Source organism: Furipterus horrens, unplaced genomic scaffold, assembly GCF_987537825.1.
Source record: "Furipterus horrens unplaced genomic scaffold, mFurHor1.1.pri manual_scaffold_11, whole genome shotgun sequence".
Lineage (NCBI taxonomy): Eukaryota > Metazoa > Chordata > Mammalia > Chiroptera > Furipteridae > Furipterus > Furipterus horrens.
Window position 1 is genome coordinate 1,833,809 of NW_028327181.1, and position 61,146 is coordinate 1,894,954.

The following is a 61,146-nucleotide window of genomic DNA, read 5'->3' on the forward strand; positions in this document are numbered from 1 at the left end:
CCCAAAGAGCCAAATTAATATTAGACTATAATTCAAATTGAGACTCAGACTGCACCAAGGGAGAACCACCCACCCCTTGTTTGAGTGGGCCCGCCCCTCCGCCAGCCCGGCCCCGCCTTTCCGCGTGGCCCCGCCTCCAGCCCCGCCCCGGCGGCCCGGGTCGTCCCAGCTCTCGCGAGAGCTCAGCCCGGAAGTTCTCCGACCTGAGCGCTAGTTTGGAAACCCACGTGGGCTGGGCTTCGGGGCGCGCCGCTGGTGAGCCGGGCCGGGGCTGAGCAGGACTTCGGCGCCATGGGGAGGCTGCGCCGGCGGTACAACGTCAAGGGGCGCCAGCAGGCGGCCCCCGGCCCCTCGAAGGGCCCCCCAGAGCCGCCCCCCGTGCTGCTGGAACTAGAAGGTAAGGCGCCCCCGGGGCTGGGTTTCGGCAGGGCCTCGCGTCCGGGACTGGCCGCGGGGGGCTGGAGGGCTCCCGGACGGTGACAGTCTGATTTTAACTGAATTTGGAACAATACCCGGGGCTTCGCTCGCTTAGAGGCCAGCCCAGCGTGAAGAATGTGGGCAAGAAGGTACGTTCACTCCATCCATCCTGAGGCTTCGATTATAACCTGCTTCCCCCGAATTTGTATTCTGAGCCCACACCTGCCTGCTCAGCTGCAGGCTGCGTGACACTCCTTTTAGTAGGAGCACCTACTAAGTGCCAGGAACTCCTAGGCACTGGGGACACGACAGAAAGAGATTTAAGAAAAAAGATCCCTGCCCTACCAAGCTTAGCGGCTCCCGGGAGGAGACAGACAGGCGACAGGTAAAATATAGACCGTTGTGTGGCCCTAAGTACGAAGGAGAGGGAGCAGCAGGGTGACGGGGTGAGTTGTGACATTGCACAGGGTGGACGGGGAAGGCCTCGCTCAGAAAGCGCGGTCTGAGTCAGGCCGCACGGCGGCCAGAATGGCAGAGGGGAGGTGAAATTTAAAAATGGGGGCAGGATCGCCTGGGATCCCATGAGGACTGGCTGTGGGAGATAGCTGTACTGCTTAAAATTGTCCCATTCTTCTTACTGACAGTCGCACCACCCCTTGCTGTTTACAGAAAGACTTACAAAGCCTGAGCAGTTAATAGAAGGATCAGTCACCGCCCATGTGGGACACTGCAGGGGGAACCCCAGGGTCAGGTGTCAGATGCAAACAGTTGCTCACCAAGGTGCTGCAGGAGGCCGAGCTGAAGGGTGGCTTGATAGCTGAATTTTGGTCTGCATTGTATACTTTCAGACTATGACATTTAAAAATAGATACGACACACACTCCGTATGTTGTGATATTATGAGAATAGGTTTGATCTCACAGACCCGCTGAGAGCAGGCCCCCACTCTGCGGAACACAGTGTGTACCCCTTTTCTCTCCCCCAGCACTGGGATGGGGGTGCCTGGCTACAGCAGGGGCTGCGTGGATGGGTTGAGTGAGCGCACAGTGGGCTGGGTCTGCACCCCCATTCCTGTGTGGGCGCTCAGGGCTCGCATGAAGGACTGGAGGGCCCCAGAGGAAGCGTGCATTGATGGGAACCCTAAGTACTGCCAGCGTCTGTACGCCCTGGTCCCCAGGGCTGGGGGTCAGGCAAGTGTGCCTTTCCAGACAGGGGCACACTGAAAGGGGTTGACGCCAGCAATGCCCTTGTCCTGCCGGGGAAGAAGACAAAGAAAACCAAGGCCCCTCCGCCATCAAAGAAGAGGAAGCCTCTGACCAAGAAAGAGCGGAAAATGCTGCAGAAAATCTTAGAACAGAAGGAGAAGAAGAGCCAGGTACACCTACTCCACCAGGGTCTGTACACGGCTCTCCAGACTGGAGAGAGAGACAGGGGGTCTGGGTCCCAAAATGCCGGCAGTGGAGAGACTGAGGAACCCCAGTCTCGAGGCTTCACCAATTCACATTTGATTCTCTGCCAGCGTCACCACACAGGATGCTGTGACTCCAGCAGGGGACAGTCAGGTCTCCCGTTAGCACTGACACTCCTTCCCCAGAGCATTTACTGCTCGTGTGCCCTTTTAAAATCCTGTGCAGTACGTTTTCCCACTGTTCTAGACCTTGTTTTTTTCTTTTATTGATGTTGAAATACGTGTTTAGAAGCATGTGTGGAGTAGGTATGATTTCAAGAATAATAAAACAAAAACTCCTGGATTGCTCCCAGAGGAAAGAGACCAGTGGGCATGTCCCTACAGGCCGCTTTATTCAGGGCAACATGTCATGACACAGTGACGCAGAGAGAGCCTGCTCATCGGCCCCAGACCCCGGGCGGGGGTACAAGGCACCCGAGCTCGCGCCTCTCGTGGCGCACCTGTTGGTATAAAAGTGCCCCCCAACAGTGATGGCGATTTGACCGTCAGTCGGGAAAGGCTGCTGGCGTCAGCCGCGCCGGGCTTTTATGTAGAGCGTCACTTCCCTTTGAGGAGAAGGCTGTGACGCTGCCACATGTCTCCCGCCGTGTCCTTCCCCAGCGCGCACAGATGCTGCAGAAGCTGAGCGAGGTCCAGGTCTCGGAAGCAGAGCTGAGACTCTACTACACCACGTCCAGGCTGGGCACTGGGGACCGCATGTACCACACCAGAGAGTGAGTCGGCCAGCCCCTTCTGGAGCCTGTCCCTCGCAGGTGACAGCAGCTTCCTGGGGTGGAGCGTCATGAGGAAATAGTCTGCAGGGCCTATCGTGCTTCTAGTGGGGAGAGGCCCAGATGCTGCTAAATGCCCTGTGAGGCACCGGACATTGGGGACAGCAGGGTCCCATGCCTCTCCGGGCTTCTGGTGCTTGCTGGGATCCTTGCCGATTGCTGGCTTGTGGACACACCACTCCAGTCTCTGTCTCCGTTGTCACGTAGCGTCCTCCCGGTGTCTGTCTCTTTCTCTCCTTACGAGGACACCGGTCCCTGGATTCGGAGCCCGCCCCAGTCCTGTGTGACCTCCCCTTAATTACATCTGCACAGACCCTAGTTCCAAATGAGGTCATGTTCTGAGTCTCCAGGGGGTGTGAGTTTGTGGGGGGAGGACACTGTTCAGCCCAGTGTAGCCAACATTTAAGAGTTAGGAAGGCCCCAGCCGGTGTGTCTCAGCAGGTTGGGCGTCATCCTGCAAAGAGAAAGGTCGCTAGTTCGATTCCCAGTCAGGGCACGTGCCTAGGTTGTGGGCCGGTCCCCGACTGGGATGCATGCAGGAAGCTACCAATCGATGTTTCCCTCCCTTTCTCCCTCCCTTCCTCTCTAAAAATAAGTAACATAGAAAAAGAATGAGGAGACTTCACATTAAAAGCTGGGTTCCTACCGGGCCTTGAGCAGCTGACGGTGTGCGCACACCGCCGGCATGCCTGCAGGGCCCCTTAGTCCTCCCCAGACCCCCGTTCCCTCCAGCCTCCCTTTGACAGCCTGGTCCCAGTGAGCCCTGCTATGCATGTAGCGGCTGCCCCAGGCTCTCCGTAGCCCCGGGGGTAGAGCCATGCCCCAAATCAAGATCATGAGTGAGCTGCCCTTCACGGTGGGAAGATGGGCACGATGAAGTGCATGCTCCTCTGTCTGGTGCGGCAAGCACAGAGCAGAAGCTAGAGCAAGGGGTGAGGGGAGGCCTTTCCGCAAAAGGACATCTGAGTGAGGTGAGGGCAGAGCTGGAACAGCAAGTGCAAAGGCCCTGAGGCTGGGGGGGCGTGGCGGCCCGGAGCTGCCGCAGGTCCATCCCAGGGCCCTGGTGTCTGACTTCTGGCTCTCCTGGCAGGAAGGCTGATGAGGTCACAGCCCAGGGTCAGGAGAAGATCAACAGCCTCAGCGGGGCCTGCCGGAAGCGCCGTCTCCAGGAGGCAGAAGAGGAGTCTGAGTCCTCAGTGGAGTCGGAACCCGGCGAAGCCGCAGCTGCTGAGCCGGTGGAGGCCGGTGCAGGGACGATGGCGCCATGTCTGCCACCAGCTCAGCCGGGGGACAAGGGGGAGAGCCCGGTGCCCAGTGGTCCACCCCCTCCTGCGGCTCCTTCAGCACCCCCGGCCGTGGCCTCCTCCCTGGCCAAGCCCCCAGCGAAGCCCGCTGTCTTCATCCCTGTACACCGCTCCCCGGAAATGCAGGTTCGAGGCTCCGCTGTTGGTGACAAGAGGTCCGGCTGCGCAGTGAGGGCTGGGGGTGTGGGGAGGCGGCCCTGTGGTTTGGGCAGTCGCATCTCCTGCGCCTTATGTGTTGACCCCACCAGCCACCACTGAGATCCGGAGTCTCGGGCTGCTCTGCACCAGCCATGCTTGTCCCTGAGGACAACGGGTCTCGCTTTCTGAAGGGCCCTGCTTGTGTCTCTGTCCCTGTCCCCAAGTGTCAAGGCTTCCATTCACCAATGGACACGCTTGGTACCCCGTGTCTGGGCGCCGGCCACATGCCAGCTGCCACCCTTATAGACCCCCACATCGCCCTGCATGGTCTTAGAACAGAGTCCCCTTGTCCCCGCTGCCATTCTGCAGGGGACCTCATGCCCCATCCCCTGGCGCTCCTTTCCCTGCAGGATGAACGCCTGAAGCTCCCCATTCTCTCTGAGGAACAAGTGATCATGGAGGCGGTGGCCGCACACCCCATCGTCATCGTGTGCGGCGAGACTGGCAGCGGGAAGACCACGCAAGTGCCCCAGTTTCTCTACGAGGCCGGCTACAGCAGGTGGGGGCCCGCAGTGACAGTGGAGATGTTGTCCCCAAGGGGGATCTGGTCCTGGCGCTGCCGTTTGCTTGCTCCGGGCTTCGGCAGCTGGTTCATGTCCCTGGGCCTCGCTTCCGTAGCTGCAAGGTGGGGGTGTCCCTGCACCCGCCCCCCAGGGCAGGTATGTCAGTGCAACGATCCACTTTGTGTAAAGCACTGAGATCAATCCCTGGCACATGGGGCACTGTGTCACCTTCCGTTGGCACTTCTGACTTATGTGGTCGGGTCCCCAAGGCCACCCCGGGTCAGTGACTTGCTAAGAAGGCTCTCGGGACTCAGCATGTCGTCAGGGTCAGGGTCAGGGCCATGCTCTCATCCAGTGGAAGGACGCAAAGCCCAGCCACAGAGGGAGAGGCCCACGGGGTGAAGTCCGGGGACTCAGGCCACATGTAACTCCTCCAGCCCCGAGTGAGGCACACGTGTGATGTGTCGACCACCAGGGAAGCCATGAGACTCGGCGCCCATGCTATTGGGGGGGCTGGTCCCTTAGGCCCCCCTCTGCCCGGCAGGTCCCCAAATCCCAGACTCCCCAAAGGACAGCAGGTGTCAGCAAACCATCCCGCACAGAGAGCCCCTCTTATCTGCCAGGGGCAAGGGGAGCCCTCGTGAAATCCAGGTCCCAGACACCGGCCCCGGGCCAGTGTGCCAGCAGCCTCTGTAGGGAGGGCAGCCGGCCCGCTGTGCTGACGCTTCTGCACAGCCCAGGACCAGTCATTGTTCCCCGGGTACGGTCCCTGCCCGGTCGCCACCGCACGGGGCCCGCCAGACCGTCTCCTGCCCTGACATGCAGCCCATTCCCATCTGCGGCTGAGATACTGAGGGGCCACCTCTGTGCTGTGATTTTGGACTTGGAACTGCATGTGACTTTGGGACAGACGGGGTGGGGAGGCGCTGCTGATGCATTGTGTCCTATGTCCCCCAGTGACGGCAGCATCATCGGTGTCACGGAGCCCCGCCGAGTGGCCGCCGTGGCCATGTCCCAGCGCGTGGCCAAGGAGATGAACCTGTCGCAGCGGTGAGGGCTCAGCTCGGGGGGGGGGGGGTTGCAGAGGGGCGGTCCTCTGGCCCTGCCCAGGGGTCAGCTGTCCTGGAGGATCTGAGCAGCGTCATGGGTCCTCATCCATCCGGAAGGCACTGTGTGGGCGCGGCACTTCATACCTGAGATAGGGGTCTCCTTATATGAGAAGGTTTACTGCACGTCGGACGGTGGGAACCTCCTGGGCAGGGGGCGCGGAGCTGGGACGAGCCAGCCCGGCCCTTGGGCTCACATCACATACTGTATACTGAGACACACTGGCCCTTACATGGGCCCGAGGGCAGAGCAGAGCAGCAGGTGGGCAGACGCAGGCAGGCAGCAGCGGGTGCTTAGCATCGCCAGGTTCGTTGAGAACTCGGGCTTCCGAAATGCAGACCCCTCCTGGCCCCAGGCCGCAGGACTGGCCTAGGAGAGCGGTTAGAGCGCAGCAGGGGCGGCCCGCGCTGGAGAACGCTGGGGCCTGCCGCTGTGCGGGTGGCGGGCCTCGGCCAGCCCGGGGGACTCAGGTGCAGGCGTCCCGTGCCGTCTGAAGCCCGGAAAGCGTCGACGGTGTGGACGGAGTCCCCTGGCCCACGCTCTGACGGAGCAGCACCTGCTGGGCTCTGGGACGCGTCGGGGACGCCTGTTCTGTCTGCATGTTTCAACTGTCCACTGAAAAGTACAAGCTGTACGAAAGGAGGAAGGTGGACGACGAGCCCCATGTTCCCAAGACCCAGACTCAGTAATGGTCAGCCCGAGACCGGTTCTGTTGCGCCTGCACCCCCGCCGCCGACCCCAGCTGTGGAGAGGTCACGGGTGTCACATCAGGTCACCCCAGCACTTTGCTGTGTGGGTCGGACGTGTCAGTCAAGACTTTTAAAAAACGACAAAATCACAACTGCAGTGCCGGTAGGCCCACGAAGTGCGTCACAGCCCCTGAGTGCCCGCACCCGAGCCCGGGCTCTCAGCCCGCCCTCCGGAAAGCCGTTCTGGTGGCTGGTCAGCCGGGCTCCAGCCGGGGCCCGCTCGCGTTTGGCTGACATGCTCGAGTCAGCTGTGACAGCTGTCCTCCCTTTCACGCGGGGGAGGGACAGAGGGTGGGCAGCTGTCCGGGCTTTGTTGGGGGCACCTCTGCTGCCCACCTTGAACTGGCCACGAGGCTGCAGCCCCCACCAGCTAGGCCCTGGGGGACTTGCCTGTCCTGTCCCCACAGGGTCGTCTCTTATCAGATCCGATATGAAGGGAACGTGACCGAGGAGACGAGGATCAAGTTCATGACGGACGGTGTGCTGCTCAAGGAGATCCAGAAGGTGGGCTGCTCGTCTCAGGTGGCGCGGCCAGCAGAGTAGGGGGCGTGGAGCTGGGACGTCACTGCGCCTGGGAGCGGCTGGCATGCCAGCGCTTGTGTGACCTTGGGCAAGTGACTCAGTCTCTGGGCCTTAGTGCCCGGATCTGCAAGCCAGTGCCGTCCTCGTGTAATTGTTCTGCAGCAGAAGCGTACGTTGCGTGAGCTCCTTAGCACGGCACCTAGTAGGTGCTCATTAAACAAGCTTGAGTGTTTAGGATGATCTGGTTCACAGGCGTGTGCGTCAGCCAAATGCACGCTGCTCCTCCCTGGCCGCGTGGTGGCCCCTGGGCAGGGGGTGGGAGGCCAGAAGGGGCTCCTTCCTCTGTGGAGGCCAGCCAGGGTCACTCAGGAAGGCAGCCGTGAGCTTGGGTTGGGGTCCGATGGCCCCTTCTGTGCAGCGTGCTGTGGCCCAGCTGCCCTTGGTCCCGGCCCACCGACCAGTCCCCGCCCACCGTCCAGCCCCCGCCCACCGTCCAGTCCCCGCCCACCGTCCGGCCCCCGCCCACCGTCCAGCCCCCGCCCACCGTCCGGCCCCCGCCCGTAGACACCTGCACGTGCCGCTCAGATCGAATGAACAGTGTCTGCCCTTTCTCTGCCCGGCCCAGGGCCCTGGGCACTGACTGGACAGGCAGTTGAAACTTCACCAGGACCCCAGGTGGTGGGTGCTGTTGACCCCGCTGTACGGAGGAAGGAGCTGAGGGACGGGGAGGGGAGTCACAGGTCAAGACCCCAGGCGGAGTGCTCCGGGATCCGAGTGCGGTCCGAGGGGCTCCCTGAGTGGGAGCGGGGGGGCGTCAAGTGACCCCGGGTGGCCCCGGCCGGAGTTGGCAGGCCTCACACGCTGTCCCCGCAGGACTTCCTGCTGCTGAAGTACAAGGTGGTGATCATCGACGAGGCCCACGAGCGCAGCGTCTACACGGACATCCTCATCGGCCTCCTGTCCCGCATCGTGGCTCTCCGGGAGAAGGTAGCCTGGGGGGCGGGGTGCCGGGAGCCCCTCGTGCCAAGGCCCAGGCCCCCGCTGCCCGGTCAGGGGTGGAGGCTCCTGTGCACCCCGCTGCTGCTGCTGGGACAGGGTCCCCCAGGCGCAGGGCTTCATTTAAAGAGGGGCTGGGAGCTGGCGCCGGAGGAAGCGGGGTGGGCGAGGCCCAAGGAGAAGGTGGAGGAAGGTGTGGGGCTGAAGGAAGTGGGGGTACGAGGTGGGCGGGGGTCCCCAGGTTCATTCCGCCATTGCAGCTTAACTTTGGGGGTGTGAAGGAGCCACCACCCTGGGAGAGGAGGGTCCTGCTCTCAGCTCACTTCTCCCACTTTTCTGGGGTCTTTGGCAGCCAGGATGGGGGTGCTGAGGGTGGGAACCGCAGGGAGGCTGGGAGGACAGAGGTCTGCCGGGCCCTGGGAGGCTGCGGGTCACTGAGCCTGCCGTCTGTCCCCCAGAGGCTCCTGCCGCTGAAGCTGCTCATCATGTCGGCCACGCTGCGGGTGGAGGACTTCACCCAGAACCAGCGGCTCTTTGCCAAGCCGCCCCCCGTCATCAAGGTGACGCTCTGGCCAGGGTCTCGGGCAGTGGGGGAGGCAGGACCCTGTCAGCTCTGACAGTGAGGACACTGGTAGCGAGGAGGCTCCCAAGCACCAGACTGTGACCTTCGTGGTCAGAGAGTCCAGGAAAGGGGGAGGGGCCGAGCCTGGACTAAAGCCCGCCTCTTGGGGGTCTGTCCCAGGTGGAGGCCCGGCAGTTCCCGGTGACGGTGCACTTTAACAAGCGGACGCCCCTGGAAGACTACAGCGGGGAGTGCTTCCGGAAGGTGTGCAAGATTCACCGCATGCTGCCTGCAGGTGAGGCCCTGCCGGGAGCACGGCCCGGTCCTCCCTCCCCTTCCTGACCCGCAGGGGCAGCCACAGGGCTCAGCCATCCTCTGAGCGGCTCGGGTGGTCGCTTGTCCTGGCCGTACCTCAGTTTCCTCACTGGTTCCAGGGTGTTTACCTCATCTGCCCTACTGAGTTCCACCCAAACTGTTGGGAGGCCTCAGTGACTAACGGGGTGGCTTCTGCCCACGTCTGATCAGGACGATGCCCAGGGCCCAGGCAGGCGTCACCTGGCACGGGTGCCCACAGACTCAGGACTGGGGGACAGGCGTGTCCCACCTGAGCTGCACTCTGACCCCAGGTCCCCGTGGCACTTGTCCAGCTACAGGATTTCCCTGCCGTTGTCACTTGAGTTGGCTAGGCCTTCCCCGTCTCTGCGGATCCACCCGCTCTGGGCGTTCCAGGTGTTAAATAGGATCACGCAGTACGTGGCCCTTGCGTGTGGCGTCTCAGCACCATGTTCTCACGGTTCACCCATGTGGTGAGCGTGTCAGGACTGTAGTCGCCGTCACGGCTCAGCCACATTCCAGCACGTGGAAGGGCCGCGTTCTGTTTGTCTGTTCCCCCGTCGATGGGCTGCTGTGCACGGACCTGCTGTGGGCACCCGTGTGCCGGCTTCGGTCTGCGCCCCTCCGTCCCGATCTCCTGGGCGTGGGCCTGGCCGTGGAGCTGCCGGGTCGGACGGTAGCTGTGGGGTCCCCGCAGGGCGGTGGCTGCCAGCGTCCGCCCGTGTCTCCTGGTCAGGGCGGTCCTCCTCGTGCCCGGCTCAGCGCGCGGCGTGGCGGGTCAGTGTTTGCCGCGTGGGGGAGCGGCTCACGGTGAGCGGGGCGCCCGTTCTTCCCGCAGGCGGCATCCTGGTGTTCCTGACGGGGCAGGCCGAGGTGCACGCGCTGTGTCGGAGGCTGCGGAGGGCCTTCCCGCACGCCAGACCCAGGCGGCCAGGTAAGCGGGCGGCTGGGCGCCAGAGCCACCGTGTCCCCGTGTCAGGGCTGCACCCTTGCCTGCCAGCCCCTCCCCCTGCTGAAGGCCACCAGCGCGGCGACCAGGCTCTGCAGCGCGAGGAGCAGCGTCCTGAGTGCCTGGCCCTGGCCACAGGGGGTCCGCCTCCCCATCTGCTCACCTTTTCCAGGGCGGGAGGACCCGGAAGACTCAGTAGAAGAAACACGGAAGTTTAAGAAGTCCCGGGCGAGGGCGAGGAAGGCCCAGGCGGCGGTAGGTGGGGGGCTGCCTGGTCTGTGGTGAGCACACACACACCATCCCCCACCATGGCGGGCTGTGTAGGCGGGATTCAGTTAAAGAGAACGAAAATGGAGATTCGCCTCCCCAGTCATGAGACTCGTTTCAGGTGCCCGGTAGCCGCCTGCAGGTGCTGGTGGCCCTGTCAGACAGCAGGGCCGAGCCCCTCCCCACCGTGGGGGCACTGCTCCAGTGGCCGTGGGGCCAGCTGAGTGACATCCGGGGTCCCCATGCTGTGGTCCCGGAGGGGGCTGCCAGTGGCCAGGCCCCAGACGCCTGGGCCGTAGCGTCACTGCTTAGTCGTCGCTCACTGGCCTGCACAGTGACAGCTCGCCAGGCAGGGCCCTGCGCTCTTTAAGTGCGCTAGCTGATGACCCTGTGATTGTCCCCAGTTTTTAGGTGAGGAAACTGAGGCAGAAAGAGGCTGCCTGGCGCGCAGTGACGGAGCTGGGCCTTGTCCTTGTTTGTCCTGTGCGTGACCTAAGTTTCCACACGGGGCCGCCTGCAGCCCACGGTCCTGACGTCCTGTTTTCTGCAGACGTTGCCCCAGATCAGCTTGGACAGTTACTCGGTGCTGCCAGCGGGCGAAGGGGATGAGGACAGGGAGGCGGAAATGGACGACGAGGAGGCGGCGCTGGGCTCCGACCTGGACCTGGACCTGGGGGACGGCGGAGCGGACGGAGGTGTGGCCTCGCGCACACGTCCACTCAGCTCACCCGCTGAGTCTCTGCGCCAGCCTCGGGGGCCCGGGACCCGTGCGGTGACCTCGAGCTTCTGCTCCTCACGAGCATTGAGCCCGGGGGAAGTGGGGCTGCTGGCGGCTCCCTGAGCTGCTAAAATTGCCTGGCACCCAGCAGGCCCTCTGGGAACTGTGTGGGTTATAACAGTGCCACCCCTGGGCTCAGCGTAGCTGAGGAGCGCATGCCACAGTGCCACCTGGGAGGAGCAGCCAACTCCAGGGGGTGCTTGGCGGGGGCCTTCTATGTGCAGGTGGCCCCAGCACCTTCCACGTCCCGCCCAGGGCGGACAGGGCAGCCTGAGGGCACCCCAGGGAGCTGCAGGGCCTGGGACGAGGCTCTGCCCGAGGAAGAGGTCTGCAGCGGGCCGGGCGCCCCTGGCGGAGTGACTAGCACAGGGACCTCTCCAGGCAGGCAGAGGCCGGCTCCTGCCGCGGACGGTGGCGGTAGCAGCGGGCCTCTGCCTTCCCCACAGGTGAGCAGCCGGACGCCTCGCTGCCCCTGCACGTGCTCCCGCTCTACTCACTGCTGGCCCCGGAGAAGCAAGCCCAGGTAACGGTGGTGGGGCAGATGCCTGGCCGGGGGCCTCCGCCAAGCAGCAGTATGGGGGCGAGGCAGGCCCCGGGTCAGCCACACGGTCAGCTGTGTGGTCAGCATTCAGCTCAGGAGCATCACGGCTGGGGGCACCGGCGGGCTTGTCCAGCTGGTCACTTCCTGGCCGCACAGCCTGGCTGGCCTCCGGTGGAGGAAGTCTCCTGGCTCTGCCCCCACACGAATTCTTTCCTGATTATGGTGGTTTTTTTGTGGCCTCTGCTGCCATCCTAGGTCTTCCGACCTCCCCCAGAGGGGACTCGACTGTGTGTTGTGGCCACCAATGTGGCCGAGACGTCCCTCACCATCCCGGGCATCAAGTACGTGGTGGACTGTGGGAAGGTCAAGAAGCGACATTACGACCGAGTGACCGGCGTGTCCTCCTTCCGCGTCAGCTGGGTCTCCCAGGCGTCCGCGGACCAGCGGGCGGGCCGTGCGGGCCGGACCGAGCCCGGCCACTGCTACAGGTGAGCCCCCCAGGGGCCCGTCTAGGGACGTTGGGGCTGCTCTGCAGCAGCCGCCCCTGGAGTAGCAGGACTTGGGAAAGCGCTTTTCCCGCTGTGGGGCTTGGGTCGTCGTCAGAGGCGACGTGGGCACGTGTTTTCTTCCCCTTCGTGCGCTGTTCCTCCTTAACGGCTTTGCTGCTGTTTTTGGCAACATTGTTTTAAGTTATGAAAAAAAGGAAGTTGAGGAACCGCCCGAAGACAAGCAGTGAGGATACCCGGGTACCGCGTGCCGGGCCCGCTGCCAGGCCCCGTTGGCTCTGCGTGTGGCAGCTCAGCCCCTCCCCGGCCGCACGAGGCCGCAGCATGGTTCCCACGCGCGTTTCCCCGCGACTTACCCAAGGGCGGGGGCGGGGTAAAAGCCTCCGGCCGCGTCCCGGCTCCACGCGAGGGGTTTGGCTGAGCATCTCCTTCCCTCGGGTTTCTGAGTTCTGGGACCCCGTCTTCCTCAGGCTCTACTCATCTGCAGTTTTCGGGGACTTTGAGCCGTTTCCTCCCCCGGAGATCACCCGGAGGCCTGTCGAGGACCTGGTCCTTCAGATGAAAGCTCTCAGCATCGAGAAGGTCAGTGGCGGCCCCTGGCCCGGCTGTCGCCCTGCCGAGCTCCCGCACATCTGCGTCCAGTGCGCTCGGCCAGGGCGGCCCGGGCCCGGGGGCTGAGCCCAGCGGTCTTACCCAGCTGCCGGGGCTCCTCGGCGCCCGGGGCTCCCAGGTCCCCAGTGCCGTGCCCCTGGAGCACCTGGGGCACAGCTGCCTGGGACAGTCACACAGACAGAGCGCCCACCCCCTGCATCTCTGTCCCGATGGCTCACAGTCTTCTGTGTAGGGGACGGGACCCTCTGCCTGCCCTGCCCCAGCAGGGGTGCCGCCATCAGGGAGAGGCACCGCGAACCCAAAGGAACCCCACAGCCACTAGGACTCGTTCCCCATCGTTCTCCCCCAGCCCTGGGCGACTGCGTGCCACTCTCTGTCTCCGGACCTGTCCCTTCTGGACATACCCGGGGAGGCACACAGTGCTCGTCCTCCGGTGACCGGCCCTCGCCCCGCCTCCCGTGCTAGGGCCCCCCCAGGCCGCAGTGTGAGCCGCTGCTCTGTTCCCTTTGTGGCCGACTTGCGTGCCCACGTGCAGACGGACCTCCGTGCTTCTCCGTCCCCCAGCTGACGGGCGCGGGGCTCCTGTGAACAGCTCTGCTGTGAACATTGCGGCCAGGCGTCTGTGAGAACCCTTGTTTGGAGTCGGTCCCTCTTTCTAAGCTGCCACCGCCCCAGTCCCCTCGCCGTTCCGTTGCCTGCGGACGCTTGCTCCTGTTGGTTTGCGTGCTCCCTGGCATCTGCAGCCCCTCCTGGCTGAGTGAAGGCCCAGTGGGGACGGAGCCCGTCCTGCTTTTCTCCGTGTGTGCTGCGCAGCCCTGGCGCCGTGCAGTGCCCAGGCGGTGCACTTGCGTGCGTGGACGGTGGGGTCATGTGAAGGACGGAGGCCGTGGACCGCCCCCCAGGCCCCTTCTGCGTGCCCGGCCCCTGCGTCCTGGCCCCGAGCGCAGGCCTCGTGCGCTCGCTCCCTCTCATGGTCGCTGTGCTTGCGTCTCGCCATTCACAGCTGTCTTCTGCCTGTCGCCCTGCATCCAGGTGGTCAACTTCCCCTTCCCGACCCCTCCCTCTGTGGAGGCCCTCGTGGCCGCTGAGGAGCTGCTGATCGCGCTGGGGGCCCTGCAGGCGCCCCCGAAAGCAGGAAGGTAGCGGGGGTGGGGAGCGGAGAGCCCAGTTCCCGCCACGTCCCAGGCCTTCTCCCCTCCGCTGAGCCGGCCTGCGTGCGGGGCCTGCTTCGTCCTCCAGGGTGAAGCAGCTGCAGAAGTCCTGGCTGAGCTGCCCCATCACCGCGCTGGGCAGGACCATGGCCACGTTCCCCGTGGCGCCCCGCTACGCCAAGATGCTGGCGCTGAGCCAGCAGCACAGCTGCCTGCCCTACGCCATCACCATTGTGGCTGCCATGACCGTCCGCGAGCTGTTCGAGGAGCTGGACAGGTGGGGTTTCGGCCTGGGCATCGGGGGGCCATGCTCAGCCCCGCGCCCGGCCTGGGGGGGAGTACCTGGCTCATCGGGGGGTCTGGCGCAAGACCCTCACCCTCTCTGACCCCGCCAGCGTTCTGATCGCTGCAGAATCTGTCACTTGGACGATGCTGATTGCAGGGCGCAGTAGCATGAGGGCTGTGAGCCCAGACCCTGGGCCAGACCGCCGGGGTTCAAATCACCCTCTGCCTCTTCCGCACTGTGTGACCCCGGAAAGGTGAACTCGCTCGCCTCTCTGTTCCCCATCTTCCCCATCTGGACAGTGGGGATGAGATGCTAGTCACTGAGTTGTTGTGAGGGCTAGATTGGTTAGCAACGAGCAAAGGACTTCAAACCGTGCCTGACTGGTACCTGAGCGTCGGCTCTTGCCTTCTGGCGTGGGAACCACCGGGGCGACTGGCTGCCCAGCGCACGCCAGCTGGCCGTTCGGCCGTGGTCAGGGCTTTCTGTCGTTACGGCACAGCAGCGTACGACATCTTCCTTCGTTGGCTCCTTCCTTTATGTTGCTGCCCAGGTGTGCAATTGCTGGGTGCGGCATGTGCCCACTTTTTTATCTTGTTGCTGCCAGAGGTGAATTTGGGGGTGCACTTTGAGCCGGAGCCTAAGACCGCAATCCTGTTAGTGGTCCCCCCCGGCAGTGTCGCTGCCTCTGAGCCTCTGAACCTGCCCTGACGAGGAGATGTGTTCCCGGCCCCTGCGACCCTCAGCCAGGGCAGTGGCTGGACGGTGCGTTGTGTTTGCAGACCGGCCGCCAGCGACGACGAGCTCGCTGCCCTGAAGAGCAAGCGGGCCCGAGTGGCCCAGATGAAGAGGGTCTGGGCCGGAAAAGGGGCTTCCTTAAAACTCGGAGACCTCATGGTGCTGCTGGGTACGTGGCGGACGTGGCGGTAAGGGAGGGCCGGTGGGGGGGGCAGCCGGGTGGGGACAGCGAGTGAGCGTCCCCTCTTCCCCAGGGGCCGTCGGGGCCTGTGAATACGCGGGCTGCTCACCCCAGTTCTGCGCGGCCAACGGGCTGCGCTACAAGGCCATGGCGGAGATCCGGCGTCTGCGGGGCCAGCTGACCACGGCGGGTACGGCCCCGGCGCCAGCGCCAGCCCCGGCCCCGAGCGTCACCCTTTCAGTGTTGACAGTTGTTCTGAGAGGCATTTCCCATATACAGTTGCTCACCCGTTCACCAATTCTGTATTTGCAAATTCACCTGCTTCCTAAATTTACTCGTAACCCCAAAACCAGTGCTCAGTGCCTGTGAGGTCCTTGGGGGACACATGGACACTCTCCCCTCAGGTCATCTCATTCTTGTCCTTTCCTTGGTGACATCCCTCTTGTCACCTGTCCCTGGCTGTGATCTGGACCAGCTGCCCTGCCCCCCCCCCCCCAAGCTTCATCCTGGGGTTCCCCAGTCCCAAACAGGGCCCGGCCTTGGCTCCTGGGGTGTACAGGGGCGCACCTGTCTCTGGGCTACTGTCCTGCCACCCGCGACACGTGGCTTCCTCCTCAACCCCGCCTCCTGGGCTGAGCAGGCAGGAGGAAGGGGCAGGACTCCGGCAGCAAAACCCAGAGCGTTTGGGGTGTTGTCTGGAGGAGGAGGAGGAGGAGGAGGATGCGCTGTGGGTGGGCAGCGGGCTCTGACCCCCACCCACCCCCCGCAGGGCCTCTGTCTCCCTGCAGCCGCAGTGCGGAGGGGCTGCGGTCAGCAGTGCTGAGGCGAGAGCTCTGTGCTGAGGGGTGTGGGGGCTTCCAGAAAATCAGGGTGCAGCCAGCCCCAGCTCCCACGCCCTCACACCTGGCTTCCCCTGCAGTGAATGCTGTGTGCCCCGAAGCCAGGCTCTTCGTGGACCCTAAGATGCAACCGCCTTCCGAGAGCCAGGTGACTTACCTGCGGCAGATCGTGACGGCCGGCCTGGGCGACCACCTGGCCCGCAGGGTCCAGAGCGAGGATCTGCTGGACAACAAGTGGAGAAACGCCTACAAGGTTGGGCGCCAGCTCGGGGGCAGGCAGCCTGGCAGCTGCTGTGCCCGGGGCCCGCCCTCCCCGCCCACTGTCTGCCCCTCGTCCTGCCAGCCAGGGCACACGTGGGGCCGGCTGTGGGCGTGGTCGGGACACCTGCGGAGACAAGGCGGGCCCCCCGGGGCTGGTGGGCTGTCCTCAGCCACGGCCCCCACCGGGGAGCGGGGCGGCGTGCGCGGGGGTCACTGCTTCCGTTGGGCATTAGCTTCAGCCCAGCGTGACTCCGCAAGCGCTCACTTGAGGTACAGATTACATGCCACGTGACCACACCGATGTAAAGCGTGCCGTTCGGTGGCTTTTAGTAGATTCATGGAGTTTGGGGTTATCCCCACAATCAGTTCTAGAACAGTTTCATCACCCCCTTTTCTCCACACCTCCCCACCCCGTGAACCCACGTTTGGTGTCTGGTTTGCTTATACTGAATGTTTGGTGCAGACGGGGTCCTACAGCACGTGGCCTTTTGGGTCTGATTTCTCTAGGTCAGCACGATGTTTATGAGGTCCGTGCTATCACGTGTTGGTCCCTTCTCTGGCGGGACACTGTTCCACGGGACGGTGCGCCATGCATGGAGCGTCCTCTGCTCTCCCGGCCGAGGGTGTTGTTGGGTGTGCGTGTGCCCTGGACTCAGGCCCCTCGCCCTCTTTCTGCAGACCCCTCTGCTCGACGACCCTGTCTTCATCCACCCCAGCTCTGTCCTCTTCAGAGAGCTCCCCGACTTCGTGGTCTACCAGGAGATTGTGGAGACCACCAAGATGTACATGAAAGGTAGCAGAGCCGGTGACTCTGGTGGGCTGTGTCGCCGGGACCCTGGGGGGGAGCACGCCCGCGCCCCTCCCGGGCTGCTGTAACCCCCGCCTCCCCTCGCGCGCCCCAGGCGTCTCGGCCGTGGAGGAGCCGTGGATCCCGGTCCTGCTGCCGTCTTACTGCCAGTTCAGCAAGCCCCTGGAGCAGCCGCCCCCTGTCTACTGCCCCGAGAGGGGGCGGGTGCTATGCCACCGCACCAGCCTGTTCCGTGAGTCTGGGGACCCTCTGCTGGCTTCGGCACACACGCGGCCCCGTGCCCTGCACTAGGAGACGTGTGTGTCTCAGGTGGCGTCACCCAGGATCCCAGGGCTTGGAATGGGACTGGGGAGGCTGTGGGGGTTCGGCCCGGCCCCTCACTGGCTGGCTCCTGCCCTCCAGATCGCGTCGGCTGGCCGCTCCCCGCGGTCCAGGTGGATTTCCCGGAGGGCCTGGACTGCTACAAGCACTTTGCCCGGTTCCTGCTGGAAGGGCAGGTAGGGGGCTGGGTGGTTCCCCTCACCCCTTCCTTGGTGTCGTGGGCGGGAGGTGAGCCTGGGACCCTGCCTCGTCCCGTGTCTCTCCGTAGGTCTTCCCCAGTCTGGCCTCCTACCAGGGCTGCTTGCTGTCCAGCCCCAGCACGATGCTGAAGACCTGGGCCAGGTACAGCCTTCCCTGGGAGCGCCAGTGCCCTGGGCTGCCGTAACAAATTCACATCAACTGAGAGGCGTAGAACAGTAGAAATATACTGTCTTCGTTCTGGAGGCCAGGAGTTCCTCCACCGGCTTCAGGGAGGGTCCTCCTGCCTCTCCAGCTCCTGGGGGCTCCAGGTGTTCCCTGGCTTGTGGCCAAATCGCTTCAGTCTCTGCCTCTGTTGTCACATGGCTGTCCCCCCATCTGTATTCTCGTCTCACCAGCACACCATCCTCAGGCTCCTGATCAATTACATCTCCAAATGGGGTCACATTCTGAGGTTCTGGGTGCAGTGTACTCTGTGGGAGACACTGGTCACTGCAATATAGAGCTGCCATGTGCCATCAGGAAGTGTCCTGCGTGCTTGAGCCCCTGGGGGCTTCTGCCACATGAGCCCAGACCCACCTGCTCCCTGCCCATCGTCATCCTGGTCATCACCCCCGCCTGGCCCTGCCCCTCTTCTGGTTTCTGCTCATCCCCAGCCCCAGGCAGACTCTCCTAGACAGTGTGGCGCTTCCGGGGACTCAGCCGGGGCACGGGCCCAGGGCCATGCCACATGATGGTTTGGAGCACCCTGTCTGTGCTGGGCTCGTTCTCCTGGGGTACAGACGTGACCCCGTCCCCGCAGGGATGTTTACGGTACAGGGAGGCCGCCACCAGGCAGCACAACTAGTACAGACACTGCTGGGGAGGCGATGCGGTGTTGGCTGGGTGGCGTTGGTCAGGAGACTGGGCAGGCTCAGGGAAGCCAGGACTGTGAGCCAGGCAGAAACCTGGAGGAAGGTTCTAGATGGGGTGAGCAGCATGCACAGCAGCAGCTTGGGTGGGCGGGTGCTCAGGACGTGAGGAAGGCCAGGGCGGGCAGATGGGAGGCAGCAAAGGTGAGAGGTGGGGCTGGAGAGGGGATGGGGTCTGCGCCCTTCTGTGCAGCCAGCACCCTAGCATTGTGGTGGGGAGGGACCCTTGGCCCTCCTGGGCAGGGGGCCTGGCGGGGGCCAGCCTGCAGGTGGTGTGATGGCCCTGACCCCGCATCCCCGCCCGCAGGCTGCAGCCCAGGACGGAGAGCCTCCTGAGAGCCCTTGTCGCCGAGAAAGCCAACTGCCGCGACGCCTTGCTGGCTGCTTGGAAGAAAAACCCCAAATGTGAGTCTGACCACGGGGCTGAGAGTGGACAGGGTGGGGCCAGCTGAGGAGACACCCAGGCAGGGTGGGAGGCTCTGCCCCGCAGCCGGTGGCCTGGCACAGAGCCACTCTGACACGGCCGTCCTGCCCCCCGCAGACCTGCTGGCCGAGTACTGTGAGTGGCTGCCGCAGGCCACGCATGCCGACGTCGAGAAAGCCTGGCCCCCGACCTCTGACCGCTGACCTGCTGCTGGCTGCAGGCTGAGGACTGGCCTGGGGACCGAGGGGGTGACAGCTGTTTCTGGCGTGGTCACTCCAGCCTCTCTGGAAACGCTCGTGCGTCTTGGCTCGATTCTGGACACAGCTTGCCTCCGCTCTGGGTGGTGTGTTCCGGGGGTGGCTTTTTTTATGACTATTTATTCCGTGGAGATGATGGTGCATCTCACGTGCCGGTCCCCTTTCTAAGTGCTCTGTGGGCTACATTAGTCTCGTGTGGAGCAGTGGGGCCCCCGAGGCTCCCCGTCCTCTCCTGCGGAGGGGGCAGGAGGAGGGGTGGCTTCCTGGCGACCAGCTCCCTCCTGTAATAAACCTGATAATAAGGCCTGAGTCCTAGTGAACATGAATGTGGGGTGTCTGGGGGACGCCTGCCTCCCCCACAAGTCTGTATAAAACTCGTCAGTGGGTGCTCACCAGCCTGGCCAACGTGGGTGCCTGGCACCGGGCGCCTGCTGGGGCGGTTCTGTTTCTCTGCCTTCTGCTGGGTGTTTTCCTAAAGCAGCATGTGCTGACCCCACTGTCTAAATGCCGAAGCTGCATAATGGAAGCGCAGAGGACAAAACAACAGATCGCGTTTAGTATCCCAACACCGCCCACTTCCCCACAGCCTGGGGCCCAGCCTCAGGGTGCCCCCACTGGGTCTCCCCGTGCCTGTCCCCCACACATCCAAGCCACCTGCAGGTTCCGTCACTGTGCCTCCAGAATTCGTCCAGAGCTCGCTCCCCCCGCCCCCTGCGGACACCGATCTTGGGCGGCTGGCCGCCTGTCCCGCCTGTGGCCCTTGGTGCATTCTCCACGTGGCCGCCAGAGGGGGGCAAACCAGAATCTGACCCCGCTCCCGGAGAGCAGGCCTCCCAGTGTCCCGGGTGGTTGAGACCCGCTTCCTTAATTCTGTCCGCTCCGTGCACGCGTTATTTTTGTGTTTCTGTCTGCGGTACCGCGTGCCCCAGCCCCGCAACCTCAGGGCCTTTGCACCTGCCACGTCCGTTCTGCACTGGCAAGGTGTCTCCAGCAGCCGCGACGCGCACCCTTGCTCCTGGGCCCCCATAGCATCGCCATCGGTGTTCATGAAACCTATCACCACTTGCAAATGGTTACTCCCAAGTGCAGTATGAAGTCCTGGAGGCCTGAGACTGACTGCGAGGGTCAGTTTAAAGAGTGCAGATTGCTCCCTCCCGCGGAGGGATCCGGGAGGCTGTGATGGGGCCACAGCACGTGTGGTCGCGCTGCCCGCTCCAGGGAGCTTCCCGCTCAGGTCCGCTGACGCGCAGCACCTGCGTCCTCGTTCCTGCTGGGTTCCTGCCGAGTCACAGCCGGTTCCGCGGGCAAAAGGTGGAGATGCCGGGGATTGAACCCGGGGCCTCATACATGCAAAGCATGCGCTCTACCACTGAGCTACATCCCCTGCCCTCGGTGGTGGGGGGAGGAGGGCAGAAAGTCACAGCTTTTCTCCGCTTGCACAAATTCCAAATGCTCGGCGTCCTCATGGGTTCGAGCAGGTCTTTCCGCGCCCCGTCAGGGCCCACGGATCGGGCGCGACAGCCGCAAAGGCCGGGTCTGGGGCAGGCAGGTGCGACAGGAAGAGGACGCAGCATCTATAGGGACCGACGTGGAGGAGGCCGGGCAGAGCTCGTCCTCGTTAGTATAGTGGTGAGTATCCCCGCCTGTCACGCGGGAGACCGGGGTTCGATTCCCCGACGGGGAGAGTGCGCGTTTGTTTTAAATGCTTCGTGAAACATTCACGCGAGGACGGGCACCTCGCAGCTGTGCCTGCAAACGTGGAAATTACGGCGCTTCCGGAACACCACCCCCGCCCCCCAGGGTGCACTGAGCGAAGGAGGCGGGGCGCTGGACGGGGGGCGACTGTGTAGAGCTTTTGTCGTGGGCCGAGCCGCATCCGTCCGCGCCCTGCGGGGAGGCGGCTTCGGACAGAGGCGGCAACACCGGCCGGTGTCACTTGCCCGAGTCGCGTAAAGCACAGTCCACGCGCTCCGGACACCGGTCACCTCCGGGCCTCAGGACGCGGGGAGGTGGCTCCGCGACGTGACGTTCTCTTCTCCCCGGGCGGTGCCATGTTATCCCTCCCTCCCTCCTCTCTTTTCCTCGTGTTCCCGTCCCCGTTTTCTTGCCACTCTCGCTTCCCTGTGTTTCCTTCCGCTCTTTCTGATTCCATTTGCAGCGCAATGACACGCTTAATCGTTCTCGAAGAACCACCGGGCGTTCATCAGGAGCGGCAGTAGGGGGTCCCCGGCGGACCCCGCTCGCTCCGCGCCCGACGGAGTTCAGGACGCGCGCCTGCGGTGCGCGCGTTTCGCTGAGCTGAAGGCACTTGCAGGGCCGCGAATGCAGGGGGGTGCTTCCCGCGCACTCCCCTCGCCTGCAAGGGGACATCCTCGGAAGGCGCTCAGCGGGCACGCCTCCCCTCCCCGGGGATGGCTGGCTGGTCGCAGGGCGGGAGACGAGGCGCGGACGACACCCCCAGACGAACTCTGTCGCAAACGGTCACACTTCCCACATGCTATCAGAAGAAAATGCAAACCCTCCGCCTTCGAGGCCGGCGAGATCGGGCCTCTGCACGCGGTCGGTCCGGCCGCACCTCCTCGCCCCGCCCCCGCCCCCCGCCCCCTGCCCCTCTTCCCCGCTGGCTCTCGGTCCCTTCCTTTGCATCAGCCGCCCCTTCTGTCTGAGAGCCTTTCCTGGGGTCTCCACACCGCTGGCTCCTCCTCCTACAGGTCTTCTCAGCTCCCCACTTCTCCCACTGCCGCACCCCCGTATTTCATGCCATCACTACGGCTTATTTGTGGGTGAGCCAGGTGCTGGGCAAACACTCGTGCCAAGACTTCACACCGTGGAGCATTCCCCCCCCCCCATCACCCGTTCCCCAAAGGGAAGGGGGGCAGGGAGCGCCGCGCCTGGGTGCCGACGCGTGGGTTTCCTCGTGCCCTGAAGCTGGGCAGGTGTGATGGCCGTGCTTGGAGGCCGGACGGGAGGCGCTCACTGTCCCAAGGAGAGCCGCGTTCAGGCCCGGGCGTCATCCGTGGGCCTCGGAATGGTCCGCGTCCCTGCCACGCTTGTGCTTGAGAAGGCGGAGCTCTGAGCCAGGTAGGATTCATCCATTCGTTCGTCCGTTTATTAATTCAACAGGTATTTGTTAAGCACTGTCCCAGGCCCGGAGGAATACGGCAGTGACGCCGACAGATGGCTTCCTTGCTTCTGCGTTTGTCGTCCTAGCTACGGGGACAGAGAGTGGACAAGGAAAACCATCCCTAAGCTAACAATAAACAGTCAGGGGCTGGGGTCGTGTTGCAAGTCGTGATCAGGGAAAGCTTCTCGGAGGCGGTGGCCTTGAAGGGCGCGAAGGGGCATCGCACGCAGGTGCGGGGCGAGCCTGGCAGGAGCGGGTGCCGGTTGATCTTAGTCCCCGGGCCCCGATCTTCGGGCGGATGACTCAGGGCCGGTAAGCAAAGTAGGAGTGAACGAGGGGGTGACGCTAACAGCCGCCGAAATAGCTCAGTTGGGAGAGCGTTAGACTGAAGATCTAAAGGTCCCTGGTTCGATCCCGGGTTTCGGCAGCTCTCCTTTTTTTTTTTTCCAAGCCGCGGCGGCCGGGGGGGTGTGTAAATAAGTAAATGGAGGAGGTGATTTTTTTCCCCCAAGTAGTAAAAGGGTTTTTCTTTCTTTCTTTAAAAAAGCTCAGAGCGGTATCGACCGGGAGCTGCGCCCCATCTGCGGAAATCCATCAAGGGCAAGTGTTTCCTTGACTCTATTTCTGGTATTTGATTAATCTGTTACATGTTTGTTGTTTGCTCGTTAATTTTTGATTTCTGTTTATTAACGTCTGCTCTCTGAACGCTCGCCGCTAAATCAAGAACCGAGCGGGAAACGGCCCCTTCAAAATGGAATGAAGTGGGACTTCTCGTTCTTTACTTAGTATTGTAGGAAAAGATAAATCGGGTGCATCTTCGGGCTCTGTTCATGGCTTAAATACCTGAAAACGGAGGCTCTCAGAGAGACTTCCGCAGGGCCGAGAGGTGGAGATGCCGGGGGTTGAACCCGCGGCTTCATACATGCAAAGCATGCGCTCTACCACTGAGCTACACCCGCCCCCCCTCGGGGCCCGCGGGGGCTGGAAGTGGCGCCTTTTCTCCCCTTGCGCGTCTCTTCCTTTCTAGGGCTTCAGCGCCTCCATAGATCCCAGCAGGTCGCTCCGCGCCGCAGCGACGCCGGCCGCCCCGGCCCTGAGCCCCCAAGGCCCGCTGGGGGCCAGGAGAGCCCGGTTTCCATATGGATGAATTCGGAGGGGCCTTCGCAGAGCTCGTCCTCGTTAGTATAGTGGTGAGTATCCCCGCCTGTCACGCGGGAGACCGGGGTTCGATTCCCCGACGGGGAGGCGTTGCACTTTTATTTTTTTTTTTTCTGTCGTTTCTCTGTATTTCATCTCTTGAATAGATCCAATTCTTTTTTCTTCTTCTTTTAATTCCATTTTGTACAAATCGAATTCTTTGACTTTCATGGACGTTTCTTTTTTCTGGAAGAGTAGACCTGACAGGCCAGCGACATTTGTTGGGGGACTGTCTATGACTGCTTAGTCCCACCCATATGTTTTAGCTTCCCAGTGTCACATGGCTGCAAGGTAGAAAACACTTTCTCCCATTTCCCGCAGGCCCACAGCGCTACTGTAAAGTGTTTGCTTTATTTACTGGTTTCCCGGCACAAAACTATCAACTTCTAAGGCCAAAAATCGCTTACTCTCTCCAAACATTCCATCTCTCCGTCTCGCTGGGGCTGAGAGCTGGCCCTCAGAAAGTGTGTCCAGATTTGAGACAGGCGGTTAGGGGGACCCTGAACTGAAAGGCTGCTGCTGCTGCACCCCTGCACAGCACGGCCCTCCCATTTCTTGGAGGGCCAATAAAAACTACTCTCTGCACTTCCTTCTCTTTGTGATTCTTTCATGGCCTGCGGCACCGACCTCCCTAACATGTTGGTGGCCCGCATGGGGACGGTCTCTAGTTCTCCCTCTCCACCGGCCTCCTGAGACTTGCGACAAGGGGAGCAGTGGGCAGCGGAAGCTCAGCTCGGGCTGACCCCCCCCAACCCTGTCTCTGAGGTTTGGAGAGAGGGTTCTAATCCTTCTCCGGTCTCTCCGGATCCTGTGGGAGCCTCCTCTTCACCCGTCTTCACGGCCCGCGGTCCACGAGCCTCTCGGAATCTCAGGATGAAACATCCTTCCAAAAGTGGTAGCTATCCCCTCCTCTCGTCGTGAACCCCGGTACTGGGTCTATCACTTTCACAGGATTTCAGCTGGGAGGGCCGCCTCCAGCTGTCTCACTGCTGTTCCATCTGTGCTCAGGGCCCAGGGACACCTGGCTCTGAGGCAGAACCTCGTCTGGGTCTGCTCTTGGGCTCCAGGAGCTCAGATCTGGTCGCAGACCTCTAGGTCGTTGAGTTGGGGACACCCTTTTCAAACCCGCCCTCCCCGGCCTTGTGTGGTCTCGTCCCTGACATCTCCTTTCTTTTTAAAATGGGCAATAATCAACCCTGCCCAGGGACTCCCCACTGGGCTGTACCTTGAAGGTTCCGGGCCTTACTGACCTCAGTCGGGCCAAAGCGCTTGATGTGCTGTTGCGATATGGTCTGGCCCCAACACAAACTGGGGGACCAGGAAGCCTGGCCCATGAACGGATCTCTTAACTGTGATACTACCCTTCAACGCGGCCTTCGCTGTCACCGTCCCAATCCCTTCCTTAGGTTTCATTCTCGAGAAGATGAGACAAGACCTTAACCTCCAGCGAGGATTCCAGGCCTCTTTCTCCTGACGCTGTCTCTTTGTCCAAATCTGCCTCACTCTGCCCCGCCGCCGCCCCCATTTGTTTTCCAGCTTAGCAGCCCTCCAGTCCCAGCAGGGGTCACGCTGTTCCTTAGCTGCCTCTCCCCAAGTCCTGCGTTCACTCCTGTTTGGAATTAGGTTTGACTCCACTGTGCCCACGGTAAGTAAAAACAAGGGCCCAAAGAGGAATAAAATCTCACCCCACTCTATATTCTCCTCCAGGAGAGCCGGGAGCTGCTAAATCCTGGGAAAAATTGAGCCTGCCTCTCAGTGCGGAGAAAAAAGTGGCATTTTAAACTCAAGTCGCTTTTCCGCCCTGGCGCCTGATGAAACCAAAGTCCTTCTAGAAGAAGCTTGCGCCCTGGCTGGTGTGGCTCAGTGGATTGAGCGCTACAAACAGAAAGGCCACCAGTTCGATTCCCAGGCAGGGCACGTGCCTGGGTTGCAGGCCAGGTCCCCACACATTGATGCTTCTCTCCCTCTCTCCCTCCCTTCCCATCTCTCTAAAAAGAAACAAGTAAATAAATAAAAACAGAGGAGGGAATAAAAGGACAAAGTCAATGTGCCATTTGCTATTGGGGCACCCTTTGCCGAGCAGGCCTGTGACTTCCTTAAGCATGTCTGCCATTTTACCCTTCTGAGCTTTTGTTCCCAGGACTGGACGTTACTGGAAAGCAAGAGCAGAATGTGACTAATGCTCCCTCCAGCCACAGAGGACAACACTGGGACACACAACAGCAACCCCCACCCCTTTCTTAGTCCAATTATAATCCAATAAAAACTCAAAGCCTCTACCCCTCAGTGCTGGTGTCTCTCTCCACACCATACCCCTCTCCTTTCTTGGAGCGTGAATAGAAACTTTACTCTCTAAAGAATAAACAAATAAAAAATAAATAAACTGGAAGGTTTTCCAGTCTTAACTCAGTTGCAGACTCAGCTTCCTGGATATAGGTCTCATCCTTCTCAGTCTCTTATTCTTTCATTTCTTTGTTTATTTTTCCACATTCATCCCACAAATATTTACTGAGTACTTATTATGTGCCAGGTGCTGTTGTAGGCACTTGGGCTACAGCAAGAAACAAGACAGACAAGACCTTGCCCTCTTGAGCTAACCAGCTAGGGAGCGGCACAGACAAACAGGCTTCAAGCGTGACGAATGCTACGAAGAAAAACAAAACACATCAGAGGGGAGCGATCGGGAATGTGTGAGAGTCACAGGCCCCTTGGGAGAGGTGCCAGGAAGGAAGGCCTTTCTGAAGACCTGGACAATAAGGAAGAGGAAACCGTGAGATCTGGGGAATGGCTTCAGACAGCGGGAGTGGCAGGTGCAAAGGCCCTGCGGTGCTGAGGAAGCTGATGTGCCTGAGGAATAGCAGGGAAGCAGGTGTGGCTGGGGTGCCCTGAGGAGGAAGGAGAGGAGGAGGGAGGATCAGCAGAGGCCAGATCACAGAGAACCTTAAAGGGCAGACTGAGTGTTTTATGCAGGAGGAACCATAATTGAGTTTGTTTCGAGCACAATGATCTGGCAGGAGAGCAAGCAGGGGCACCTGCTGAAGGAATACAACCCCCTCAGCTCCCCCAAGCCATGTCAAAAGTACAGCCGTCTATGGCAGTATCCTTCTGTTCTGGGCAAGGTCTCTCTTGGCTGCCCCCCTGAGCTGGAGGCCTGAGGCCTGGGGATGGCTTACACAGGAGCCCCCTCCCGCACCTGACCCCACGCCCTCTCGTTCTGCCGTTTCACCTGAGCGCTGCCAGCAAAGCCGCAGTTCACACCTGGGGGGATATGGGACGCCCAGCCCTGCACTCACATTCATGCAACAACAGCATTGATGATGATAACCCTGTCTCAGAGCCCGGACCTTGCACCAGGCATCGTCCGGGCCCTTCTCTGCGTCATTTGTTCAGTGGGCACGACCGCCCTGGGAAGTCGGTGCCGGGAAGGCCTCCGTTTCACAGAGGAGGCCCCGAGAGGAGCGGCCATAGAATCATCGCGGCTGCTCGTGGAGGCCTTCCGCTGTGACATTTCAGGCACCAGCAGGCTGTGAGGGAGCTGACCGGGGACCAAGGAGGCCAGATAATCTCGGGGGTGTTCTCCCCATCATAGTAAGTGACTATTTCCTGCCCGGAAAATCTCAAGCACTCCTGAGAGGAGGGGTAGCTGCAGTTTTCTGCCCTCTCCTTGCCCCTTACCCATTTCTTCTCCGAGTGGCACCTTGATGACCAGAAAGACACCACACATTGTGACTTCTGTCCCCTGGTGTGCTGCATGCATAAGCACCCCGGAAGGGAGACAGGCTCGTTGTCAGCCAACGGGGGGCTCCTTTCACTGCGCTATTACAGATTCCTTCCCCGGAGTTTAAGCCATGATTCTAGGAGTGGGATCAATTTCTTTTTAGTTTGCTTATTTAAAAACTTTATTTTTATTTATTTGTTTTCAGAGAGAAAAGAGGGGAGAAAGAGAGGGAGAGAAACATAAATGTGTGGTTGCCTCTCCCGCGCCCCCAGCTGGGGGCCTGGCCTGCGATTGGAGACCTTTTGGTTCACAGGCCAGTGCTCAACCCACTGAGCACACCAGTCAGGGCTCGTCTGCTTATCTTCACATTTAGAAAAGTTCCTTCGGGCGGAAAAAATAATCCTCCAGCAGATGTGCAGACCTTAAGGTCACTAAAGGTAGGAATGGCTTTAAAAGACAGGAAACCAGAGATTTCTGGGTAGAGGGGCAATCGGGCAACGCCCTTCTTTATTGGACAGAAAGTCTTCCATTTTCCTTCCCTTCTTCTGTTTGTGAGAAGCGACACTCGGGACTAGGTCTGTTCCCAACAGTTGGCGGTTACCGGTGGGGACGGGTCAGCCGTCCGGCGCGGAAGGGGACCACCGCCGGCGGTGAGCCGTGCTCCAAGGTCGCACACCTGAAGTTTATATAATGTCATTAACCAGCGCTACCTCAATAAACGTCATTTAAAAAAATTCACTCCGGAACCTCCACCAAAAACAAGAAACAGAAGCAATGGGGGCGGGGGGGACAACTGTCACAGAAAAACAATTAAAACAAAAAAAGAATAGGTCAGCTTCCCTTTCGTTCCTCGGTGCCAGTATTAGCCAGGAGTATTCGTTGCAAGGTTATAAACAGCAGGCCTATTTGACCAAGGGACGTGGATAAATGACCCCTGGAGAAGGACAACTGCGTGGGGACTGACTGTGGGAGCTGGGGGTGGGGAGGGACGTGGCAGTGACAGGCAGTGGGGAAATTGGGACAACTAACAATAAAAAAATAAATTAAAAAATAATCTATTAATAAAAAAACAGGCCTATCTGGGAAAAACAAATGATTTATTTTGGTTTGCTTTTTCTAAACCTTAATACCCATTTAAATACGCGAAGTTTATTTAGAAAAAAAGCAATTTTAAGATTAGAGTCTAGCAGAGAATTTCAAAAAACAAGAGAGCTAGAGCAGGGGATGTAGCTCAGTGGTAGAGCGCATGCTTTGCATGTATGAGGCCCCGGGTTCGATCCCCGGCATCTCCACGGTGTTTTTATGTTCTTGTTCTTCATCATTAAAGCACCGTGAATGCAATTATAACAGGTGCAGCCCCTCTGGTCACTACACGGAGGTGGGATTTCAGCAATAGGCATGATCTGCTCTTCCCGAAGCCTTTGACGTTCCCAATGCACTTTTGCTAGAAGAGGCAAATGGGGAAGTTTGCAGGAAAACGTCCAGGAGCCCAAACCAGACGTGATGACTGAAACCACAGCAAGCTGAGCAGAATGATCCACTTGGGGCGTTACTGCCCGGTTCCCGGCACTGGGGTTTCAGGGAAAAGCCTGGAGGGGCGCCGCCTCCTGCCCCGCCCCCCGTCGGAGGCCGAGTGTGTAAGTCCAAGGTTTCAAGCCTGTGCCTGCCCGCCCTTCCTGCTGCAGAACGACCCTTTCCAGGGGGAGCCACCCAAAAGGAAACCAGCCTCCAGCATTCCCAGCAGGTGGGGTCCGTTCCCAGCTTCATCAGCAACAGGCCGAGAAAGGAGGAAAGGAGGAAAGGGAGGGAGGAAGACGGGCCCGTACTGCTGACATCTGTACACTGTATTTTATCACTGAAAATAAAAGCTATATTTTATTGAAAGAAGGGGCCCTGGTGCACCCCGTGGGTTCAGGTCTTTATCTGCAGTAATAACGGATCCTCACCCATGGGTCTTGTCTCATTTGACTCCCCCTCATGTTTTAAATCACAAAAACACCTCATCTTAGGTCTGGAGAGGCTCTTGGCAAAGCCTTCATTTTCCAGACGGAACTGAACTTCCTGGAGTGACTCACCAGCTGGGAGGTGGAGCATCGCGCACAGTTCCTGTTTGTCACAAGCTGAGCTTCTGTGAAGGTTACTTCACAGAAAGAAAAAGCTGAAGTTACTTCTAAAATATGAGGCCTAACGCAACACTAATGATATGCTTCTGTTTTACTTGTGTCTTATAGTTATTTCTAATAGCACAATGACAAGGAAAAAATACCATAAGGAAAAGGACATATGAGGCTTGTGTTGGGAAAGCGAGCTTCCCAGAAAAGCTGTTGTGAATCTTCAAGAAAAAAATTTTTTTAACAATGACATTGTATTTTATGTTTAAAACAAAGCCCATTCTATGAGCTACCTGGAGTCGTCAAATTCCTAGAGACAAAGTACAATGGAGGCTGCGGCGGAGGGCTGGGAAGATGGGCCGGCAGAGACTTGTTTAATTAATGGGCGGAGAGTTTCCGTTTTGCAAGATGGGAACAGTTCTGGAGCTGTGTCGTGTGGCAGTGGCGGCGGCAGAGCAAGGTGACCCGTGACGGGTGGCAGAAGACGCCGCCCCCAAACAGCCGGCTTTGGTATTATTTTGAGCTGAAGGCGCTTGGAAAACAGCAAATGCAGGGAGAGTCTTTCATCGACTTCCCTTACGTGCCTAAGGACAGATCCTGCCAAGGGAGCTGGGTGGCCACGGACCCACACCCTCCTGCGTCTCACCACCCAGGGAAGTCTGATTCTGTCACAGGAGGGAGACTAGAGTGGACACCACGCTTTGCCACTGACTGTCCTATCCCCCATCTATTCTGTTCTCCCATTTGTCTTTCCTAAAAATTATTGACTCTCTCCTAAGAGGCCTATGTCCCTCTCCCCCTTTCCCCATGGTATTTAAGCCTAAAATCTAAAGCCACCGCGTTGAGTTACTCATTTCCCCCAGGGTCGCTCCCAAGGGTGCATGAAGCAGGACGTGTTGATACACTTCCGGGTGTTTTCCCCTCTCGCTCCTCTGCCATCCCAAGGGTCCTCTGCCATCCCAAGGGTCTCTAAGAAATCAGAAAGGCCAAGGATCTTTCCCCCCCTACAGTACACTTAGCGCTCCTGAGCTGGGCAGTTAAAAACGGTTAAGATGGTCAAGTTCGTTTTGTACATTTTTGCCACAATTTTTTTTTTAAAGCCCGAATAAGTTAGGGGGTGAAATGGGTTGTTTTGAAGCTGGGGCAGTTTGTGTTCCGCCTGGCGATGCCAACACACACTGTAAACAGGAAAAGCACAGAGTCCCTCGGGCTGCGGCGCTGTTTTTCCCCGAAGCCGAGAGGCTGCAGGTGCCCTTGACTACCTTTGAAGGTTATGTAACCGATGACAAAGCAAGGCGGCCCTTTCCGCGCCAGCTCCCCAGGGGAAAACGTGGCCGGTCATTGTGTTCTCGGACATTCTCCCCACCTGGGTTCAGTCCCACACGAGGTTGACCTTCAGGGGAAGCAGATCCTCTGCGGGGGGGCGGGGGGAGGGGGGGAGCAGACAAATGGGAACCCGCCCAGCCTCGGCCTCACAGCGCCCCCACCCCCAGCCCCAACACCAGGCCCTTTGTGAGCTCAGCACATCACGTGCTCCGTCTGCCCGCCAATCCCGCCGTGTTGCTGGGCCTCTGTCACTCTTCCATTGGTGGCAGCGCTGAAGCAATTTCTGCTGGGGCGCCTGCAAAAAACCGGTCTGGGAGGAAGGGACTGAAAATGGATCCGATGACTCATCCTGCTTCTGGCACCTTCTAGCACATTGCATTCTAGGTCAGGGAATTGTAGGGTTAGGAGCATGACCTGACACCTGATTCCTGAGACCCAGTGGGACACTGAGACTTCGGGAACCCGTCTCAGCAAGTAGAAAAGCAGTTGCCACAATGGCAACAAGAATCCTCTGTAGCCCAGGGTTTCTGAGCCTCGGCGTTACTGACATTTGGGGCCAGGTAATTGTGTGGTGGGGGGCCGTCCTCTTTTAGGGTGTTTAGCAGCATCCCTGGCCTCTACCACCAGCTGCCAATAGCACCAGACTTCATGCCACCCCTCCTCCCACCCAGTTGCGACAACTAAACTAGTATCTCCAGACACTGCCAGATGTCCACCCAGGGGCCACATCACGCCTGGTTGAGAACCTCTGTTCTAGAGAAACATCAGCCACCCTGAAACAGGCAGAATAAAATGTTCCCCAAAATTGCTCCATTGAGTCAAGTCCTGCCAGAACTGGCAGTAGGAATAAATAGCTATAAATCAACGGTCCAGGAATTACCCTGGCTTCTTTTAAGATTGTTTTTCAGATCTAAAGCCAAGCCACAAACCCTAGAGACAAACTCAACACTTGCTTGGGAAGGTCCCTTCCTGCATCCCATAATAAGTCTTGCACAATCCCAGAATGCCTTGCTTTCTGACGCTACCCAGGACCCCAGCGAGCCAACCTACACCCTGATTGGTTAACCCCAGCACCTTCTGTGTTCCCAAGGAACAGATCGCCCCTAAGCCTCACATTCGGGGTGCAGAACCCGAGGCCCTCCGCACTGTCCTTGCCTTCTGCAGAGCCTCCCTAAACCTGCTTTTGCTTTTACCTGGCCTGAACCGAAATCACCGGCAACAACGCCCCTTTGGGGAGGGCATTTTCTCTTCTTACCCCGGTGCCCTTGGACAAATGCTTATGTCTATCGACTGGAACAAAACACAAGGTCGGGCTTAAGGTTCGGGGAACGCAGGGGTGTTTCACAGTGTCTCTTCTCCCGGGCTCACACGCGTGCAGTCCTCTCTTCGGTGGTAACGCGGGGCACACGGCTCCCCCCCCCGCCCCCCGCTCCGAGCCCGACCCCTTCCCCCTCCGCCCCGCGCTCCCCGAAGCTAGGGCCGGGTGTGCTCCGTGCCTTTGGACTGAAACCGGCGGCCTGGCGGCCCGTGACTCAGCCCGTAAACGCCAGGGGTCACAAGGCTCCCCGCGGACCGGCGGCCGAAGCAAACGGGGCGGCGTCTGCGGCTCGGCCGGGTCACCCCACCAGGAGGCTCAGCTCTGTGTCCCTCTGAAAGCCTCCTCCCGAAACTCGGGGAGGGAGGCCCTTGCGAAGGGTCCCCGCGTTCTGTCCGTCCGACACCTCCTTCCGGAAGCGCAGGAAGAAACGATCGTCCCCGAGACCCGTGGGGGAGCCGCCGGGGCCTACCCGCCGACGTGGGACACGGCGCTGGGTGGGCGGTATCTTCCCAGCGACTCTGGCGCTCTGGGGAGAACGCGGACCCAGCAGAGGGCGAGCCCCACGCAAACAGCTCAGACGCGGTGCGCACACGGCCGTGCCGCAGTTACCCGGGGCAACGGCTCTGTTTCGGGGGGACCCACACACTAGGGGCCGCGGCCTTTCCGCCACGGCGCGTGTCCGGACCCCGTGGGGACGGGCCCGAGGGCGGTCACGTGCTGGGTGTCCTCTTGGGCTTTTTCGTTTTTCTGGAAACGTCTTAGCCGGGCGGAGACGGAAACACCCCCTCCCTTCCCAGGGTTTAGAAACGGGATTTTTCTAGAAGAGTCCAGAAGGCACAGGGGCTTCCGGGAGGCTCGGGGCGCGAGGAGGGCCGTTCCCGGGACACGCAGAAACCTCGTAACGAAGGGCCCACGCGCCGATGTTTGCACGCCGAGGCCGTGACACGGAGCGACAGGCCTCGGGCTGGTGCCCTGTTTGCGTTGTCGCCCGCATGGAGTTCGCCTGTCGAGTTAAAATTCACGTTTGAGACGTTACACACATTAAAAAAGACTCAAGAGTCAACCAGTGTCTTTCAAAACCTCAGGCTGAAATAGGTGCCATTTCGCTCTTAAGAAACAAAACCAAAAAGCCCCCTCAGGCTTAAGTGCGTTCGATCTCTGAGTCCGGCGACACGTCCACTCCGAGCCCCGCCGGCGGCACCCCGAGGCGGGCCGCGCCGACCCCGCGGGGGGGGGGGGGGACAGTCTAGAAGGTTCCCGGCCTGTCAGCCTGCGGGTCCCGTCGGCCCCTTTCTTTTCAAAACTCAGCACGGACTCGCCAGCAGCGCGTCTCCCAGGGACACTGATGTGTCGCTCGTTTGCTGAGGGACCCCCGCCCGCCAGGGCCCCGCGCCGAGATCTGCCGAGTCACCCGCCTTGTCCCGGTGCCCGCGCGGAGGGGGATGGGCACGGCCGAGGCTCCGGGGCTGGAGGTGGGGCCCTCGACACGGACCTCCGGGTAAAGGGACGTTTAGGGACACAAACACAGCATCATCTTAGATGTGACCCCACAGTAAAGACCCCTCCGTGTCGCGCGGGGCAGGCGGGCGCCCTTGACGGGAGCTCGACCGCGTCTCTGTGCGCGAGGCTCCGGCCCTGAGCCCTGCCCGCCGGCGCTGCGCCCCGAGAACGGAGGGGGCCGTTGGGGCTGCGGGGAGGGGGCCTCGGGGCCGTGAGGTCGCGCCGCGCGTCCCCCCCGCCCGCCGCCGGCGCCCGCGGACTCCGCGCCGGGTTTTCGCGCCCGCCCCGCCCCCACCCCCGCGCCCGCCCCGCCCCCACCCCCGCGCCCGCCCCGCCCCCCGAGTCGAGCGCCGGCCACGTCGGCAGCCGCAGCGCGCAGCGGCCGCGCTGATCCCTCCGCCCCGCGTGGAGACCCCCGGCCACGCGAGAGAGCGGCCCACTCGCCGTGAGATTTGGCCCGGAATTCCCGCTTCCGCAGGAGAACGTTTCGGGGCGGGAGCATTTACAGAACGGTGAGGGGCTGACTGGCGGTCTCCCCCGACCGCGGAGGCGCCGGGAAAGTAGTCCCTTCTCGGCGTTTCCGCGGAGGGATCTGCGGGCGCGGCGCGGCCGGCCGCTATATAAGCCGGCGCCGGACAGGGCGCGGCCAATCGCTCGCCGGCCGGGATCGCTCGCGGTTGCTCTGTGCGCGTCTGTACCACCGTCGCTTGGTGAGGCGGGGCGGGGCGCGGGCCGGGGGCTGCGGGGCCCGCTGCTTCGGGGGCGCGGGAGGCAGTGTGGTCTGCCGCGGGCGAAGGGCAGCCGCGGCTTGTAGTCGCTCGGCTCCCGGGAGCCGGGAGGCCCCGGGTGGGGGGAGGGCGGCCGCAAGATGGCGGCGGGTTCCGGTCCCGCTCCGCCGCGGCCTGCCGGGCGGCGGCCTGAGAGGCCAGAGGACGCGGGGGGCTGCGGGGGGCGGAGAAACATCGGGGGGGGGGCTCCACGGCCTTGGCGGCGGGCGAGCGCGGTCGGAGGCCTGCGCCGGGCGGTGTCGGGGGAGTAACGGGAGGTGTGCGGCGGCCTCACCGGCCCGGAATGTCGGTTTGTCGGCGCCGTGAGGGGCGCGCGCCGGGCCGCCCGTGACGTCACCGTTGCGTGGGGCGCAGGCGAGGGTGGGGCCGCCCGCCGGCGCGCGCGCGGTCACGGGGTGCGGGGTCGGCGGCGCGGCAGGGAGGCGCCCGCGGTTCCCTGGTCCCGTCTCCCCGCCCTTGGTCGGGAGCGCCCGACGCTGGGGCTCTGACCGGGTCGAGGTGGCGGTTTCTCCTCCTGAGGCGCTGGGGGCAAGTCCGGGTTTTCCTTCAGGAGTTTATTTTTAGAGCGGGGGGGGGGGGGCGGCCTCGCGCGCGCCCGGCGCTGGGAGTGGCCCCGGCGGCACTGAGCGCACTGAGCCGCCCCAGCCGGGCTGCCGGGGTTTCTGCTGGTTTTGCTCTTAAGTGACTTGGGGTGACGTTGGTTGGCAGCACCAAGTAGCTCTCAGGGGCGTAGACCTGTACGTGCGCTGTGTGGTGGGCACGTTGTCGTCTTATTATTCCGATGGAGACGGACATTTTTAAAAAAACGTTTCGTTTTTAGACGGGGGGAGGGGGAGGCGGAGAAACGTGAGACGCGGAAGGAAACAGCTGTCGGTCGCCTCCGAGCGCCCCCTGCAGCCCGGGCCTCGGCCCTGACCGGGGATCAGGTCTGACCTCTGCTCTCGGAGCCGCACCCGCCACGGCCTAGTGACTTAAAAAAAAAAAAACTTGTTTATTTTTAGAGAGGGGAAAGGAGAAAGGGGGGGGGAACATCACTGTGTGGCTGCCTCTCACTCGCGCCCCCAACTGGGGACCTGACGTGCAACCGAGTCATGCGCCCTGACTGGGAATCGAACCAGCGACACTTGGCTCGCAGGCCAACGCTCAATCCACTGAGCCACAGGAATCGGGGTGCCTAAAGTGACTTCATTTCTAGCACTAGGAATGTGTTGACATGTGACTTGATTGTTGAACTGTTGGGTTTGTTTCATCTTTTCTAACAGACAATGCAGATCTTTGTGAAGACCTTGACTGGCAAGACCATCACTCTAGAGGTCGAGCCCAGTGACACCATCGAGAATGTCAAGGCCAAGATCCAAGACAAGGAGGGCATCCCCCCTGACCAGCAGAGGCTGATCTTTGCCGGGAAGCAGCTGGAAGATGGGCGCACCCTGTCCGACTACAACATCCAGAAGGAGTCCACCCTGCACCTGGTCCTGCGCCTCAGAGGTGGGATGCAGATCTTCGTGAAGACCTTGACTGGCAAGACCATCACCCTAGAGGTCGAGCCCAGTGACACCATCGAGAATGTCAAGGCCAAGATCCAAGACAAGGAGGGCATCCCCCCTGACCAGCAGAGGCTGATCTTTGCCGGGAAGCAGCTGGAAGATGGGCGCACCCTGTCCGACTACAACATCCAGAAGGAGTCCACCCTGCACCTGGTCCTGCGCCTCAGAGGTGGGATGCAGATCTTCGTGAAGACCTTGACCGGCAAGACCATCACCCTAGAGGTCGAGCCCAGTGACACCATCGAGAATGTCAAGGCCAAGATCCAAGACAAGGAGGGCATCCCCCCTGACCAGCAGAGGCTGATCTTTGCCGGGAAGCAGCTGGAAGATGGGCGCACCCTGTCCGACTACAACATCCAGAAAGAGTCCACCCTGCACCTGGTCCTGCGCCTCAGAGGTGGGATGCAGATCTTCGTGAAGACCTTGACCGGCAAGACCATCACCCTAGAGGTCGAGCCCAGTGACACCATCGAGAATGTCAAGGCCAAGATCCAAGACAAGGAGGGCATCCCCCCTGACCAGCAGAGGCTGATCTTTGCCGGGAAGCAGCTGGAAGATGGGCGCACCCTGTCCGACTACAACATCCAGAAGGAGTCCACCCTGCACCTGGTCCTGCGCCTCAGAGGTGGGATGCAGATCTTCGTGAAGACCTTGACTGGCAAGACCATCACCCTAGAGGTCGAGCCCAGTGACACCATCGAGAATGTCAAGGCCAAGATCCAAGACAAGGAGGGCATCCCCCCTGACCAGCAGAGGCTGATCTTTGCCGGGAAGCAGCTGGAAGATGGTCGCACCCTGTCCGACTACAACATCCAGAAAGAGTCCACCCTGCACCTGGTCCTGCGCTTGAGGGGAGGGTTCTAAGTTTCCCCTTTCAAGCTTTCAACGCAGTTAATTGCACTTTCAATAAAGTTGTTGCATTCCCAAATGGTGTGTTTTTTCCCCTCCACCCCTTACAAGTGTTAAGAAAGGTTCTTTTTAGGGGTGAGGTTGGAGGGATGGAAGTTTTAAGTAACATGATTGTGGTCACAGGTAAGAAATGCTAGTATAAGGTGGCCTAAATTTAGAACTGCCTTGAGTGGGCAAGAAGAAATTTTTAAACAAATCTGAGTTTCCAGTTAGGATTTTCCATATGTACAGATCAACGTAGATTTATTAGTAAACAGACTTTAAAAATACTGAGTTTGGGCTTGGTATGAGGTACCCAGGAGTGGGAAAAGTTTCTGGAATACCAGCAAGGAGACTTTTTTTTTTTTTTTTTTAAGGGAGTGGTTTTAGGGAACATACAAGAGACTAAACTTTTAGGTAATAGCTTTCTAAAATTATAGTTGTATAGAAAATCAGCTCTATTTAAGAGGGATGATTTGTATTAAGGCTATTTGGGTGTTATACTAGTGGTTATTGGGAAAATGAAAGCTGATTGAAATACACTTGAAAGTGTCTTGGTCATGGGCAAAGAAGCTATTGCTCCTTCCTCTTCATTTGCAGAAGTTTATAATAGTGGCATTTACCCAATTATGATGTTGGTAAGAAATTCCCTGTGTCACAGCCAGGACCAAGGAGGAAATTGCAGGGGAACTGGCTTAAGAGTAGGCACCTGGAAATCAGACCTGTTAAAGGGCTTGGAGATCGTTTGCACCAGCCCCTTCTCTGCTGCCTTCCATGCAAGTTTAGGGCATCACTGTCACATGATGTAGAAGAAATTGTGTTCGCTAATTGGTAAAATGGTTGAAGTCAACAGATCTAAGTCCTAGTTTTTAGGGGTGATAACTAGGAAATGCCATTTGTGAAATCCACAAATTTTAAGTCTGCTTAAGTGCCTGCAATGTTAGTGGACCTGCAGCCATGTCCAGCAGTTGGCTGGGAGTTGTGTAATTTTAATGCCCATTAAGAATGAATGACCATAACGGAGTAAAGTGTCAGTCACTTGAATGCTTGCTGCAGGATGGGCATTACTGCAGAGTTCCTAGTGCTCAGTCCTTCAGGAGTTTGAGTACAAGAGATTCGGTGGTGGGGAACCATGGGGCTGGTCCGTCCCAAGACGGGCGAAGGCTGCGTTCCCCAGAGCTGTGAGGATTGGGGTTGGCGCACTGGAGCATTCGCCTCTAGAGCTGTGGGTGTTGCAGGAGTGGGGAGGCTCAAGTGAGCTCGCTGAACATTTGTCTCCTTGCACTGCGGCGCTCCTGTCAAGTGAGAGGGACTGGTAACCGCAAATGAGACGGACGTTAGAAACCGGATGCAGCCCGTACTGGTGTGGCTCAGTGGGTTGGGGGGTGTCCTGCAAACCAGTCTGGTCCCTGGTCAGAATGTGCCTGGGTTGCAGGCCTGGCCCGCAGTTGGGAACCTGTGAGAGGCAAGCACTCTCGTCCACACTTCCTCCCTGCGTGGGTGATACAGGCCGCCTCAAGGGGGAAGGCGCAGTGTCTTCTATGAGCCGGCCTTGGAACTCATCTCCAGCCCACAGCAGCCTACGGGTCACGCCGGCCAGCAGGGTCACCGCGGGTGGAGGCGATGTGCACGCCAGGGGTCGTCTCAGGGGTGCATGTTTCCCCCCTGACCTGCAGTTTTGCTCTGTGATTTCAGGGACCAGCAGTCAACCTTGGCCCAAAAGTATTGAATGGAAAATTCCAGAAATCAACCATTCATAAGGTTTTAAAAATGGATTTTAGAGAAGGGGAGAGAGAGAAAGGGAAAACATCGATTTGTTGTTTTACTCATTGGTGCGTCAATGGTTGCTTCTTGTAGGTGCCCTGACTGGGAATCGAACCCATAACCTTGGCACATAGGGGGTGGTCCTCTAACCAACTGAGCTACCTGGCCAGGGCAAGATTACTTATGTCCACAGATCTTTGCCCATGTGTACATGTATATCTGAAAGATAAACTTGCTAGGTCAAAGGGCACATGCATTTTAAATTGAGAAAGGCTTAGACGAATCCCTCTCCAAAGAGGTGACCCAGATTTACACTTCTGCCCAACATTGGTCAACAAACCTGTCTCCCTGCACCCTCGCCAGCACGCGGGCCTCTCAGACTTCTGTCTGCTCATCTGCTAGGTGAATAATGGCAGCTGATAATAGTTTTAATTCGGGGAAACTTAACTTTTTAGCACAGTATGGGCCTCATTTCACTTGACAAAATCACTTTCAACGTGAAAAACATCTCTCGAAGCTTTTAGTCTGTCACCAGGGGACTTTGACCTCCAGCAAGGCGTCTCTTGTCGATGCTGGTTGCCTCATCCGTCTCTGCGGGGAGCTGTCCCCTGCTAATTATTAATCAGCTCTGGTGGCTGCGGAGGGGAAGGCACACTGGACAGAGTGCCCGAGGCTCTGATGAAAGGTGAGCGTGTCCCCTCTTCCAGAAAATGAAAGGATGTGCCTCACAGGACACTTAGTGATCAGGTACAGCTTGGCCCTCCTGGGCAGGGGCAGGCTGACAGGAGCGGACGCACAGGGCTGGTGACTTGGCCGACCTGTGTGGCATTGACGATTGTGGCACAGCACGCTCACAGCGGCGCCATTCCAGTAGCCGAAAGATGGAAATCCCCCCCTTGATAGACAGATGGGTAAACAAAATGTGGCCTCTCCCCACAGCGGGCCACGAGTCAGCCACAGAAAGGCAGCCCTGATGCAGGCTGTCGTGGCGGAACCTTGAGGATGTCCTGCTGAGTGAACGTCCTCACACAGGACACAGACTGCATGACCCCACTGATACGTGCTTTGTAGGGGAGTCGAAGTCACAGAGAACGTAGGGCGGCGGGAGTACCGGGGACTCGGTGTTCCACGGGGACAGTTTGGTTGGGAAGATGTGAAAGTTCTGGAGCCGTGGTGGCGATGGCTGCCCAACAGTGCACGTGATGCCACCGAGCCGTGTGCTTGGAAAGCAGTTTAAGAGCTACATGCACAGTGACAAGTCCAAGATAGAGCACCAGTGAGCGACCCGGAGCACAGGTCCTCCGCCACGCTCCGGGGTGGGGGGGCTGGTGAGTGGTTAGACAACCAGGCGGAGACCCCATGTCTCGAACCCCGTATTATCTCAGCTGGACACAGAGCATCTTGGCACCCCAGCCCCTCCAAGGCCACCCAAAGGCTTCGCCAGCCACCAGGGGGCGTGAGGGTCACAGAAAGGGGAGCAGGGACAGCCTCTCCTTCCTCCCTCCCTCCTCCCATCTGTTCCGCCCTTCCTCCATTTCACCCTTCTCTCCCTTTAAAAAAAAAGGATTTTACTTATTTTTTAGAGAGGGGAAGGGAGGGAGAAAGAGAGGGAGAGAAACATCCACGTGTGGGTGCCTCTCCCAGGCCCACAACGGGACCTGGCCTGCAACCCGGGCCTCGCAGGTTGGCGCTCAGTCCACTGAGCCACACCAGCCAGGGCTAGACTGCAGTTTTTAGAGCAGTGTTTGGTTCACAGAAAAGTTGAGGGGAAGGTACAGAAGTCCCATATATGCCCTGCCCCCACACACGGCCACACCACTGTTAGCGTCCCCCACCTGAGTGGTAGCCTTTCTTTTTTATATATGGGGTACGATTCATGTAGCAGAAACGTCTCCATTTTGACTATGGTAAAGTGTGCTATTCAGGGGCATTGGGCACATTCACAGCGTTGTGCGACCTCCACCTCTGTCTAGTTCCGGGACGTTGTCATTGTCCCTGAAGGAGGCCCCAGACCCATTAATCAGCCACTCCCCAGTCCCCATGTCTCCCACCCCTTGGCAGCCGCTAATCTTTCTGTCTCTATGGGTTTGCCCACTGTGGACATTTCGTATTAATTGGGTCACACAACATGTGGCCTTGTGTCTGGCATCGCTCACGCAACGTCATGTTCTCACCGTCGTCCACCTTGGAGCCGGTGTCAGGGCTTCGTTCCTGTTCTCGGCTGAGCCGCGTCCCATTGTGAGGATGGAGCACATTTGCTTTATCTTTCGTCTGGTGGTGGACCCCTGGGCTGTTTCCCAAACGGTGAATCTGTGTCGTGTGTGTGTTCACCGTTGTGAATAGAGCTGCTGTTTCTGTACATGTGTGTGTGCGTGCCTGTGTGCAGTCCTCTCGGGTGTCTGTCTAAGAGCAGAACTGCTGGGTTGGTTGCTAACTCTTTGTACCTACCAGACTGGCTTCTCCTCCTTCCTTCCTGGTGCTGATGAGCAAACTCGATTTAAAAGGCTTTCAGCTCATATCTGAAACCCCTCCACCCTCTGCAAAGCCCCCAGGGATTCCCTGAACACTGTCACCTGATTCCTGCCCCTCCCCGTGTAAAGCCCCCAATGGCTTCTGCTCTGTGCAAGCAGATGAAAGTCAACGTCCTCGCTCAGCCCGCGAGACCCTGTAGGATCAGGTCCTGCCCATCCTCACCTCATCTCCTACTTCCGCCCAAGCCCACAGTCCGGGTCTGTGTCAGAGAGACTTCTGGGACTTCTCCTTCTGTGGGACCCTTGCTGCTGTTCCTGTAACTAATCTCAAGTGCGTGCAAACCTCCTGATGTCTGCGCCTTCTGTTTCCTCTGCCTGCACTGACACCCTAGTCTTTGAGTGACAGGCTCCCCTGCCATTCCGGGCTTAGTTGAACCGTCGGGCCTCCCCTGGCTTCCTGACCGAAAGTGGCCATTGGGTCACTCCTGACCCCACCGCCCTGTTTTGTCACCAGCTAGCACCTTGTGCTGTTTACTCATCAGCGTTTACTTTCTGTCTGCCTCCCGCTGCTCTTCCAAAGCAGGGAGGGCTCTGCCTTCCATTGCTGTGGCCTCATGCCCAGGACACAGCCGGACAGGAGCAGGTGCTCCGTAAACATTTGGGAAAACAAAGGGGAAATGAGTCAGAATAATTTCCTTCTATCTTGGGGAGACAGTTCTTCTGCAATGCTGAGTCTTATTACTTTCCTTCTTCATTTCAAATAATTCTGTAGTATTTCTGGGGATAGAAGGAATGGATTGGGTAGGGGTATAGTTCAGTCTCCACGTGTGTCTGTAATACTTCTTAGAAACAAGCAGGGACGCAAGAGGCCACGTGTTGCATGATTCCATTGATGTGAAATGTCCAGGAATCTATCGAGACGGAAAGCAAGTTGGTGGTGGCCAGGGCCTGGGACTGGAGTGGGCAGCAGCGTTAATGGGCACAGGGTTTCATTCTGGGGGGACAAAGCTGTTCTGGAACTAGAGACGGTGGTTGCACAACACTGTGAGCGGCCTGAACGCCCCTGACCCGCCCAGGGCGAAACGGTTCCTTTGTGCTACGGCCCTCAGTTCGGGGAAAGAACTACGCCGTCGCCAAGACGTACATGCTGCGTGAGTCCACTTACGTGAGGTGTGTAAAGCCGTCAGACTCACAGAGCCAGGAGGAGCAGTGGGGCTGCCAGGCCCGGGGAAGGCGGGGTCGGGGATTGTTGTGCAGTGGGGACGGAGTTTCACTTCTGCAGGACGCAGGAGCCCTGCGGAGCTGTTGCGCAACAATGTGAACGCGAGAAACACTCCTGGACAGTTTGCTTACCCGCGGGTAAGGCGGTGAACGTCCCTGCTTTTTATTTTACTGCAAGGGAAAAAAATGTTAAGTATTAAAAAGCAACGAGCAGAAGCAAAGCTGTCATCGTAACGAGGTTTGTTAGAGCTGGACGCTCAGTCCATGCTGTTCATTTTATTATCCTCTGTCGTTTCACGACTATTGGAAATATTCCTCCATCAGGAAGGTGTTCTGAAAGGGGCTCCTTAGGGTACGTGGGCACAAACCGATGATCTAAAATTGCTTTTTTAAAAATTTTTATGGATTGATTTTAGGGAGAGAGGAGGTTTGTTGCTCCACTTGCTGATGCGCTCACTGGCTGCTGCTGGTACGTGCCCTGACCGGGGATCGAACCTGCAACCTTGGCGTATCAGGACGACGCTCTAACCAACTGAGCGACCCGGCCAGGGCCTAGAACTGTTTTCAGCTTTTATGCAAATCTTGAAAGGACTTTAAAAGCAGCGAAGAGGCCTTAATGATCTTAAGCGTACCCAATATAGATGTGATTTTAAAAACTGGACGGTACCGTTTGGTTGCCTACTGCTGCTCACTGCGTCACTCCATTCGTAGTGGGGATGACAACGCAATTATTATCTTTACCGCGCATGGGTCTGGGGGTGACTGGGCTCAGCAAGGCAGGTTTTGGGTCCTTCGTGGGTTTGGGGTCAGACAGGGCTGGGGAATCAAGGAGGCTCCCTCACTCCCACGTCGGGAAGCTGGAGCTGGCTGTGGCTGGGCCCTCGGCGGACACTGTTGCCAGAACACGACACACAGCCCCTTCCCATAGCCTGGGGGTCCCCCTAGCGCGGCGGCTGGGTTCCGAGGGCGAGCATGCCCCCAGAGCCAGGTGGACGCTGCGTCGCTCCCGTGGGCGTTCCCATCCCGGACCGCTCATTCTGTGCCTCAGAAGCAGGTGGAGCTACAGGTGCACCTGCAAGGTCGTGTTGCCCAAAAGAGCCCGGTTGTCTTCCAATCCTCTTCCCTCTCCGCTCGCTCTGGGAGGCGGACAGTGAGCCAGCTGAGACCCGGGGGGCCACAGAACAGGAGGCAGCCCCACATTCAAGGGCAAGAGGATCTGGGTCCACGTTTGGGTTTTGCTTTTTGTTTTTTTTAAGAAGTGGTTAAAAACACATAACATCAAATGCCCTGTCTTAGGCATTTCGAAGTGCGCAGTTCAGCAGCATTAAGGGCACGTGATTGTTGGGCACCAGATCTCCCGGACTTCCTCATCTTGCCAAACTAAGACTCATTAAACTCCAGCTCAGGTTTATGGGGGCCTGGTCTTGCCTTGAAGGATGATTTCTTCTTTTCTTTCTTTTTTGACTTTTAAAACTCTAACTCAACAGGTCCATCTGCGTGACCCTTTGTTACGAAAGATGACCCCTGGAAGGAGAAAGCACCTTCTCTGACCGGGCCCCGAGCTGCTGTTCTGCAGGACTGTGCACTCATGTTCTGTTTCGATTAGGAACTCAGTTCCTCTCGTTAGTCCTTTGCTGGGCAAAACTCTAATTTCTGTTCTTTATTTTGCAGAAATTACAAATAATGTGGAAGGTGGCAACCGGAAGAAAACAAAACTGCTGCCTCCTCCTAAGACTCTTTTTCAGTCTCAAATCGGTGCCCACGGACTGTCAGCCCTGGTGAGAGGGAGGCTTGGGGTGGGGGCGTCGGGGCAGATTCTGGGTGTTCCCCGGTTACTACTCAATCCCTTTTCTTTTCAGTTTAGAGCTCCCAAAGTTCCAGCAGGCATAGGGCCACCCCGTTAGAGATGATGTCTCCAGGCTGCCGTGGAGCTCGGTGGGCCCTCCAGGCTGGGTTCTGGCCCACAGCATAGAAATGGAGGTGAGGAGCCTCCGCCTAGGCCACACTGTTAACAAGGGAGCTGCTTGTCCACGCCTCTCCCTTTTCTGCTCCCTCTGAGCTGGGATGTGGACAAGGGGCTGGTGAGACCGACCAGACCCTGGGTGGGTGCTGGAGTGTCAAGACAGCAGGAGGCTGGGTCCCGGAATGACTGTGTGGAGCTGAATCCCCTACCTGTCCTGGGCCACTAGCCACCTCTGGACTGTTAGGTCCAGGAAAATAAAAAATTTAAAGACCCTGATTTCCCTCAAAATGTAAGAGAAATATATTTATAATTTGTTAGAGCCACTGTATTTTGGAGTTTCTTTGTTATAGCAGCTTAACTCAAACCCTGACATAGGGGGCTTTCTCCTTTTTAGAGAACTTGTGTGTTTTTGAACAGTGTTCTTTTTGCTCTTTTATTGAATTTATTAGGGTGACGTTGGCAGATAACCTTATAGAGTTCCTGGGTGTACATCCCCATGTATCCCCACTATGCCCTCGAACAGTTTTTTTTTTTTTAACCGAAGTAGGAATTTTGCAAGAAAAAAAAATTGTGGCTCTTCATTGACCCTTGTGTGCCAGCCTCCTGGGGTGGGTGAACGAAAGTGGTCCTCAGGCCTCAGTGAGCGCGGAGATGAGCCAGAGGGTGGCGTGACACTGCAGAGTTCTTGAGGTCTCCACCCAAACCCACTCGCTCGATCTTCGGCCCTGGCTATAAATATTAATTTTACATATAATGGAAGAAAAGACTCAATTTACACTAGCAACCAGAACGATAAAACATTTAGTGGCAAACGTCTCAGGGAATGTGGAGAATAGCAACGTGGAAGTGTTGAAATTCTGTTTGATATAAAAGGAGGCTCAGATGAATGACAAGACAATCTTTGTCCTTAGGGAGGACAGATCAGTTTTGGAAGGGTGTCAGAGTTCCCAAAGTCAGCCAGAAATCAACGCAATTCTGGTGAAAAAAATAGCAGGAAATTTGGGGGAATTTGAGAAAATGCTGAGGAGTTACATTTTAAAAAAGAATACATAAACATTTCCAGGAAAATTCTGAAAATAAAGAGCAGTGAGGGAGGCCCTGGCCGGTGTGGCTCCGTCGGTTGGAGTGTCGTCCTGTAACTAAAGGGTGTGGGTTTGATCCCCTGTCCGGGTGTGTACAGGAGGCGACCGGCTGATGTTTCTCTCACGTCAATGTTTCTCTCTCTCCTTTCCTCTCCCTTCCTCTCTCCCTTCTTCTCTCTCTAAAGCAATGAAAAAAAAAAGTCCTCAGGTGAGGATTAAAAAAAAAAAAAAAAAAGAACAGTGAGGGAAGACTAGCTTTTGCAAGTGTCATAATGAAGGATAAAGGTGGTGTATCAGCTACGGTTTGCCTTAGAGAAGGAGAGAGAAATCCAGAAAGAGGCCAAAGTATCTGGAGAAACCGGGATGTGAAAGACAGTTACTTCATACAGTGGGGAAAGAATTGGAACTACATTGGGTCTGGATAACTGGATTTCTTTTTCTCTTTTTAAAAGATTTTATTTATTTACTTTTAGAGAGAGGGGAAGGGAGGGAGGGAAACATCCATGTGCAAGAGAGACATTGATCAGTTGCCTCTCCCACGCCCCCAACCGGGGACCTGGCCCGCAACCCAGGCCTGTGCCCCGACTGGGAACCAAACCTACCACCTTCTGGTTCGTGGGCCAGAGCTCAATCCGTTGAGCCACACCAGCCAGGGCGGATTTCTTTTTGATTCCATAGCTGAAAACTAGTTAGTTCCAAGTAGAGCAGAGATTGAAAAATAAAAGAACACCTACAAAATACTGGAAGAGAATGTAGGCGAAAAGGAATTCTTAGTCTGGGAGGCTTTTCTGAATATAACACGATACTAAGAAGTCAAAGAAAAAGTAAATCTGACCACAAGAAAGATCAAAGTTCATCTTTTGCAAAATATCAAAAGCAAAACCCAATTGGAAAATATATCTCTCTGCAACCCGTATGCGGGGCATAGAATGGGTGTCCTTCAGGTGCAGAGAACACTAACAAACCAGGCAGCAGCAGACACAGCCACGGGAGACCAAGGAGAAGGCCACGGAGAGGACGTGCCAACGGCCCATCATAGATGAAAAGTGTGCTGTCTCCTTGATGACGAAAAGAAGTGTGAAGCGAAGCTACAAGCAGTTTCCACCTGTCCGTTCTGCAAAGTTAAGTTTGAACCTGAAACCTACAGAATTTTATTAACCAGCGTCACCCTCAATAAACTCACTTTAAAAAAAAAGATGCTTCTAGATGGAGAGAGACGGCGCTACGGTTCCGGGGGCCGTGAGCCGTCCGTCAGAGGCGGCTGCAGCTTCCGTGAGCCTTCAGAAGCACCACCGGCGCCCACACACGCTGTAAGTGCGTACGGGCCTTCAAAACCCACCGGGGTCCAGTGCGCCCGCTGCGTGAGAGGCTCGCTCTGTCCTCACCCCTACTTTGGAGGGGAAACCCTTTCTCTTCTTTTCAGCACCTGCGTAGGAGGAGCGTTCGTTCCGTATTCTGGAAAATGTTCAGGAATCATGAAACGTCTGGAAGTTATCAGGCCACTATAAAGATGGACTCAAAACCCATCATCTGTAATAACGTCATTGGCTTCGTTTGTTTTTAAATTGGGGCTTTCTATTTCGTATCAGGTCAACGAGTAAATGGCTGTTTCAAAGTGGTGACGTTGCAATAAAACCGTTTCTCTCTCCCCTGCGCTCCCCTGCCCCAAACAGTTTGATCCCACCCCCAGCTGCACAGGATCGGGGAAGGCAAACTTGCCCGTGTTGCAGTTGGGAGGATAGATAATGCTCTTTTGGGACAGTGTCTTGGAAAAGCATCCTTTGGGTCCGGGGGGCTCAGCGCCCTAGAACTGCAGCTGGTGTCCGTGGTGGCCCGGCCAGCACCCCACCCCCACCCCCCACCGGCAGAACCCTGTCTTCTCCACGAATATCTGTGAGGCCCGCCCAGCACAGTGGAAGAGGGGCCTCCGACAAGCCCCTGGAATGAGACTTTAAATGGAGACTCAATGGTGAGTAGGAACTCGTCAAAAGGAGGCAGACTCAGCGGCAGAGGCCTTCCAGGCAGAGGGAACAGCCTGTGCGAAGGCTTAGGCTGGGGGAGTGGCTGCCACAGGGGCGTGCGTGTGTGTGTGTGTGTGTGTGTGTGTGTGTCGGGGTGACGTCAGCTGGAGTGCTCTTGGTGGCAAGTAAGGGAAAACCCAATCAAAAGTGACTTTACAGTAGCGTTCTTTGTTCCCCTGCGTAACAAGAAGCCAGACATCAGGCTGTCCCCAAGCCGGTTAATTTAGTGTTGGAGCTTCACCGCGAGGGTCTGGCTCTTTCCCTCGGCTCCCGGAGCGCAGACCTGCATCAGCCCTGATCCGTGTTCCCAGCACAGTCTCGTCGTTTGGTCCGCACGTGGCCCGCGTCTCTTTAAGAGTTAATTGGGTTCCATCTGTGTGAAATATCCAGCCTAGGCAAACGGGGGAGACAGGAAGTAGGTTAGGAGCTGCCAGGGCTGGGGTGAGGGAGCGGGTTGGGATTGTCCTCCAGGCGAGAGGAAGGTGTCCACGTGGTCCCAAAGGGTCGTCCCTGGACTGGCAGCTCCGGCATCTCGTGGGGACTGGCAGGAAACGGAAAACCCGGAGCCCATGCAGACCGGCTGGACCGGGGACTCGGGGCGGGGCCCCGCGCCGCAGGCGAGCCTGAGGAGGGCCGCGGTCTAAGGTAGGGTGGCAGAACCGGAGCTTCCTTTCCTGGGGCGTCTGCAATAAAGCCCCACAAACCAGCGGCTTCAAACAGAACTTTCTTTCTTAAGATTTCATTTATGTATTTTTAGAGAGAGGGGAAGGGGCGGAGAAAGAGACGGAGAAAAACATGAATGTGTGGTTGCCTCTCACGCGCCCCCAACTAGAAACCTGGCCTGCAACCCAGGCCTGTGCCCTGACTGGGAACCGAGCCGGCGACCCTTTGGTTCGCAGACGGGTGCTCAATCCACTGAGCCGCAGCAGCCAGGGCAGAAGTTTATTTCTCCCAGCTCTGGAGGCCCCGGCAGCTGGACAGCAAGGTGTCGCCAGGGCCGGGCTTCCCCTGAAGCCTCTTCAAGCAGGTCCCGGGGCTCTGGCTGGCCCGGGCCTGGAGCTGCGCTGCTGCGGCCTCCGCCTCCGCCTGCACACGGCCCCCTTCCCTCTGCGTGTCTCTGTGTGTGTCTTCTCCTCTTAAAAGGACACCTGTCTTATTGGATGTGGGGCCCAGCCTTCTCCAGTGTGCCCTCCCCCTCCCCATTTCCCAGTAAGATCACAGTCACACGTGCTGGGGCTCAGGACGTGACCATATCTCTATAGGGGACGCAGCTCTGCCCGCTGCAGACGGGATGGGGAGGCGTGAAAGGGTTCGGGACTGTCAAAGCGAGAAGGGGCTCTTAGTGACGAGACGGGGGTGTGTGTGGGAACTGAATGAGTGGAGTCTGTGGCCCCTCGAGTGCCCTGCCATTACATAAGTCACAGAGGGGCCCGGTGTCCTGTGCCTGCTGCCTGAGTGCCTCACGGTCGGATTTCAGGGACTTGAGCCAAGTGTCTCGGGAGCAGTAAACACGTTGCTGGAATACACTCCTTCCCACCTGACAGCCCTTCTCCCTTCCCTGGGGGCAGGGCCGGGGCGAGGAGTGGGAAGGGGAGGCCTGTCTCCCCATGTGCCCCCACGCATCCCCACCCATCCCCACACTCGCAGCTGATGGCACCAACTCCTGGTTAGGTGACACTAGAGAGCCACAGCCAGCTTCAGGGTCCCAGCTCTCAGCAGCCGTGGGAAACAGCCTGGGGCCGGTCTCGGGGAGGAGAAGCCAGGGAACCAGCCCGCGGGAGAGCCCCTCCTAACGCCTGCCCACCCCTCCCCCTGCTGGCGAGGCCCAGCACCCCGCTTCTGGGAGACTCCCCTCTGCCTCCGTTGCTCGTCTCTGTCTCCTGGAGGGCCTGGGAAAACACAGACCCCGGGCCTCGCCCCAGAGCGTCTGCTTCAGCAGGTCTGGGCAGGGAGGGCGGGTTTTTATTCCTAAGATGGCCCCAGGGTCGGCTGCGGCTACTCTGAAGATCACCCGAAGAAGCCCAGCCTGAGATGAGAGGCCCTCTGCCCCGAGCGCACGTGCGGGTCACTGGGGGAGGTAAAAGCGACACTGACCCTGTTCTGGGTCCCCGACCCCGAGACTCTCTGAGGACAGGGCACAAGGCTGGCATGTTGCACAACCCACTGGACTCGGCCAGGTTTGGGGTCAACAGCCCAACTCCCCTTCGTCCGTCAAATGTTAATGAAGACGCCACTTCCCTGGAAAGCCTTCCCTGCCGCCCCCAGAAGGGGTCAGGCTCCTCGTCGTTCATGCCTGCCTTCCCCCCACAAAGCATGCGCCTCCTGCTTGCGTCTGGGCCCTGCTGCGACCCTTTCACACCACTGGACAGCCAGCCTGGATGTCAGGGCGCGGGGAGCATAAACAGGACAACAGGACAACGTGGCTGGCCAGGGGAGAGCGGCCTTCACCGTGCAGGCCTGCGAAGGGTGCTTAAAGCAGCATGCACGGCATGTGCCAAGGCCCTGGGGTGGGCACAAGTTGCACATGTTGGAAGAGCCACGGGCAGCTGCGTCCCAGGGAGTGTGGGCAAGCGAGGGCGAGGAGGGGGGCAGGGCCAGAGCTGCAGGGCCTCGTGGGCCCTGGGAGGCGTCGGAGTCTTTGTGCCTGAGCCCTGGGAAGCCAGAAGAGGGTTTAAGCAGGAAGCAATCGGAGCCTGTTTGCTTAGAGAAAGGTCTACGCTGTGACCTCTGTAACATACCCTCCCCGAGGTGGATTCCCTTACCTGAAAGCATTTTTCCCAGGTGTCATTACAGGCTGCCTGGTGTGAGAGTCATGTCTTTGTCCCCCTGGTGCACGCCCTGTATGGGGCCATGGCTGATGCATTATGAGCCTCCTGGCCCATCAGAAATGCTCAGTAAACTCAGTTTCACAGACAGGCCTGGGAGCAAATGACCGGCGGCCCCCTTGGCCCCGCCCATCCCTGCCAATCAGAGGTCACGGCTGCGGTGCCCAGAATGCTCCCACCCCCTGCTTTCCAAAGAGCATTTGCAGGATCTTCTTCCACCTGGGCTCCAGCCACCTCTGGCATACACCTCACCTGGTGCCAGGAACAATGTCGAAACCCTCAGGAAAGAAACTGGCAACTTTGCTACAGTTTTGTAGTTGAGAGGATTTTTGAAAACAAGGACAGGGGCCTTTCCCATCCGGAGCCTTCTTTGTACCGATGTTGGCCTGGCTCACAATGACTCCTCTCATGCTCTGAGGTGTGGACCTGTCTCCAGGCCTTGCGGGGCCCCAGGCCGAGGGGCCGAGGCGGGGCGGTGGCAGGAGCCGCAGCCTACGGGACAGGGCAGAAAATGTGGTTGTGGCAGGAAAAACAGCAGAACGGATGGGAACTTGCTGCCAACAGAGCTGTTTAGTTAGGCAGATGCACAGCAGCCTGGCTTTCGTTTAAAAAGCTGGGGTACATCAGGCCCACCCGTGGGGAGAGGCCAAGTGGGTCTCTCGAGTTAGGACGAGAAGCCCGAAAACTCAGCCCGGATCTCAACAAACCAGAGGTCGTACACTTTGGGCCTGAGAACAAAAGCCATAAGAAAGAAGGGAAAAGGAAAAAATAAAAAAAAGGGAAGACAGAAAGAGGAAGAGAGAAGAGGCACTCGGCCTGTGGGCCTTTGGTGCGACACCCACGCGGTCCACGGCTTGGGTCCTTGGACGCATGAAGTTCGCACCCACCCCAGGGCCTTTGCACTGGCGGTGCCCGCCACCTGCAACGCCTTCCCAGGGTCTTCGCAGGGTCGGCTCGTCTTCACTCAGTTCTCTGCGCCAATGCCGCCCTCCCAGAGAAGCCCCGTCCTCCTCACAGCCACTGCCGATCACACCGCTCTATTTTATGTCTTCCTCGGCGTTTCACATGGTCTGAACTGGTTTTGGTTGCTTATTGCCGGACTTCTCCGGCCCCTGGAATGCAGAGGGGACCTCGCTCATGCTCTCCAGGGCCCAGGACTCTCTAGACACACAGAAGACGCTCAGTAAACAGTCGCTGAATGAGGAAATCAATAAAACTGCTGATTATGAATGCTGGCCACTGGCCCAAAAGGCTTCATATCGGTGCTCACTGGGGTGTTTTGGGCTGAAAGTACTTGAAAGCACCAAGCCTGGCGGTTTGACAGTGAAGTCATTTATTGTTTCCACATGGGGAAGTCCTGAGAAGGGGCAGCTTCCCGGCTCTCGGTCTTGGTGGCCAAGGACACTCTTGAGGACCCGGCTCCTGGCCACCTCTCCACCCCAGCCTTTCCTGCACGGCTCGAAGGCCACCCTCAGTCCAGGGAACGCGTCCAGGCGCGACAGTGTCCAACAGAAGACGTGCAGGAAGGAGCTCTTCCTTGTGTCCCTTTTCATCAGCAGTCACCCAGCACAGCCGCCCCCATGTCTTGCCGGAACCGGGTCCCATGCCCCGTCGTAGCAGGGGGGTTCCCAAGACTGGCTGAACGCACTCAGAATTCCCTCCCGACAGGCTGCTTGGAGGAACATGCACGCGCTCCCGGGGAACGGAGCGGTGGGAGAGGGTGCATTTTGGGGCGACAACCAAGGGCGTCTCTCATCACTCATTTTTAATTGTTAGTTTTATTCCCATGGAAACCCTGGCAGCGGTTTACCCAACGTTCACCACTGAATAGTCTTTTGAAGAATTACTTTCAGGAAGAATCGTTCTCTTCTGATTCCTTCACACAAACCAAAAGAAGAAATTCGACGTCTACGTTAAAGGTGTTCGTGGAAATGCTGCGTGGGCGAGACTGAGCCTGCGCACCCCAGCTTTCGGCCCACACGCCCCTCCCTGCACACGGGCTCCCGTGGGCGGCGCTGCTGAGCGCACAGCACGCAGAGAGATGTCTGCGTCCCTGCTCCCAGGGCTTTCGGAGGGACACCCAGAAGCAGGCGGCTGGATCGTCTGGTAACTCCGTGGCCACCGCTCTGAGAGCCCCCCGCCGTTTACCAGCGCCCGGCCCGGGGCTGCACTTCCCCGCGTCCCGGCAGCACGTGTTTGCGTGTCTTGTTACCAGCAGCCACGCTAACGGCTGTGCGGTGGCCTCTCGGGCGGTTCTGACTGGTATTCCCCTCATGCTTGGCAATGTTCGGGCTTAGCCTTTCCAGCCCTGCCCTTGGGGCCCCTTACGCACCCCCTGCAGCCCCGTCCCCCCCGCCAGCCCCAGCCCCTGGGCCTCAGGTTTCCACTGGGGGCCTGGTCTCCCAGCGCGGAGCACGTGGCTGCTCCCTCAGGGCCTCAGGCGCCCCCACCCACCCACGTGCAACGGGCCGGGGAGGCAGCACACGGCTGCCGGGGCCCCGCTGGAGCGCAAAACCCCGCGCTCAGCAAACGGTGACGGGCTTTTAAAAATGATCGTTCCCGTTGTAAGAGCCCAGAGGTGGACGGAAGGGAGAGGCATGCTCAGGAGCTCGGGGTGAGGGCCTTGGGGTGGCGTGGGGTGCGGAAAGTCGCTCCCTCGTCGCCTCTGCCCCTCTGCTCGGGGGTTTCTGTCCCAGGCCTCGTACCCCACGTGCTCCAGCCTGCCACCATCCAGCTTGTCCTGCTTTGACCTGACAGGGCGCCGGAGATACAAAGTCACCTGACCGACGCCGCGGCCTCCCAGGCAGGAATTTCCAGCCACACTTGCAGACGGGGCGCCTGAGGTCCGCGGACGGGGAGTGTCCGCTCCGAGGAGAGCCGAGGCTTGGACCCGGATCGCCTGGCTCCAGACTTGCTGTTTCTCACTACAGTCGTCCCCCCTTGTCTGTGGCTTCACTGTCTGTGCTTTCAGTCACCAGCAGTCAACCGTGGTCCGAAAATACCAAGTGGAAAATTCCAGAAACCAACAGTTCCTAAGTTCTGAGTGGCAGGCCATTCTGAGCAGCGGAATGAAACCTTGCGTGATCCTCTCCTTCCACCCAGGACGGGACACCCCCCCCCCCTTTGTCCGGCGTCTCTACGCTGTGGACGTTCCTGCCATCAGTCACGCAGAACCACGCTGGTTATCGGAGGGACTGTCTAGGGACCGCAGCGCTGTGGTCACGTCACCCTAGTTTCACTTCACAATGGCCCCAAAGTGCAGGAGCGGGGAGGTCAGCAATTCGGACCCGCCGGACAGAAGCCAGAAAGTGCTAGAAAGGTGAGTCCCGTACAATGAGAGAGGCCACATTCAATAGCTTTTAGTACAGCAGGTTCTTACACTTGTCCCATCTGACCATGAGCTGCTGTTAATCTCTTCCTGTGCCTGATTTATGAAGTAAACTACATCACGGGTCTGAACGTGCGGCGGAAACAGTTGACGCAGGGTCAGGACCATCCGTGGCTTCCGGCATCCCCTGGGGGTCTAGGAACAGACCCCCAAGATAAGAGGGACCCGTGTACTGCGCATTCTTACCTCAAGGCTTTGGCCCCGCCGTCTGCTCCGACCAGAACAGCGGTGTGAGGTCCCATGGCCGCTCCTGGAATTCTTCCCTTTATCATCGCAGACTGAGCGCCAGCATCCCTCAGGGTCTGGGCGGGGAGTGGGAACACCCAGACGGGAGACTCGAAGGCGGTTTCCTAGAGGAGCCTTTTTCCAAGGTGTGGGGGAACGAAAGGGTGGGGAGCTGTTCTCAGCCCAGGGCAGCTGCTTGGAGGAGGGGCCAGGATGGGAACCTGCAGGGAGAGCGGCTGCCTTGGAAAGTTTTAAAAAATATATTTTATTTATTTTTAGAGAGAAAGGGAGGGAGTAAGAGAGAGAAAAACATCCATGTGCGGTTGCCTTCCGCATGCACCCACCTGGGGAGCTGGCCTGCAACCCGGGCCTGTGCCTGACGGGGAACTGAACCGGCGGCCATTTGGTTCATAGGCCGGCGCTCAGCCAGGGCTGCCTTGGAAAGTTTTCACATAACCTGTGGTTGCAAAACAAACCACACACATGTAGGCATTCTCACCCTTTTGTGGGTTCGCGGGGCAGTTCTGAGGTGCTGGGATGCCTGGCGGGTCCAGGTGGTCTTCCTCGTGTGCCACAGAGCGTCATTTCGGCCACATTCTGTGGGTTGAAACAGGTCACCCTGTCGGTCCTGAGGCCGGGGGAGGGGAAGTAGAGTCTCGTAAGCCGGACAGCAGAGGAGGATTCGCAGGCTTCTTGGATCTAAGCTCCTCGGCAGCGAGCTGGGGAGTCGTGCCAGAGCGCACTAGAAACCAGGCCGCGCACTCAGCGCCAGAGGGTCCCCTCCTTAGGGACTTGGCGCGGATGGGGAGGCAGAGGGAGCCGGGAAGCCCTGTCATGCTGCCCGCCACCCTCAAGCTCTCCTAGGACTCATTTTTAGAAGTCGTACAAAGTGTGACTACAGGTCTCTGTGGCTATTTATTGTCAATCTCTTGTTCGAGACCACGGGCTCCTAGCGGGCTGGGGCTGCGGCTGCCTCGCCCACCCTGGGGCCCCCACGCCCAGCGCTGTGCCCGGCACAGGGTAGGTGCTTAATATCTATATTTGTTGGATGAGTCAGCCCTTCCTGATAGGACCCACCCTGGACTTCTGCCCCCCTTTGCCCCTCACTCCTGAGCCATCTGCTAGGGCTGTGGGTTCTGCGTCTCGTGTGCCGCTCGCCCTGGCTCCCCCCACCCAGGTCACTGAACCCCAGGCTGCTCAAGACAACCGCATCTCATCATCACCGGGCCACGCTTTTTACTGTTGGTCCCCAAAATCCGGCCAGGGAGATGTATCTCTGTTCCCAACAACAAAGAAAGGAAGCTGTGAAATACAGACAGTGGGAGACTCCTCGTCTTAGTCCGTCGGGGCTGCGATGACTGAGTGCCACAGACCACGGCCTGCGAACAACGGGCGTGCCCCTGGCGCGGTGCTGGCGGCCGGAAGGCCGAGCGCAAGGCGTTGCCAGGTTCCGTGCCTGGTGAGGGCTCACTTCCTGGTTCGTGGATGGTTCCCGGTTCCCGATCCTCATGACCGAATCACCTCCCAGAGGCCCCCAGTACCATCCCACGGGGGGTTGGAAAGTTGGTGGGGGCACACACATTGGGCTTATGGTAGAAACAGACACAAAAGGAGAGAACACAGGCCCTGGCAGGGTAGCTCAGTTGGTTAGAGCCTCGTCCCAATATGTCAAGGTTGCAGGTTCGATCCCCAGTCAGAGCACATGCAAGAATCAAGCAGTAGATGCATAAGTAATGGGGACAACAAATCTCTGTTTCACTCTATCTCCCTTTCTCTCTTTAAAAATCAATCAATCACTTTTTTTGAAAGTAGAGAAAATAGTCCCTTTCACCCCAATATGCCCATTTTCCAGGTTCAGCGGTCATCCCATGTTTCGCCCCGGCTGCTTTTCCATCCTTTTCTCTCTCCGTGGGTTATTTTGAAGCTAGCCTCAGCCAGAGTGGCCCTTCTCCCCCGGGTCCAACCGTGTGCCCCTCTGAAAGTTCTGGATGCAGCCCCACAGCTGCGAGGCCATCATCAGCCCTTCAAAGTGAGCAGTTAGTGGAAGACACTTTAAAACCCAAGTCAGACCAGGGCCCTCTTCAGCCTCAAGGCTGCCCCGACTGATAGCAGAACTCCCCACCGTGGCCTGAGAAGAAGGGGACGCTATGACTTAGCGTACAGAGTCTGAGAGTAAAAGGGGGGCCCTCGACGACTCTGGGGGGGGCAGAGGTATAAAGTGGGGCAGTCGTGCTATTGAAGGGGCTGGTCCTTCCCTTCACATCTGCTCCTTGAACAAAGTACGCATCTCCGTGCCATGAGGGCACGCGCCCTTCTGCCAGATATGTCCTCGCCCGGCTCTTGCCCTTCGGTCCCACCCCCCGCCCCCTTGTTTCTCTGCGGCGTTACTTCATTTGTCTCTCTCAGCTGCACTTAGCACCGGGTCAGGCTCTTGACTATTTGTTTATGTATGTGTTTGTTTTGTTTCTAAATCTCTCTCCTCCATGGAGAGAAGCTGTCCATCTCGCAGTCCCTAGCACACAGTAGGCCCGACACATAGTGGGTGCTTAGCAGGTATACGCTGCCGGGATGAGTGTGTACATCGCTTCTCTGGGGGGGTGCCGCCGAGCCTGGGAGCTCAGGGGAACCTTCTGGGCCCTGGCACACATGCGCACGTCTGCAGCTGCTGTGGGCGGTGGGAACAGATATGGCATCTCTTCTCTGGTGACGTGGCCAAGACGGCGCAGAGTTGTTCCCTCACGGCTCTGGGCTGAGGCCCCCCCCACGTGCACCTTTGTCCTGGAAAGTGGGTTTGTGCTGGAGGCAATGTCTCAAGTGCTGGGAGCTGGGGGCAGAGGTGACGGGCCCCTGCCAGCTGCTAGGGAAGGAGGAGGCTGGAGACGCACAAGGCAGGGATGATTTCCACGGAGTCGCGAGTCGCCAGGGCTAGGCCGGGTCTCCGAGGGGTTGGCACTCTGGACACCTCCATCGACAGGCCCAGGATTGTGGGAGGCAGTGTCACCCACTGAAGAAAAGCAGTTTAAGAAGTCATTTATATCAACAAGAGACAGGGTCTCTTAATTAAAGACTATCAGGGCACACCCCTGCCCCAGGGCCTTTGCACTGGCTGTCCCCTCTGCCCGCAGAGCTCTGCCCCAGATTTCTGCGTGGGTCCCTCCTGTCCTTCCTTTGGGTCCTTACTCAAGTGTCATCATCTCACGGAGGCCCTCCCCAGCCACCCCATTTAACTGAGTCTCCTTCCCCACTAGTGGCACCTACGCTATTCTCTTATTTCCCCCCGAAAAGCCCGCATTACCTCAAACAACGCTGTCCAACAGAAGTGCAACGGGAGCTACCCAAGCAATGAAAAAAAAGCTTTTAGTTGCCGATTTTAAAAAATAAGAAAGAAACAGGCAGAATTAATTTAACAGGGTATTTTATTTAATCTGACACATCCAACCTCAACATGCGATCAATACAAAATATTGAGATATTTATGTTCTTTCTTTCATAGTAAGTCTTTGGTGCCCGGCGCGTGTAGGCTGCGGCACTGCTCACTGGGACGGGCACCTGGGGGGCACACCTAGCGAGTGGCTGCCGCGTTGCACAGCACAGTTCTGTCATGTCACAAAGTGTCCCTGTGACTGTTCATCACGGAGGCCCTTGCTTCTCTACTGGAAGGTAAGATCTGCCAGGCCAGGGAGCTTTGCCACGTTCACCGCTGGGGCCCCTGCACCAAGCTCGGTGTCCGGCACATAGTAGGAGCTTAGTCAGTATCGGCTGAGTAACTCAGAGAAGCAAATGGGGGCTCTGGGACTGCCTCGCCCTCGCTGGGACCTGGGTGGCTGTGGCCGAAGGCAGCGGTTTCCACTTCTGCGGCCTGCCTTCAGCCCCGTCCTTCCCACCGTCCCGCTCCTCCTCCTGCGCACGTCCCCGGCCCCTCTCTCCCCTTGCTCCTTTTCCTCCGCGAAGAGAGTAGTGCTTTACGTCGGGCTCCGGAGCCAAGCGACTTCGGTTGCTGTCCCCACTCTGCCATTAGCCAGCGAGGACTCTTGAATCAGGTCATTTCACTTCTGTGCAAGACATCTTGTTTGTGGCCTGTGGGGCTGATCCCTGGATCGGGATGGGGCGGACAGCATGTCTGACGTTGGCCCCTTGCTAAGCGTGTGACCAGATCAACTCATTTCATCCTTGTGACGCCCCTAGGAAGCGGACCCTTGAGTTTGTCCCCGTCGCATTGGTAAGGACGCTCGGGCACAGGATGGTTAAGCATGTTACCCAAGGCTGCCCAGCCCTGCAGCCTGGCTGCAGATGCAGGCTCTTAACCCCTGGGCTCTGGTAGCTATCGCTCAATGATACCTATTGATGAAGGACCTACTGTGTGCCAGGCATTGTTCTGGGAATTGGGGATACAGCAATGGACGAAAGAGACAAATTTCTGGTCTCGTGAAGTTTTTCATCCCAGAGGGGAAGGGAGCCAGTAAAACAAACAAACACGTGCATCGTGTAGTGTGCCGGATAGTGGTAACTGCTGTGGAGAAAAATAAAGCGGGACAGAAACAGAGAGGACCACGGGGTGCGGCTACAATTGAAAAGGGTGGACAGGAAGGAAGTCCGTGCAGAGAAGACATTTGAGAGCGGACTAGAAGGAAGGGTGAGTGTATGGGGGCTCAAGATAAGAGTGGCCCAGCCCTGGCTGCTGTGGCTCAGTGGATTGAGCACTGGCTGCGCACCAAAGGGTCGCTGGTTCGATTCCCAGTCAGGGCACAGGCCTGGGTTGCAGGTCCCCAGTTGGGGGCATGTGAGAGGCAACCACACATTGGTGTTTCTCTCCCTCTCTTTCTCCCCTCTCTCTAAAAATAAATAAATAAAATCTTTAACAAAAATAAAAAACAGAAGAGTGGTCCAGTAGAGGGACCAGTAAGTGCAAAGGCCCTGAGGCAGGATCAAGGGGGCAGATTTGAGGACCACCCAGGAGGTGGAGCAGAGGGGGCGGGGGTAAGGGGACAGGAGGTCAGGGAGATGAGGGTGGCCTTGTGGGTGTGGTGAGGACTTTGGTTTTTATTCTAAGGGAGGGGCCATAAGAAAGCATTGTTTTTTGTAAATAATATCTTCATTGACAAATAATTTACATAGCACACAATTTGGTGGCCCTCAGTATGTTCAGAGTTGTGCAAGCACCACCGCGATCGATTTTATGGCACTTATACCACCTCCACCCCCGAAAGATGCCTTGTACCCCTTACCTGTCACCCCAGATCCCTACTACTCCCCACTGCACCCCAGCCTAGGCAACTCCTGGTCTCCTTTCTGTCTCTGTGGCTTTGCCTGTTCTGGGCATTTCATGAAAATCGCCTTTGTGGCTGGCTTCTCTCTCAGCAGCTGGGTTTCAAGCTTCCTCCACGCTGCAGTGGGTCGGTCAGGGCTTCCCCCTTTTTCCTGGCTGAGTCAGCGTGTTACGTGACAGTCCCTGTTCTACTTACCCGATCACCCACTGATGGGCACGCGGGCTGCGCCTGCCTTCTGGCTACTGTGAACCGTGTGGTCATGAGCACCTGTGTCCACATCTTGGTGTGGGCCTAGCTCTCTTCTTGTGTTGGCCTAGGAGCGGACCTGCCCGGTCCTCCGGGAACTCTGGAACTTTGGCGGGGGGCTGTTTTTCAGACTGTGTCCCACGTGGCTGCACTGCTGTGCACCCCACCGGCAGTGTGGGAGGGTGCCAGCTTCTCCACGCCTTTGCCAGTGCTCACTGTCCGTCTCTGGCCACGTGAGGGCTGCAGCCGAGGCAGAATGGCGTCTGACTTGGCTTTTGCAGGACCCCTCTGACATCAATGCTGAGAATATTTCACTATCACTCATCTCTCTTTCTCTTCTGCATCCTTGTCCTTCCTTCTCCCAGCAAGGCCTCTCTCTGAGAAACGTGACAAGTCTTCCCCTTCGGAGGTCACCCCCCCTCCCCCACTGGAGGGGCCTCCTCTCTTGGAGGTCACGGGTGGTCACGTGTGTCCAGCATCCTTTCTTCTCTGCCTTTCTCTCTTGTCGGGTGACAGCGTGGCGTGATATGAGGGCGCGCCTGCCGTGGCCTTGGGGCTGTCTTGGGTAAGCACCACGCACATTTGGTCCTTGAAGACTTGATAAGGAATAAAAGTTAGATCGGGTGAGATAGATGGGCCAGGCGATGGGACCTTGCTGAGGGAGCGCGGGGGCGTCCCTGAAGTAGGGGCTGTCAGGGCCAGCGCAGGACCCAGACTTTAGGTAATTCCCAAGAACTACAATGATAAAAAATAAATAAATGAAACAATTCCCATAGCTGGTGACTGTTGAGGGCCTTGTGGAATTCAGTGAAGTATATTAATTAATCAGTGAGTTATGTGATGAATTGATGACTTAATTAGTTACTTGGTGACTTCAGGTCTTTACTGAGGAATGACGAGATGCTTTGTATTAGCATGATTGACCATCCCCAGCCCACCGAGTCCTCACGACAGCCCTGAGAGAGGGCCCTTCTTATTCCTGGGGCCAGAAGCCCCAGGGTACAGGTTTCTCAGCGTCCAGTCCCATCTGGCACCGCACCTGCCTTGCCACCCTGACCTAGGTGAGGGTTAGGCCCTGCTCCTGCCACTCTGCCCAAGGTTGGACTTCCTAAGCGGAAGACAGTCCCAGGCAAGGCTCTCTGGCCAACACAGAGTAGGTGCTCCACGAACCCTGATTCAGGCCAGGCGGTTGGTTAAGGATAGGCCCGGGAGAGAGCTGCTTCCTTCCAGGGCTCAGTGAGACTTTCAGGAGGCCTTGCTCTGAGCCCTCAGGGACTGGCCTGCCTGACTGGGGTATCAGGGACGCTGTCCTCCCAGCCCCGAGTACCCTGCGAGACCCTGGCCCTCCAAGGAGCCCCACCCAGAGAATGAGGGGCTTGGCCTGCATCTGGGCCCAGAACTCAGTGCCGGTGGGTGGGAGCCGGTGCGTGGGGGCTGCAGGCCCTGGGAGGGAGGTGGGCGTGCGGAAGACGGCAGGGGCCCACCCACGGCCCGCCTGTGTTAATTTCTTGGTGCGCTTACTCTCTGCAATTACTCATGTGCTCACTTTCGCCTCTTCATTAGAACACAGAAGCTCATTTGTTGACCTGACCTCTCTGTGCCTGTTCCCTTAATCGGTGATGCGGAGCCGTGGTGTGCAAGGCACGGAGCTCAGGGCCGCGTCCCTGGGACGCCCCGGGCTGGCTTGTTATTTCACGGTGGGCAAGCTCCCCTTGCAGGCCGTGTCCCAGCTGCTGCGCCCAGGGCAAGGGCCAGCTTCTGCCGCGGAGTCCTAGCCGGGCCCCGGTCTGTAACAGGCCGCGTGGGGCTGGGCGATAAGGGCCGGGGCGGCGGGAGGGGGGCCGCTGGGACGCTGGCGCTGCTGCATTTTACGCGGGGTGGCCGGGAAGGCCTTGCTGATAAGGTGGCCCAGCCGGCCTGAAGGAAGGCGCCAGGCCGATGTCTGGGGGGACAGAATTCCAATTCCAGGGGCGCAAGACCCCGAGCGGGAGCCCTAGGCTCGTGCCAGGAAGAGCGAGGCTGCAATGGACTCTCCGTGCGTGCGGGGGGCGGGCGTGGTGGGCAGACGAGGTTGCAGAGGCCCGGGAGGGGGCCCCGGTTGGGAAACTCCGGCTCAGAGTGAACGCTGGTGACGGTCAGGGCAGGGGAAGTGGGCGGGGAAGGGCAGGGGCGCAGCGCGGGAAGGAGGGGGTGGGGGGAGAA

The 61,146-nt window shown here is 58.7% G+C and overlaps 2 protein-coding genes, 2 long non-coding RNA genes and 5 other non-coding genes across 9 annotated transcripts; 8 read left to right on the forward strand and 1 right to left on the reverse strand.

Annotated features, from left to right (window-relative positions):
- Nucleotides 1-254: 254 nt before the first annotated feature.
- Nucleotides 255-19,263, forward strand: DHX37 (DEAH-box helicase 37). Its single transcript, XM_090291102.1, has 27 exons — nucleotides 255-397; nucleotides 1,626-1,792; nucleotides 2,486-2,598; nucleotides 3,746-4,085; nucleotides 4,508-4,656; nucleotides 5,618-5,710; nucleotides 6,924-7,020; nucleotides 7,912-8,025; nucleotides 8,493-8,594; nucleotides 8,777-8,891; nucleotides 9,768-9,863; nucleotides 10,051-10,133; nucleotides 10,696-10,840; nucleotides 11,370-11,446; nucleotides 11,720-11,952; nucleotides 12,441-12,552; nucleotides 13,615-13,721; nucleotides 13,822-14,010; nucleotides 14,799-14,923; nucleotides 15,009-15,125; nucleotides 15,855-16,027; nucleotides 16,714-16,828; nucleotides 16,938-17,075; nucleotides 17,246-17,340; nucleotides 17,433-17,506; nucleotides 18,581-18,678; nucleotides 18,815-19,263. Exons 1-27 carry the CDS (start codon nucleotides 292-294, stop codon nucleotides 18,898-18,900), a joined length of 3,459 nt encoding a protein of 1,152 aa, XP_090147228.1. The 5' UTR covers nucleotides 255-291; the 3' UTR covers nucleotides 18,901-19,263.
- A 1,003-nt stretch (nucleotides 19,264-20,266) lies between these two features.
- Nucleotides 20,267-20,338, reverse strand: TRNAA-UGC (transfer RNA alanine (anticodon UGC)). Its single transcript has one exon. It is a non-coding gene; the product is annotated as a tRNA-Ala (tRNA).
- A 228-nt stretch (nucleotides 20,339-20,566) lies between these two features.
- TRNAD-GUC (transfer RNA aspartic acid (anticodon GUC)) lies at nucleotides 20,567-20,638 on the forward strand. The gene has a single exon. It is a non-coding gene; the product is annotated as a tRNA-Asp (tRNA).
- Nucleotides 20,639-21,583: 945 nt separating this feature from the next.
- LOC149996714 (uncharacterized) lies at nucleotides 21,584-23,231 on the forward strand. The gene is made up of 3 exons (XR_016514031.1): nucleotides 21,584-21,737; nucleotides 21,883-22,035; nucleotides 22,626-23,231. It is a non-coding gene; the product is annotated as an uncharacterized LOC149996714 (long non-coding RNA).
- On the forward strand, nucleotides 22,433-22,505 carry TRNAF-GAA (transfer RNA phenylalanine (anticodon GAA)). The gene has a single exon. It is a non-coding gene; the product is annotated as a tRNA-Phe (tRNA).
- Nucleotides 23,232-23,251: 20 nt separating the features above from the next.
- On the forward strand, nucleotides 23,252-23,323 carry TRNAD-GUC (transfer RNA aspartic acid (anticodon GUC)). Its single transcript has one exon. It is a non-coding gene; the product is annotated as a tRNA-Asp (tRNA).
- Nucleotides 23,324-28,213: 4,890 nt separating this feature from the next.
- TRNAA-UGC (transfer RNA alanine (anticodon UGC)) lies at nucleotides 28,214-28,285 on the forward strand. The gene has a single exon. It is a non-coding gene; the product is annotated as a tRNA-Ala (tRNA).
- Nucleotides 28,286-33,888: 5,603 nt separating this feature from the next.
- On the forward strand, nucleotides 33,889-36,511 carry UBC (ubiquitin C). The gene is made up of 2 exons (XM_090290520.1): nucleotides 33,889-33,958; nucleotides 35,299-36,511. The coding sequence occupies exon 2, from the start codon at nucleotides 35,302-35,304 to the stop codon at nucleotides 36,445-36,447; it is 1,146 nt and encodes a 381-aa protein (XP_090146646.1). The 5' UTR covers nucleotides 33,889-33,958; nucleotides 35,299-35,301; the 3' UTR covers nucleotides 36,448-36,511.
- Nucleotides 36,512-38,860: 2,349 nt separating this feature from the next.
- On the forward strand, nucleotides 38,861-44,180 carry LOC149996719 (uncharacterized). The gene is made up of 3 exons (XR_016513919.1): nucleotides 38,861-38,920; nucleotides 43,599-43,705; nucleotides 43,787-44,180. It is a non-coding gene; the product is annotated as an uncharacterized LOC149996719 (long non-coding RNA).
- The last annotated feature ends 16,966 nt before the right edge of the window (nucleotides 44,181-61,146 follow it).

What these genes read in the sequence shown, in the direction of transcription:
- DHX37 (XM_090291102.1), top strand. Translation starts at nt 292, where the DNA reads ATGGGGAGGCTGCGCCGGCGGTACAACGTCAAGGGGCGCCAGCAGGCG. An exon ending in CGCATGTACCACACCAGAGA is followed by an intron (nt 2,599 to 3,745) that starts GTGAGTCGGCCA and finishes CTCTCCTGGCAG; the next exon opens with GAAGGCTGATGAGGTCACAG. An exon ending in GAGATGAACCTGTCGCAGCG is followed by an intron (nt 5,711 to 6,923) that starts GTGAGGGCTCAG and finishes CTGTCCCCACAG; the next exon opens with GGTCGTCTCTTATCAGATCC.
- UBC (XM_090290520.1), top strand. Translation starts at nt 35,302, where the DNA reads ATGCAGATCTTTGTGAAGACCTTGACTGGCAAGACCATCACTCTAGAG.